The sequence below is a fragment of the Curcuma longa genome, unplaced genomic scaffold, assembly GCF_044706935.1.
Source record: "Curcuma longa cultivar G26 ecotype Majalengka, Jawa Barat unplaced genomic scaffold, ITB_CL_G26_1.1 contig_27511, whole genome shotgun sequence".
Taxonomy (NCBI): domain Eukaryota; kingdom Viridiplantae; phylum Streptophyta; class Magnoliopsida; order Zingiberales; family Zingiberaceae; genus Curcuma; species Curcuma longa.
Genome location: NW_027433439.1, coordinates 1 through 51,094, shown reverse-complemented (window position 1 = coordinate 51,094; position 51,094 = coordinate 1). Strand labels below are relative to the sequence as shown.

Genomic DNA, 51,094 nt, shown 5'->3' with positions numbered 1-51,094 from the left:
ATTTCGTTACCGGACTTCCGAGGACTCGGAAGAGTCACGATGCGATTTGGGTAATCGTTGATCGATTAACCAAATCGGCGCATTTCCTTCCGATACGTATGACTGACTCGCTGGATCGTCTGGCAGATTTGTATTGCAGAGAGATCATCAGATTACACGGAGTTCCAGCCAGCATTATTTCAGACAGAGATCCGCGGTTCACTTCACGATTCTGGCAGAGTCTGCAGCGGGCATTGGGTACGGAGCTCCGATTCAGCACAGCATTTCATCCACAGACAGATGGTCAGTCAGAGCGTACCATTCAGACACTTGAGGATCTGCTGCGGGCATGTGTTCTGGATTTCGGAGGCAGTTGGGAGGATCATCTACATTTGGTAGAGTTTTCATATAATAATAGTTATCATTCGACGATCCAGATGGCCCCATTCGAGGCATTATATGGCAGACCGTGTCGATCTCCGGTATTGTGGGAGGAGGTCGGCGAGCGACAGTTGTTGGGTCCGCAGAGTATTCAGCAGGATGCTGAGCTCGTGCGAGTTATCAGACGTCGGATGTCAGAGGCCCATGATCGTCAGAAGAGTTATGCGGATCGCAGACGTCGACCACTTGAGTTCTCAGTTGGAGACCATGTATTTCTGCGTGTTTCACCCACGAAAGGGGTGAAGAGGTTTGGTTTGCGAGGAAAGCTAGCTCCACGGTATATCGGACCGTTTGAGATATTGGAGCGGATTGGCGAGGTTGCATATCGCCTAGCTTTACCTCCGACACTTGCGGGTGTCCACAGCGTATTCCATGTATCTATGTTGCGGAGATACGTACCTCATCCTTCACATATTTTGAGGGAAGTACCTGTTCCTCTCCAGCCTGATGCATCTTATGAGGAGATTCCGGTGCGGATTCTTGACCGGAAGGAGCGACAGTTGAGGAACAAAACCATTCGACTTGTTAAAGTCGGATGGCAGCATCACTACGGACGAGGAGGCTACTTGGGAGCTGGAGGATACTATCCGAGCTCGATACCCTCATCTGTTTGATTGAGGTATGTTTTAGTTATTACAGTATTTTCTGTATCGTAGTATGTAGATAATAAATTTGGGGACCAAATTTTTGTTAGTGGGGGAGAATGTAAAATACCAAAACATTTAGGGTTTAATTGTAAATAAACTAAATTAAATGGGTTAATGGGTTAAAGGGTTTGGGTTAGTGCCCGGCCAGGATCCGACCCGTTAAGAAAAGGTTAAAACCGGTTAACGCCTACAGTAACCCGAATCGCGATCCACTTCTTCTTCCCTTCCCGATTCTCCCGATCTGCGTGCGCCTCTGTTCTCTCTCCTTCTCCGACGCCGACGCGAGGGAAGCTCCACGCCGGTGCCGGTCTCCACCGGCGATCGGAGGTGGGGTGCGAAGAGGCTTCGTCGAGGAAAGGGAGGATCGCTTGATGGGGGCTGATTGGGCGCGATCGGTGGCGGCGAATCGGAGAGGAGAAGAGGAAGATCGGTGAGTGTGTTGAGTTAGATTTCGGTTTTGCCTTGTTTGAGCTTATTCCATGGATTCTTATGGGGGTTCCAGATCTTGAGTGTGATCCGATTGGACCGAAAGGTACAAGAAGAGGGCAACCAAGAGGTAAGATCTAGAGCTAGGGTTGTTTCTGAGATTTAGTATCTTCGATTAGTTTTGGATTGTGATTTGTTTCCCCTTCCCATAGCTCCTTGTGGCCGAGGTCGTGGTGAGGTTGATCGGATTGAGGCAGCAAGGTGAAGAAGAAGTTGAAGTTGAGGGCTTGATTCAGTGTTCATTCTGAGGTAAACTGTGGAGAAGAATTATTGAGGTAGATTTGGTAACAACTGGATCTGTTTGGGGTTTGGATCTATTTTGAGATTTATTGATTGTAGATTATGTTAATGTAGGTTACTGTCCACATTTGGTTAATTGATATTGGTTCGGTTGTAGTGTGAAGAGGGTTTGGTTGGGCTGGTAGGAAGCATCAACTGTTTTTGAGGTAAGTTCTTGTTGATTGTGTGTTGATTAATTGATGTTGGTAGATAGATTAGTGTTGATGGATTTGGTTAGTTAATTGTTAATCAATGTAGACTTTGTTTTAATGGTTTAATGATTTAAGTTAGGTTAGTTGTTAGATTAGGATTTATAGAATTTAATTAACTATTAAAATATAGTTTAATTATAGTGCTTTATTAAGTAATGACATTGTGTCTATTGATTTCAGGACCTTGACTTATTGGTCCTATTATCTTGGAGTTATATTTTTCTGGGGGTTCTAGTTGTTGACGACCGTCTGACTCAGGTGGGTACCCTGTACTTGGTCAATACAGGCTTTATGTGTGCATGATCTATTCTGTTGTTTCCTACCATGTTGGTATTGTTGTATCTTATGTTATCTATTCCGTTGATACCTGTTGATACTCGTTGCTTGATACTGTTCTGTTGACCTTTATGATGATCGGATATTATTCTATCTTGTTCACATGTTGGATACATAGTTGTTATCTTATACCTTTGTTGATTGACACATGCTGGTTGACCTTAGATTGACCATGATCTATGATGACCTGATAGTTGATTCCTGTTGTACATGCTGATTTATAGTAGTTATTACATGTTGGGATGATTATCATTACATCCATAATAGTTGTAGTTGTTGTTGTTGTTGGATCTTACCTGCACCGTGTTGTGGTGCCACATAGGTAAGAGGTTGCACTACAGTTGGGTGCGACCAGGACTGGCTACATGCCCTCCTGCCACACTGCCCCTCCCCACTTATCTATAGTGGTCAGTTGTTGGAGCTGGCAGTATGTCCTGTCTTGCCCCCAGTTCACTGAGCTCTGGGAGAGTGACTGGGACGACGAGTGCGGACAGTGACGGATATTTTGATTGTGTTGGTTGATGCATATTACATGCATTTGTTGGTAGGATTATTACCTAGCTTACTTTATCCATATGCTTGTGGATTGTTGCACTTGTTTGCTATGACTGTTGCACTTGTATGACATTACATACATGATACATGTAGATTTCTTTATCTGTTGCACAGTATGACCTTATTCTGGATATACCATGATATACCTTTGATATACCTGTTGATTATTCTATACCTGTTGTATAGTAGGATTTATTCCTATTCTGTTCTGTTGATATACCATGATTACTACCATGCTGATACCTGTTAGCTGTAGTTTATTTCTTACTCAGTCTATTCCTGCTCATTTCAGTTGATTCTTATATTATTCCTGCTGTTGTACCTTACATGCACTTCTTCCTGTACCCACTGAGCATCTAATGCTCACTACCCAGACCCTGGGGTTGTATATGTTTTCTCCCCAGGTAGCCATTAGGTGGTTGATACGTGGAGCTTGGAGAGCTAGCCGGCTGGTGCTATCTCACTTCAGAGGGTATATGTGTCAGTTGTTTTAGAGTATTTATTATTTTATAGTATTCGATATGGTTGTAGACACTTATTCATGGTTTTGGATTGTATTCGGAGATTCCGGATTTGTTACGAGAGATATATGTTTTTCGTATTGTGTTTTCCGCTTCGTTTTTATTTCTTTTGTTGCATATTTGTTATCTGTGCATGTGATAGTGATTGTGTGGCCGTGTAGGCCTTTTATCTTGCATTTGTTGTGTATGTGTGAGTGAGTTGGACGTGTAGTCCTTATTCCAGCCGCCTGTGGCTGTGTATGCATTGTTTGTATTAGGGAATTGTCATAGTTACTGGGGAGATGCTGTCGAAATTTTTCGGACGGCCTTCCCGGGGCGTGACAATTTAGGCTTCTCAACTTGGCTCCGGATTCATAAACTCTAGTACTTATCCTGGAGGTCTAGTTCGAATCCTGGGGGAGGCAAAAATCCACTGGCCAGGGGTGGAAAGTCCTAGTAAACGACACGGCCGAGGGTCGTCGATTGACGACATAGGGGTCGCCAAGGGGGCCGCTAGTTGGGCCGCCCAAGGGACCGCCGATTGGGCCGCTAGTTGGGCCGCCCAAGGGGCCGAAGGGGCCGGGTCGTTACAAAAACAGCACAACTAAAGCAGGAAATAAAAAGAAGAAATGAACTCCCCTCAAGTTGGGTAGATGGGGTTACACCGTCTGCATAGCTCTATCATGACATTTCTTCAGCCGATGTCCTTTCACTTTGAAGGTCCTCCCATTCATCGTGTCCTGCAACTCAATCACTCCATGGGGAAAAATATTAATAGTATAGAAAGGACCTTTCCACCTGGATCTCAATATACCTGGAAACCATTGGAGTCTAGATTTGTATAACAAAACCTTGTTGCCTACTTGAAATTCCTTCCGCAGTGTGATGATATGCTTTGGTCTTCTCTTTATAAGTCCATGAGGTATCGTAGGCTTCAAGTCTTAGTTCCTTTAATTTCCACTCAACTCCAACTAGATCTATGTCCAGGTTACCACACTTGAATGCCCAGAATTCTTTGATCCACAACATGTGATGCTTGAGTGGTTGCCTTAATGGGTCCTTGTCCTCCTCCAAGAAGATTTGATGCATACAAAGAGAGGAGCTGAGGCGAGGAATATCTGTAATGGTCCATTCTATACCTTCCTGATACTGCCTCAGAAGATTCAACAATCTTTCCTCTTGATCTGCCTCCAAGTTCTCCACAATGAAGACTGGTTCTTTCCCCAAGTAGACATACTTCACATGATCTGGTAGGGGCTTTAATTCAAGCTTTGGAGGTTGAACAAGGGATGTAAGTAATTTTTCAGGACCTGCTTCCAATATAGAGATCCCTACACAAGCATCAACAACATCATCAGTGACACAAAAAGAATCATCATTTGTTACCTCAGAGTTGGTATCCATCTCAATCAAGGAGGTATCTGTATCACATTCTAACTCATCAAGCTTAGGAAGTTCTGCTCTCTGGGGGAATGACGCTAGCACTGGCTCTGGCTCTAAATTCTGGGCAATGATCACTGGTAGACTCTGATTCTCTCCCAAATATGCATACTTAAGATGTTCTGGCAAGAGCTTCAAATCCAACTGTGACTGCTCGGTAGATATGGGTGATACTTGGGGCTCAGTGCAATCCCCTACACTCACATACCGGTCCTCTGAATCCTCTGATAAATCAATCAATAGTGGTGATCCTTGGGGTTCAATGTCATCCCCTACACTCACTTGGTCATCTCCATCTGAAGATAAATCAGCATCAAGCTCCATGTCCTGATCAGACACATCTATAGGATTCAGAATTGATTGAGATGGTAGCTGAATGGACTGAAGCTGATTGAGACTGAAGCTGACTGAGAGTAGTAACCATCTGACTCAGATGTCTTTCTATGTTTTGAAAGGTAGTGTCCTTCAACTGTTGATGTTGCTCCAATTGTTCTTGTTGCAGTAAGAGAAGTTCCTTCATCTCTTGCATGAAAGTGTCTGGAATAGGATTAGAGTGTTGGATTTGTGGAGGCTCATACTGAATTGGGTTACTCTGAAATCCTAATTGAAAGTTTGCTGAATAAGACTGGAATGTTTGTTGCTGTGCAAAGTTGGGTTGCTGCTCAAAGTTGTTTCCATATCTCAGATCTGAGTGATCCCTCCATTCAGAATTGTAGGTAGATGACATAAGGTTGTTCTGATATTGAGGGTTGCTCTGATACATATTCGTTGTTGCCACTTGATCTGGGAAAGGAAATCCTTCATATGGTTGTAATGAGGGGCAGATGTCGGTTGAATGCGTTGCACTAGCACATATTTCACAAAATCGCATCTGTTGAGCTGCTAAGCCATGAAAATTCTGGGCCTGCCAAAGTTCAGGATATTGGATGTAAGAAGATTGATAAGCAAAATCATGTTGTCTAAATGATATCAGAAAAGAAATGACAACTTATTGCAAGATCTAAAAATTAACAAACATCATAAAAGGGTCCCCGGCAACGGCGCCAAAATTGATATAACCGTTTTTCGTCGCACTACGGTTTCAATTAATTATCAAGTTTCAAACAATAATGTAGTATAGAGTTAACCTGAATCGTCTCTCAAGGACCCAATACAATGTTTGCAATTTTCAAATCTAATGAAATTTTATATGTTGTGAGAAAAATAAAAAGAACTAAACTAATGCATGTTTTGGGGGGTTTGAATGCTAGGAACAATAAAAACTCAACCACCTACTTCCTCCTAACAATCCTAACTATCCGGAATCAAAATTTCAATGAACTACACTCCAAACATGATCAAGAAACAAGAACGAACAGCAATGAAACAAAAATGGACAGCATGAAACGAAACATGACAGATTTGAATACGAAACATGACAGAATTTCTCCTAGGCAATTTAACAAACTACTTGCATTCAAAAAGGAAGAATTCAACAAACTGTAACAAATTAAAGTAAGTGTAAGGGAGTAACAAACTAACAAAGTAACAAAGTAGCAATTGGGAAGCTAAATTAACATCAAAAGAAAGAACAATCAAATAAAAGAAAGCTGTAAATTGCTGGAATTTGCTGAAATGTGTGCTGTCCACTCGCGCAGGAAGAAATGAGGGGCTGCTTGGCTCTATCCGACCGGCTGGAGCTTCCGCAGATGGCTGTGAAGTGAGGTTGCTGATGGATTGAGGAGTGGCTGGAGGGAGATGTGAGTGTGCTGCTGAGTGGAACGGAGGTTGGCGTGAGGCTGCTGTGAGGGAGTGGCGTTGGCTGCTGCGTGTGAGGGGGCTGTGGCGTGTTGGCTTGTGTGGGTGGAGGCTGGAACGTGAGTGGAGGTGGGATGTGAGGGAGGATGTGGTGTGTGGGTGTGCTGTGTGATCGGTGAGTGGAGTGGGCGTGAGAGGAAGAGATGGAGGCGTGGGAGGTGGCAGTGGGAGCTTGAGCGGTGGTGGTAGTGAGTGTGAGGGAGAGAGATGTGAGTGGAAGTTGAGGTGGCGTTGGCTGGTGAGGGGAATGGGCGTGTGGTGGCGTGAGTTGAGCGGTGGGAGTGTGAGTGGCTGATGGTGGAGGCTGAGTGAGGGCGGTGGTGGAGTTGTGGTGAGTGGACGTTGGTGAGGGTGAGGTGGAGTGGAGGGAGAGGGAGTGTGGGTGAGGAAGGCGGTGTGAGATGGTGGAGGGGGGGCAGAGTGGTGGGCGGCGTGAGTGGAGTGGAGGGAATGGAATGAGCGTGTGGCATGAGGAGATGGAGGGATGTGATGGGGGAGGGACGTGATGGGTGTGGGAGGCTAGGGTTTGGTGAGGTGAAGATGTGTGGTGGATGTGGAAGTGAGGTGGAGATGTGTGGTGGAGATCCTCCTTTGCTTCCTCTTTTCTCAACCTTTCATCATGATGTCCCATTTAGCCCTTAATGTGTCATTTAAGCCTTGATGACCAAGCTGTCCTACAAATTAAATTGGATGAAACATGAGTTTAAAAATGTAGAAAAATTTAAATATAATCAAAATACATCCAATTACAAATATGTGTCATCCAAGGCATAAATGTACAACTAAAACCTTAAATTTTCTTACTAATGATGTCAATTTAACCATCAATTATGTTAATCATCATAGCTCTTCACCGGTGGTGCTTCTTCTCTAGGAAGAAACAAAAAGATGGTTGGAGCTAAACTTAGCTCCGGTGGCTTCACAAGCCGGCTCCGACGTGTGCTGTCCACGGGGAAGACAACCTTCCTTCTCCCAGCAGTCGACGACAGTAACTTAGCAATAAAATGTTGGTATGTTGTCTCTTTTGCACGCACTCAAAAAAGCCTGATCAGGATTAGGGCGAATGCTGGGAGAGGGGAGACGCGGCCAGTTGTCCACGTGATCTCGCGGTCGGCTCCAGGCAAGCGAGCTCGAGACCCCGATCAGGATCGACGACCAACGCTGGGAGAGGGGAGATGTGATTGGCTTCTCTCTGTCACGCGATCGGTCGGGAAGAGCCAATAGCCGACACTTAGTGGCATAGTTATTACAATCTTATATAAACATCATAGATAGTTCTAGAATGATATTAATTATTACAAAATTAAATTGATCGCATTTTTTTGAATTCTATGCATGTATTTGCATTAATTCTTAACATGCATGCATGTGCATTAAATCTCAAAATTAACTTTTAACAATGCCTTTTAATTTTGAGAGATCTAATACTTCAAGTTTTTCATACAAGTAGAGAAACTTTTTCATTGAGAGTGGCTTTGTGAAGATATCTATACTTGATCTCCAATCTTACAAAAAGATAATTTAATTTCTCCTTTGCTTGCTAACTCTATGATAAAGTGATATGTCGTAACTCGATGTGTTTTGTGCAACTATGAAAAATAGAATTCTTGGTCATTATAATAGCAGATATTTATCACATAAAAATATGGTTGATGCAAATTGTTCTTGCTTCATATCCTTGAGAATTCTTTTTAGCCAGACTGCTTCACATGTTCCTCAGAAAAATCATATAATTTATTATCTTCCTCACATACTGATATATACATCAACTTCGGCAGAAGACATAGCCACAATATTTTTCTTCTTTGATGACCCAAGGAAATAGGTTTTATTCCTATAAAGAAAATATAGTCCGATGTACTCTTGTGATCATCTATTGAACTTGCCCAATCACTATCAAAAAAATCATACAATTATTTTATCTTCACATATAAAGATGGTTCACTTGGACTTCTTTGGAATCAATTTTATAATTATCAATTTTGCTATTCCATGCTAGTTTGCTTTAACTCATAAAGAGCTTTTTGAAGTCGATACACCATATTTTCTTGACCTGCAATTGCATATCCTTGTGGTTGATGAACATATACTTCTTCTTCGATTTCTCCATTCAAAAATGTAGATTTAACATCTAGTTGATATATCAACAACTTGAGTTGAGCAGCAAGAGCCATAAATGTACTAATAATTTCCATGCGAACAATCGGTGCAAATGTCTCGCCAAAGTCAATTCCAGACTGTTAAGCATAACCCTTGGCAACAAGGCGAGCTTTATGCTTTTGAATAGAGCCATCTTCGTTGTACTTAGTTTTGAAGACTCATTTTAAGCCGATAATGTCTTTGGATGGTGGCTTTTCAACGAGTTGCCAAGTGTTATTTTTTTCAATCATCTTTATTTCTTCATTCATAGCTTGTACCCAAACTTCTTCTCCAACAACATCCTCATAATTTTGGGGCTCACACACAGCAAAAGCAACATCACATGCTTCATATATTTCTTGTAATGAACGAGTCTTTCTTGTTGGTGAGTCAGTTGTATCCGAAATCAACTGATCATGATTTGATGATAAAGAAATTGGAGTTTCTTGACTTGGAGAAATTAAATGAGTGACTTCATTGTCTTGAGAAGGTGTTGCATGTGAATCCAATGGATAAGGAGGGGCTACATGTGAATCCAACTCTGTCTTCCCATTCCCATGCACTTCCTTCATCAAATATTACATCTCTAAATTATCAACTCTTGAGTGTTGGGATTATGCAACCTGTAGCCTTTTGGAATGATCACTATAGCCAATGAAGATGAATTTCTCTCCTTTTTCATCAAACTTTTCTCGATTTTGAGGAAGAATATAATAATAAGCCAAAGAACCAAAGATCTTAAGATAATCAACCTTTGGTTTTTGTTGGAACCATATTTCATAGGGTGTCATGTGTTGAACAGCCTTTGTTGGAGATTTGTTCAAAAGATATATAGTTGTATTAACAACTTCTGCCCTGTAGGTGTTTGGCAAACCTTTGGCTTTCAACATGCTTCGAGCCATCTCCACAATGCTATAATTTTTCACTCCGCAATGTCATTTTGTTGAGGACTTTGTCGAACAATAAGCTACCTTGTTATGCCCTTTTCTTTGCAATAGTTCCTTTCCCAAAATGGCTTTGAAATAATTTCTCCTTCTTGATCTATTCTCAAGCCTTTAATGACTGCCCACTTTCTCTTTCAACATAAGCCATAAAGTGAAGAAATTTAGAAAAAGTTTCAGATTTCTTCTCAAGAAAATATACCCATATCATCCTTGAATAATCATCAACAAATAAAAGAAAATATCTTCTATTGTTCAAGGAATAAGTTTTGGTTGTACCACAAATATTAGCATGCAATAATTCTAGTGAGTTGATATTAGAGCCAAGTTTTGACCCTAGGACATGTGGGTTATGGGTCCACTACATTTCCGTACACCACTCTAATTTCTTCACAATTCAAAGAAAAATGTCGATAAAAATCCAATCTTGGATCAAGAAAGACCATACCACTCCAACGGTCAATGAGCATCAAAAATAGATATCTTCAATAGACAATGAGATTTCGATTGGTACGAGAAGGGTGAGCAGAACATCATTAATGGATTACCTCATGAAGGCATTGGATTTCGACGAAAAATTAGATCAAGGTTTGACCAACGAATCAAGGCAAATGAATCAAAAAGAGTAAAATTTAGTTGAAAAAACTAAACCACTTAGTATCAGAGCTAGATTTCGATCCTGGGAACTATGGGTTATAGGTCCACCACGCTTCAGTGAAAATCCAACCTTGGGTCAAGAAAGACCATGCCACTCCAATGATTGATGAGCATAAAAAACAGAAGCCTTCAGTAAACAATGAAATTTCGATCGGTATGAGAAGGGTGAGCTAAACATCGTTGATAGATTACCTCGTGAAAGCGTTGGATTTCGATAGGAAATTAGATCAAGGTTCGGCCGGCTACTCAAGGCAAATGAATCAAAAGAGCAAAATTTAGTTTAAAAAATTAAGTGTCAGAGCCAGGTTTCGATCCTGGGACCTGTGGGTTATGGGCCCACCACGCTTCCGCTGCGCCACTCTGATTTTTGTGCAATTCAAGAGAAAAAACTCAGTGAAAATCCAACCTTGGGTCGAGAAAGACTATGCCACTTCAACGATTGATGAGCATAAAAAACAGAAGTCTTTTGATGGATTACCTCATGAAGGCGTTGGATTTTGATGGGAAATTAGATCATCCTCGATCTATTCTCAAGCCTTTGAAGAACTTTCTCTTTCATAAGCCATTGAAGAAATTTAGCAAAAACTTCAGATTTCTTCTCAAGAAAATATACCCACATCATTCTTGAATAATCATCAACAAATAAAAAAATATCTTCTATTGTTCAAGGAATAAGTTTTGGTTGTACCACAAATATCAGCATGCAATAATTCTAGTAAGTTGGTATTAAAGCCAGATTTCGATCTTGGGACATGTGGGTTATGGGCCCACTACGCTTCCGCTACACTACTCTAATTTCTACACAATTCAAAAGAAAAAAGTCGGTAAAAATCCAACCTTGGGTTGAGAAAGACCATGCCACTCCAACGGTCGATGAGCATCAAAAATAGATATCTTCAACAGACAATGAAATTTCGATCGGTACGAGAAGGGTGAGCAGAACATCATTGATGGATTACCTCATGAAGGCATTAGATTTCGACAAGAAATTAGATCAAGGTTCGATAAACGAATCAAGGCAAATGAATCAAAAGGAGTAAAATTTAGTTGAAAAAACTAAAACACTTAGTATCAGAGCTAGATTTCGATCCTGGGAACTGTGGGTTGTAGGCCCACCACGCTTCTGCTGCGCCACTCTAATTTCTTCACAATCCAAGAGAAAAAAGTTAGTGAAAATCCAACCTTGGGTCGAGAAAGACCATGCCACTCCAATGATCGATGAGCATAAAAAATAGAAGCCTTCAGTAGAAAATGAGATTTCGATCGGTACGAGAAGGGTGAGCTGAACATCGTTGATCGATTACCTTGTGAAGGCGCTGGATTTCGATGGGAAATTAGATCAAGGTTCGGCCAACTAATCAAGGCAAATGAATCAAAAGAGCAAAATTTAGTTAAAAAAACTTAAGTATCAGAGCCAAGTTTCGATCCTGGGACCTGTGGGTTATAGGCCCACCACGCTTCCGCTGCGCCACTCTGATTTCTTTACAATCTAAGAGAAAAAAGTCAATGAAAATCCAATCTTGGGTGGAGAAAGACTATGTCACTTCAACAATTGATGGGCATCAGAAATAGAAGTCTTCAACAGATAATAGGATTTCGATCAATACGAGAAGGGTGAGCAAAACATCGTTGATGGATTACCTCGTGAAGGTGTTGGATTTCGACGGAAAATTAAGTCATCCTCGATTTGTTCTCAAGCCTTTGATGACTTGTCCACTTTCTCTTTCAACATAAGCCATAAAGTGAAGAAATTTAGAAAAATCTTCAGATTTCTTTTCAACAAAATATACCCACATCATCCTTGAATAATCATCAACAAATAAAAGAAAATATCTTCTATTGTTCAAGGAATAAGTTTTGGTTGTACCACAAATATCGACATGCAATAATTCTAGTGAGTTGTAGCTCTCCATGAGAATTTAGGAAATGACATTCTATGAATTTTTTTCATAAACACATCCTTCACAAACTCTTCCTCTTTCATCAATAGAAGGGAGCCCAATAGCCATAGCCTCTTTATTCAACAATTTAAGGCTTTCATAATTTAAATGATCATACCTTATATGCCAAAACATTAAATCATTTATGACTTTGGACTTTAAAATCAGATTTTCTTTTTGAGACATGCACATTGGAAATGCTCTATTTGATGTCATAGGTACTATAGTTATTGTTTGATCATTTCCCTTATCAATAATTGTGCATTTGTCCCTATCAAATGTGAGCATATAATCATTTTCTACTAGTTGACCCACACTCAATAAATTTTGAGATAATTCAGGAACATAAAGCACATCTTTGATTTAGTTTAGAAGTACCTCCCTTTGCTTTCCACCTTCACATATTTTCTATCTCCAGCTTCACTTTGGATTTAAATGAATCATCCAAGTAGACAAAACTGGATTTTATACTTGTCATATTGCGTCTGCATCCGCTATCGAGGTACCATGTATCTCGATCTACTCATGCAAGAGTAGAATAATTGTTCTGAGGATTCATCATTTTCCGTGAAGTTGGCTTGATTTTTTTTGTTTCTTTGAACAATTGATGTAAAGATTATCAGAGTCTTCACAGTTGTCACATTGTCTAAACCAACAATCTTTGCTTTCATGATTGCTCTTTTTTGCATATGTGGCATCGTTTGAAATCTCTATTGCTAGACTGATTTATCTTCCACTCTTTGCCTTTAAATTCGTCTCTTGAATTAGAATTCTGATGTTGATACTTTTGTCATCTCGATCGGTCTCCATTCTTTCTTTCTGTCACATTCATTTTAGATTGGAGAGCTTGTTCTAATGATTCCTCTGTATATCTAGCCATTCTATTCTCACGAGTTTCAAGGGAATCCATTAGTTCATACATAGTAGTGTAGACAAATCTTTAGATTCCTCAATAACAGTAACAACATGTTGAAATTTTGATGGTAAAATTTTTAAAATTTTCTCAACTATTTTCTTTTCTTCAATAGTGTCACCACAACTTCTAATCAAGTTAACTATCTCAATAATTTTTGAGAAAAATCACGTACCTTTTAAGTTTCTTTGATGGATAAATTATCAAAATTAGTCCATAGAGTCTGTAATTTGATGGCAATGACTTTCTCTGAACTTTGGAATTCTTTGTTTAGAACTTCCTAAGCATCTTTAGCCTTTTTTTATGCCAAAAATGCAAGGAAAGACTGACTTGATCATCTTTGCTAGATGTATCGTAATGCATTTGCATCCTTTCTAATATTCTCTTTATATTGTCATTGCTGAGCATTTGTCTATGCTGGAGGAGTCATTGGCAGTTCTTCATAACTTCCTTCAATTACTTCCCAGAGATCCTGTGAGAAGAAAAATGTTTCCATCTGATTACTCCAATAATCGTAGTGCTCTCCATAAAAAAACTGAAACCTAACTTGGAGAGTATTTGCCATCAAGAACAGAAAGTATATAGACACTCTTGATCTACTAATGATAAATCCCAGTTAGCCCCATTGACTATCTCTGGGAGTGACCGGTCCGGCCCCACGGAAATTTTCCACCGGCCACCAGGGGTAAATCGGGAAGTGCACGCAGCGACCAGCCTAGACGCCCAGCATCCTTTGATTGCGTTCCCCATTTAGAAGAAAATTTCTACAAATATGTCATAGTTGGGGATCGAATCGTAGGTGTCTGGGTGATAACTTGAATGTCCTACCACGACACCATTGCCCCGGGGACAACACTCTCCTACTAATGATAGATATTGAAATAGAGAACAATAGAGAAAATCAAAATATGATGGATTATCTAATATTGAATATGTTTGTGGCATAATCACTACAATCCTATATAAAAATGATAAATCTCAGTCAGTCTCATGGACTCAATCCCTGGGGATGACCGGTCCGGTCCCACAGAAGTTTTCCACCGACCATCAGGGTAAATCAGAAAGTGCATACGGCGGCCAATCCAGATGCCCAGCATCCTTTGATTGTGTTCCCCATTTGGAAGAAAATTCTTACAAATAGATGCACCGTAGTTGGGGATCGAACTGCGGGTCCCTGGATCACAATTCGGATGTCCTACCGTTGCACCATTGCCCCGGGGACACTACAATAGACATCATAGATAGTTCTAGAATGATATTAATTATTATAAAATTAAATTGATCATCATCTACTTAGGTTCTTGAACCCATATAATGCTTACATTCTTTTGAATTCTATGCATGCATTTGCATTAATTCTGAATATGTGCATTAAATTTTAAAATTAACTTTTAACAGAATTTGAGGACCCGAATTTGATCCCAAAATAATATTTAGATCTCATCAGCATGATTCTATTTCCTCGACTTGTTAACTCCTTTGTATATATGAAATAATTAGCATGTATAATCAATTAATATTGTTTATTGTCCTACAAATTTCATGCTCTTTGTTTTCTTGTTAATTAAATAATGATGGAGAGAGATAGAAAGTGTCCTGTGGCTGTTGGTACTGTTGCACAGATCTGGTGGTGGGAGAGAGAAGGCTAATAACTTGTATGCCCTTCAGCGGTGTAATATAATTTAAGTCAATTAATTTTTTCTTATTATTATTTTGGTCTGTTCTAATTTATTAGATGTTTATGGCCATAAATGGTTAGTGGAACGCTGGCAAGTTACAATCAAACTATAAGTTAGGGTTTTCTATAATCGACTAAGATCAAATTAGCGATTTCCTATTTCAATTTTAGAATATTTTTGACTTTTTACGCAAAGATATTGAGGGGCTTTCCAGTGGATCTTACGCGTCCGTTTTGGCTTGCCAACTTCTCCCTCCATCCGACGGTTCTGGGCACCCGATGAGATATGTGGCCGTCGCTCGCTCGGAAGTGTAAGCGATCGTCGATCCATTTGTGAATCCAATCCTAGCCGTTGATGGTCTCGTGAGAACAGTGGTCTCCTTCCATCCCACCAGGCGGTGATGGTAATCTAACGGCGGCGGTTATCGTGGGTCCCACCACTAACGGCGTCGTGAGTGTGCGTGGTCCCCACCACAGCGGCAGGTAATGATTGACCTTATCGGACGGAGTTGGAGTTGCCCGGGAGCAACATCTTCCTGCCACACAACCGCACGCCGAGGCCCGGTAGTGGCGAAGGGGGGAGGATGATGGCTTTCTCACCGTCCAGGATCGTCCTCTTCGCCTTCCTCTTTCTCCTCGTCGTCCCCATTCTCACTTCGTCTTCAACACCCTTCATCGTCTTGCACGGTAAATGCGCTCCGTCCTTAACTCGTTTGGCTTTCCGTGTGCCTCTGGGGCTGATCTAACTTGGAGGGAGTTCTTCCTTAGGTATCGGAGACCAGTGTGCGAACGGAGGAGTTACGGAATTCACTAAGCTCTTGAGCACTTGGTCCGGCTCCCAAGGATATTGCCTGTGAGTTTCTTGTGCTTCACTTTCTCAGTTCTATGGTCTTTACTACCTTGTTAGGATTTTGAGTATTTTACGGATTTGAATCGAGGAAAGGTTTAAGTTTGTCTTTTTCCTATGTTTCTATCAAGCATGTTGTGCTTTGATGTACACTCCTCACTTCTCCTTTGGTCGTGCCTTTTTTATTTTATTTTTTGCCTTGTATTTCTACAGTGCATGATAGAGGTGTTTAGGGTGGGATTAATACGCTTTGACTTAGTCGATCATAAATGCCCTTTAACGTTGTCGGTGAATGTTGCAACTTGCAATTCTAAATGTCTTTTAGTTAGTCTTATGATATCTTAATATTGTAAATATAACCGTAGGAATCCAAAACAACATCTTTACAAGGGGATGATAATTCTTCTCCTTAGGAATGAGGATGAGTAGATTCTATGAGGGAAAGGAAACCTGCTATGTGCTTAGAAAAACCTTTTCCCTGTCTTCTTTAAGTTTCTTCTTGATGACTTTTATTGCTTGGCTAAAAGAAAATATGTCATCATCTTCACAATTTTGCCTGCATTAGGGAAATATTCCTCAAACAATTTTCCTTACTTCAGCTGTTTATACGAGCCTCTAATTTTAATTTTCCAACTCTTTTTGTTTTTAATTTTGTCTTATTTTTATGTTAGATTATCTGATTGGAATTTTTGCACCAACTTATGGTGTAGTTCACTTTTAAAAATTGAATCTTGTATTCCTAGTAATATAATTTCCATTATGATGGACACATATTCTTATTTGCCAATCTATTCAATGCTGGAATTTGACATGCTATTGATGTTGTTATTTCTGTTCCTAAAGTGGGGTCTGTAGCTCAAATTAAAGTCATGAAACAAGGTTCCATTTGGTGCAAATAAACGGTGTCAATCCAAACTTTCTGCCTTATTTCTTTCCTTCTTTTTCCGTTTCAATTTAACACTTAACAGTTAACACTAAACAAAGGTAAAATTTCCTTTACTCATTTTGCATTCATTTCTTTCCATTCTCTACCATCCAAGTAAATAGGTTAAGTGCTGAAAGGAAATGGGGAAATTACATATGCCCTTTCAATCATTTCCGCTCATCTTGTTTACTTGGAATGGAATCAGAAGAAAGTAAATTATAAAACCAGATTTCCTTTCTCTCCACTTATGCTTGATTTAGATGGACATAAAATTGAGGATTTAGATGGAACTAAACTCCTACCTCTACTCTCCCTTCTAAGTAAACAAGAGAAATTGGCACTTTTATTTCCAGTTCTTTCCTTTTCTTCCTATTTGCCATCCAAGTAAAACAACATAGTTTATGTTGTCTTGCAACCGTTAATAATATTTCTTTCGTGGTTTGAAATTTTGTCTTGTGCTTGTGGCACAATTGAAATCTACCAAAAATTGATATGCCATTGTGTTGCTTTTGCTGAGGAGTATATACTACATACCATATCATCACTTGAAACATTTTAACATGCTTTGTCAAAGGATGCCAAGATAAATTTGACTAGTGTTTTTGCTGAAGATACTTGTTATGTTCTTTTAAACTTGTTTCTCTAAAATATAATTCAATTCGATATCCAATCTCTATAGTCTTATTATTAGCAGTCTCATTATCAAAAATAAACAAAATGAAGGGGATTAACAGAACAAACTCATTTAAATTCATTTCAACACTTGTTACATCATACCAGGTATCGACATTATATGGTACTGAACCATTTTTTCCTGGAACTAAAATCCCAAGTTCCCAACATAGAATTATATTTTTAAGCCTTTATTTCTATTTAACTTTTTAGTGCTTTTGTAAAATCTTATAACTGTAGACAAGATCTCTTCTGGAGTTTCTTAGGTTGACTTGTCTCTCCATTTAGTCTTGTTTAACACTGCTGCAAGATCGTGTGTTACTGAAGCAAATTCCTAAAAAATGCCTTCAGTGATGATTAGTGTTGGTTTTGTGCCCATGTTTCCTAGAATTTATTGATATTTCATTGGTCAACTATTTCCCAAAGGCTCAAAGGGTCAGGTATATTTAAGAACTCATTAACCAAGGAATACTGTAAAACCTTCTGCAGATTAAACTTCATTAGGATTGCACAATCAGGAATAATCAGTGGTTCCAACTACTATGAAAAATCATACTTGATGGCAGGGGTTCAAACTCAAGACTACCACAATATTTGATAGCGTCACCTTTTTTTCAGAACCTTAGGCTGCTTGGAAAGCGTCCATTCTATATTTTTTATAGTCCCATAATCCTGAAACATCGTGTTCGGACATCTTGATCAAAGAAAAAAAAAATCAAAATGTAAGTAGGATAGCATTAACATAGCTTAGACCTAGAATCATTATATCTCTTTAAATTATGCATGAGAAAATGATGTTTTGTAATAGTAAATGATAAAATTTAACCAATGGAAAATTGATTCTGAATCCTGAGTCCGTTTCTAGTGGGGAAGTCTGTTGGTTAAAATTCTGATGTTCTTGTGACTAGAGTCTATTGTTGTAGGTATTTTAGTGTTTAACTGTGTGTGAAAGAGGTTTGAGTCTATTTTGATTTATAATTGTATGATATTGTAACTTGTGATAAAGTTTGGCGTTTGATGCTTAACAGTTCAATAAATTATAACTTTGATATCATAATTGACTACTGTTGTCAGAGAAATTGGAGATGGGATCTGGGATTCATGGGTGATGCCTCTAGAGAAACAGGTCATTTATGATGTTTCAGATTATGATCTGCTTCAAGTTCAGCTTCTACTTACACATTTTTTAATCATTTGTCTTTCATGTTTACAGGCTAATGCTATATGTGAAAAGGTGGTGCAACATTAACATTACTTTAAAGCTATTTTGACAGCTATAAGATGCAACAACATTGAACTTCAATTGTTCACACATTAATAGGTAAAAGAAATGGAGGAGTTCAGAATGGGCTACAACATAGTTGGTCTTTCACAGGTGATATTCAGTCACCCATATTCTTACTAGGTCCAAGAACAAATCCTTGAGTTTTTAATACCAAAAATTGAACAATGGAGATATAAATCTTGTGATATTTTCTCTTGATATTCTTTATTCCATTCTTGAGGCGAAGTTAAACATCCATCTCATAATATTTGCACATCAAAGAACCTTATGTGTAGGCTTGTTTAACACTAGCATAAGACATAGTTAAGATTATTCATAAATAGATACTATAATTGGTGAATTCAGATGAAAATTGTGTAAAGCTAGAAATTGCATAAAGTTGATACGAAAAATCTACTTATCCTTCAGTTTGATTTGTTTTCTTGATTTCATGTATTTTTTACCACTCATACGAAAAAAAAATCTGAAATTACATTCCCTTATAATCTCTCAAACTTATTTTTCTAAGTCTTTAGTGTTGTTAATGCTTCTTGCCCTTGAGTCCACCTCATTAGGCTGTCAATCCCTCAGATGCACTAAGATTTCTGAGCTTGCTCCATGCCACCCTTCGCTTTGCCTTCAAGTTTGCATCTCACTTGTCTTTGTGAGCACAACTTCACACTTAATGAGTCTAAGCCTTTCAGGGACATTTGCTAAACTCCTATTCAACCTTGACCTTATTAACATCTAAGACCCTTAGAGTTCTTCATCACCTGCCAAGAATTTGATCAAGCTTATCCTCCTTGGACTTTTACCAAGATCTCTTAAACATCTCTATTTGCTAACATCTCTACTTTTCCATTTGCCAATAGCTCTTTAACTTTTTAATTTGTCAACAGCTCTTGCACTTTTTTCATCTACCAAGATGTTTCACAAACTTTTCCATCTATTGTACCTCTTAGACTTTTATCAACCAATTCAACACCTATTAAGTCACCAACATCCTAAGCTCTCGGTTGACCTCGACCTCTTAAACCATCATTATTGATGGTTTTGAGTGTATGCACTCGCACACTTTGACAAACCCATTAGAATCATAAGTTTAACTTAAATCCTTTTTCAATCAAATCTAAACAATTTAGTCAGACCAACCACTTGGTATGATTACACCATGAGGATCCTCACAAGACCTCCTCAATAAAGTCAATATGAAGGGCATGGCCTTAATGTCATGCTAATGGAGACAGTGAAAGTAACTTCTTAAGGTAAAAAAAAAGACAAATTGAAGTAAGATAGCATCTAATAGTGAAAATTCATTTCTAGCCCACGTTAGACTTTCTTGGAGGAATAGGAACAAGGCAACCAATTTTGAAGTAATGTTAGAGTGGAGAGTATCTATTTCATTATTGATGGTTTATATTGACAACTTGATTCCAAAAGGGTTTTTGAGAAAGTTCTCGAAATTTGGTGTAAATCTAAGAGATAAAAATGTAGAATATTTAGTTGATGGTGAATAATGGGATAAATAAAGAGAAAGTAAGTGTGAAGTAAAAAAAAACGTTCTATAACTTTGTGAAACATTATGAAAAGGATTAAGTCTAAGGCAGAATTTGAGACAATGATAAGCGACAAGAGAGCTAGAGAGTCTTAAAGAAGTGTTGGAGCATATGTAGATTTGACCTTTAGTTATATGCTTGTAAAGGTGGGTCATCAAGGGTGTAAGAGTAGTGGGTTTGGGGTGGGAATGGGTCAATAAGTGGTAACAAGAACCTCCCAAACCAACCTAGAAAGAGAGGGTGAAAAGATGAAGGAGAGAATCAATTTAAAGAAAATCACATCAACAAAGATAAAAGAGGTAGTGCGCCTCTCGAGAGTAGCCAAGGAAGTAACTTGTGTCATCCAAGAGATAAGTGATGGATAAAGTAGGTAACAACCCAACACCTACATGGGAAGAGAATGGAGAACACTCTAGGGAAGAGAAAGACGATTGTCAAAGGAACCTTCCTCATAAAGAGTAGAGGAGACAAGCGATGTAAACAAGGAATCAAGATAAATGTTGAATTTCAAATTACGATGTAGATTAGGATTATGGTTTAAGCTTTGAATTTCAAATTCTGGAGCAATACGAATTCGATACTATATTGTGCTCTATTGCTATGGTTTTGGTATTTATATACCCGAACAATGCTTTACCGTAGATATCCAATCAACTGTTGCGCCTCCATGCATTTTGGGGAGAACTAGCTATCCTTGAATCTGGTTTGGGTCTTATAACCTTCTTTTTGTTCTTCAGTGGTGCTCTTTCCTCTCTTTCTATTGTTTAAGGTAGGGATAAGAGAAGGAACTAATATGCCATGCTAGCTATTGAAGGCTGAAATGGGCTCAAACATTTTCACCCCACGAAGTGGTACTATGCCGGGAGGTCGGTGCCTTCTACTTTTTTCATTCCCAAGCTATAGTTGTTCATGGCATTCAGACACTTGAATACCGTAACATGGGATGAGAAGATTTTCGATAGGAGCTGAACTTCAATAAAGATACTGATGAGTACACAGAAAGAATCATCCCGTGTATTATAGATATAAAAGGAAAGGGAATATGCATTAAGTAGAAATAGAGTGCAAGTGGTCTCAACTAAGTGAAAATCACATATGCTAGCTAAACCATTTTATTATGGAGTGAGGTCAAGAAGACTATAGAAGAGTTACTTAAGTCTGAAAGAAATGGTTGGAAATTGTAAAAAAGTACTTCTTGACATTATTCATGCGAACAACTTTGATAGGCACACAAAACAAGCTTTTAATCTCACCGAGAAGATAAAAATATACAAAAAAAGTTCAAACAAAATCATTTAAAAAACACTGTGTCATTTGAATAATCATCAATGGAAGCTTGAAATTACTTAAACCTAAGAGTAGAATTAATATGATTCGAGCCCTAAACATTAAAATTAACTAAATTGAAATGTGTAAATGCACTCTTATAGACACTAAAAGGGAACAAATAGGTCAAGTATATTTCACTATTTGACATAACTTACACTATAGAGGTTGAAGACTAGATAAGCTATAAACCATATGTATTATGGCCAAGACAACTTGTGTATCTGAGAAGGTGATAGGACATCCAAAAAGGAGATAAAGGTTCACCTAGTTGGAACTAATGTTTACGTCAATCACCTTGTTTGTTCTTAAATCCTAAATTAAAACAAAAGTGAAATTGATTTTTAGACAATAACTTAATGATTTAGTGTTTATAAATGGATAAAAAACTTAATGAAAATTCAAACATATAAAATACAAAGAATAGTGGTGTCAAAGGTGAAATAAAAAAGTTTCTAATGCCCCTAAGACCCATTAGCTATTATGAGATTGTTAGGATATGCTGGTAGCATAATACAAAAAAAATATGTTATAAAAAAATATACTCAAAGTCGCTTAAATCTAGAATCTAAAGCTATGATCCAGATGTGTGGAATAAAGAGACTAGATGTATGCCCATTGGAGATGGAACATAGACAACAACTTGGAAGTAAAGTAAGCATGATACTGGAAAAAAACTTTAATAGTGGAACCAAACCCCAATTAGGCATCAACTAATGAACCCTCTTGAGAAATTACATCTAACTGGTTCATATGAGTTATAAAGGATAATTGTGGTAAACATCTTTAACATACCTAAATTTTCTCAAGTTGGTAGTACTTGAGCTTGCCTTATTCTAGATCATCTACCATAACCTCGCTAATAACCTCCACTCCTACATTATCCTCTAATGACAATTGAACTTCCAAAGTGGATTGATCCACCATAGGATCAAAGGGTATAGAACTTTGTTAGAAACCAATAACATTAGCATGTGTGTGTTTTATAGGGGAGGAATGAAAGACATGGTTTAAAATTTCGATCCATGCTAGAGTTTCGGTCCCTGATCGGAATGATATGGTTTTGGTATCGTATCGTGCCATGTTGATGCAGTTACAGTACTTTTTTTAAATTTTAAATATAAGTGTATATTAATTTTATTAATATTTGATTATTAAATATGTTCTATATTTTGAGATGTTGAGTTCATATTTCAATATTTTCTTAAAAGATAATGCCAATTTAAATTTTATAAAAATTATTTTAAAAAAGTAATTCTCAAAACTCAAAACTAAATCTAAAATTACAAAATCATTTGAAAGGCTCTAAGATAATTATAAAATTATTTGAAGGTTTTAGATTGTTTTTTGAATGTATTTGTAAATTTTTAATATTTAGTTGAAATGTTTAAGAATTATATTTTGAATTTTTTTAAAATTATTTTAAATTTATATTCAATTTTTAATATATATTAAAAATTTAAATTATTTTATAAAATATTTTATTAAATTTTAAAATTATTTAAAATATTTTTTAATATTCTATAACTATTATTAATAATAATTATAACTATTATATATAATTAATATTTTATTTTAATTAAAAAATAAAAAAAAAAGAAAAGAAAAATTATGGTTGTCGCAACCCCACGGAGGTCATTGCAGGGTCGTGACACCCTCCGCGCACTGTTGAGGCCTGCCATTGGGTTGCGACACCCACCGTGAATCCCAGGGAGGGCCACCACAACACTACGACCCCCATGGAGGGCTGCCGTGGATCACAATACTGTTCAAGACCTTGCAGCGACCTCGCGAGGTCTCTGTGACCTCGCGGTCGTGGTGCCAGTGTCGGTGTCGGTCCTATGCCAGAACGGTAAATATCGCTTGTTTTGGGCAACATGGCTCTGCATTTTAAACCTTGATGAAAAGGTCTCATAAAATTTGAGTCTTTATTGGTTCTAACACAAGACTAATGGTGTGAAGGAATATGATTTTGAGATGCATGTCAACGAAATTGTACATGAGCCTAACATTTTAGGTGATCTAGAAAATGTCTTTGAAATTGGTTTTTGATGCTTGAGATTGACCAATGTGAGTGGTCATCTCGGTTTCTATTTGCTACAATTGGAAGAAATTATCAATTACATGGTAAGCTTGAGATGCCACCTATATGCAAATCCGTAGCCCTTGTCTAAGTCTCACAATAGGAGATAAAAGATAATGGAAGTTGCTCATAACGTTGAGATTAAGTGAGGTGCTCTAGCTGTCTTTAACACATGAACCAAAGTTGAACCATGCAACCCATGAAGCATAGTTCTTTCCATTCAACTTTTTTTATAGTAACCGTTATGGAGGCAATGAGACCCAAAGGAATTAGTAGAAAAGTTTAACATTTTGAATTAAAGGTAACTCTTGATGAATGGCAAAGACACGCAAGAGGAGGAATACTACTACTACTACTACTATCCAAAGAGGACTGAGTGCTAGTTGGCACAAATGGGAGAGAGAAAATGTCCCAGCCTAGAGAATAGAGCTTATTGCCATTTTCTCGAAAGAAAGGCAATTATTATAGTGTAAAAATCATAGTGGATAGTGGTGATGTTCAAAGAGAAACAGACATATAGTGAGAGCACACATAGAGATTGGTTGATTGTGAGCAATGAGAAATTTGCTTAGTGAGTCCCGCATTGGGTTACATTGTGCAAAGGATCGATCAGAAAGCAAACTATACACATGGGTCGTGGATGAGTGCACAAGTAGACCACATGCAAGCAGTGGATAAGCACGTGGTGGACCATGCACTGATGGTGGATGAGTAGTCTCTGCTTCACTGGATGAGTGCTTGGGCACAAGTAGACCAGGTTATTAATGAATGCCTAAGTCATGGAGTGTGTGGGCAAGCACTATAATCATGATGTGTACATGCAACACTTGTGGAGCATTGCTGCTAGTGTGTGACAAGATTTAATGTTGAAGGACCAAAATGAGAAAAGATATGGAGATTGGGTTTCACAATGTGATGTTGTAACGTGAAAATTATTATGGTTAATTACCTCAAGTATGAGGCAATTGTGCTTTGTAAAATGAGTGAGTTGGGCACAAACAGATGAGCTTGTGGAGGCCACCTAGAAATGTTGTAATCGTTGAGTGTGAGGGTAAATTTCATGATCCCGATGCTAGCTTCTAACACTTGATGGAAGCATTTTAGTCAATGAGAGGGATCAAGGTATGACAAGATATGTTAATAAAGAAGGATCACAACAAGAGAAGATGATTGGGATTGGAACAACTATGATTTTGATATTGTGTTGTTGTAACAGGAAAATTATTAGGGTTAATTACCTTACCCAATCTCCTCTATTTATGCTTATGTTTATTATTTACTAATTTAAAATGATATGTAGGTCTATAGGATTATATGATGTTAACATTTAGGTCTGGGCACCAAGTTGAAATATATTATTTAAGTGAAATGAGAGCATTTTCCTCTATATGCATACCTCTTGTGAGAATAAGCTTTTATATTTAACCCATGTAACTATCAGTAATGCAAAGTAAGATTTTTTTAAAAAGTATTTTATATTTTAAGAGTTTATTTTGAAGGGGAGCCTTGTGCACTACCACGTGACCTTGTTTGGGTTCGAGTCGCGGAAACAGTGTCTTACAATGCAAGGTAAGGTTGTGTACAATAGACTCAATGTGATCTAACCCTTTTCCAGGACCCCGCATTGGCAGAAGCTTCGTGCACTAGACTGCCCTTTTAAAAGTTTATTTTGGTAGGTTATTATCGTTATGGGAATAAGTCTTCAAAGGATGTCTCCAAGTTAGTTAGTGTCTTGTTTAGGATTGTAGGAAACGCGTGGTTGGAGTTTAATTTAATTTGTTTTTTTTTCTACTTTGTAATTTGGCTTTATAATTTCATATATGCTTTTGGCTATAGGGTTATTTCTTTCTTGAATATTTTTAAATTATTTTAGGAGTCTTTAAAAAAGACTTGCAATCTGCACCTGAGATCCTTCATTTATGTGTGACATTTTGTCTCTGTTTAGTATTGAGTGATCTTAAATCTCTATATGAGTACTGATTTGTTTTCGTGCTACATCAACTATTAATGACAGTGGATACATATTCCAAGCTTCATTTATTTTTCCTTGCTTTATTTAGATTTGGTCAACCATACATAAACACACTTAGCAGATTGCTTCTATTACCATTGGAGATCTTCCTATCCCGTGATTAATGCTTGGGGACAAAAGGTTCAACCCAACAAATGCAGAAATCATGCTATTTATTCAATAATATCTCAATCTCTGAAAACTTTTGATTTTTCCAAGCATGAATTTGTTTTTCCTTCATTGGGAATTTGTTTGGATAAATTCACATGCTTTTGAAAGAAAAGGGAATTGCTAAAAATAGGTATATATTTTGTAGATATTAATTTGTAGATTGTAGTGGTTAATACTCATTGGCGGTCAAAAGAATTTGAATTTTGAAAATTCTATGAATTTATGTACTTGTGCATGTTCAAATGCCTAAATGTAATTCCAAGTCTATAATTGGAGAGAATAAAATATAGCTAGAAGAATGTGCATATCTAAGGTTGTTTGCTATTAATGCTTTCTTCCATGGATGCCCAGAGACTCACAATTTTCATTCTAACAGAAATTTGGTAAGATGCATTAGTTGCTTAACTTTCATGTCTTTTGAGCCATATCTTGAAGTTAATGAGTGTAATATTCATTGACAATTTACTTATCCACGCACATAAGTTTCCCAAATATCCAAATCGCGCACCCTACTTTTTAAATTCTCAATTCACGCACTTGTTTCCCAAAATATTCTCACCCTCAATCCTCTATCTGTCCAATCGGCAGCCGCTTGAACAAGCAGCCAAGGTGGCCATGAAATCGTTGCCAAGCAGCTGGTTGAGCACGGAACTGCGATTTTGTGGCCATCTGGCTGCAATTTCGCAACCAGCTCGTCTGCCATTTTTGTGGCTTCTTGGTTGCAATTTCGCGGCCAGCTATTCATGGCCACTTGGCCACGAAATCATGGCTGCCTAGCCACTTCCTCGGCCAGCTCGGCCATCTATTCAAGCGGGCGCTTGGTGGATAGGCAGAGGGCAAAAGAAGGCAGATAGGATGTTTTGGGAGATAAATGCGTGATTTGGGAATTTGAAAAGTAGGATGCATAATTTGGATATTTGGGAAACTTAGGTGCATGGTTTAGTATGCCGAATATTATTTTTATATTGTTTATTTCCTGTTTGAGGTTAATCTTCTAAATATTTCATATGTTTTTTTGTAGGGAAACTTAATTGGTCGGGCAGTTGTTGAATTCTGCGATGGACCTCCTGTAAGATTTAAATCTTCCCACTCAAGAAACTTGTTCTTCATTTACTGTACTACTTTTTGTTGGAGTTTGTTAAAATTGATTGATGTGAGGTTTAGTATTGTAGACTCGATGCTTTGGATGCATATATAAATATGAATAAAGACACGTGAGCATAGAATACACGAATGTTTTCTATTGCATGAGGAACTTTTGTAATTTACTGACTTACTGCTAGTTTAAGTGTTTTTTTCCTTGCAACCAAGCTGTTTCAATGCATAATAGTAATAGACTCGTATTTGTGACTTATTAGTGTGATTATCTTGATAATCAGATAAGCTCAAAGTGATTTTCATTTGATAAATTCAAGACATTTTTTTTTGATAAACTTCATGGATGCTCGCTAATCTCTAGCACTGAGTGCTGTATGTAAGAACTAACTGTTGCTTTAAGAAGGTAATTACATTCTACCACTGTTGCTGAGTGCTGTAGATAAGAATAAATTGTTGCTTTGAGGAGAAAGTAATTGCATTCTACCAGTGTTGCAGGTTTCTAAATTTTGTTTGAAAACATATTATGGTATGGTATGAGTAAATGGTGTTCTTTAGTTAATTTAACATTTTTGAAAAATGAATACATATAATGTTGTATTTAGTTACGTTTAGTTCCCTGAAATAATGTCTACTGCTAATTAACTCAACTCTTTGATTGAGCTATTCAAGTGATCAACTTTTAACAGGTTAAGAATTTTATCTCACTGGGTGGACCTCATGCTGGTACTGCTTCTGTGCCGCTTTGTGGTGTAAGTGTCTGAAACATCTTTTTGTAATAGTTCAGTAGTACTTGACCATGTCCATATCTGCTATATCTACTTAAGCAATCTGATATTACCACATACATCCACAAGTTATAAACCTGTTATCAAAAATTAAATTTCTGAATCAAGCAAAGATACGAGTCTCTGACCTAAATGGAAAAACAAGACAAGATGTGACTCCTAACCTTTTGGGGAACAACTACGTGAACTATGAGTTCTATGAAAAATTTTATACCAATTAGAGGTTTATAGTTTATTAGGGATTGTGGGTTTAGTACTATATTAATTAATAGTGCACCTATCAACCTGAGTCAATACCCCCTGGCCCTAACACCTATTTCAATTGACTTGGAGGCAAGAATAAGTAAATAATGTTAGTAAAACTGCTAGGAGAGCCTCATAAGAAGTGAAAGTGAAAGATTCGACAAAAGATAAATAAGAAAGCTATATTAAGGGTGCTTTTGTTTCCAAATTATTAAAAAGGTGCCCCTTTTTAGTTTATCATCAAAAGGGTCTCCCACCTATTTTTTCTACCAAATTTACCCCTCTAATTTTATCTAAACCATTGTAGCTTTACCCGCCCACCCAAAAAAGAAATCAAGCAAGTTGCCTAATCAATCTAACACAAGCACCTAAGAAGACTCAAATAGCAGTTTTGATCAAAATTGCTGCACGAGTTGCAAATTTTTAAAAAATATAAAAATGTAAAAATTTTAAAAATAATAGAGATCAAAGAATATACTTCCATAAAATTTTAAATTTTGCACTTATAAATTTTTATATAATTATAAATTTAAAAAATTTATAAAAAATGTAATTTTTTTTAAAACTAAAAAAGAGGAAAGTGATATAAATTCCATCATAAATTTTTAAAAGCTGCTACATGAGTTATAAATTTTAGAAAGTTATTAAAAATATAGAATTTATAAAATGTATAAATTTTAAATATTATCAAAAAATATACAATTTTAAAAATATTAATTTTCAAACTGTTATATAGATGCACTCTAGGAGGTCATTAGAGTACATTTATACTTTCAAAATGATCAAATGACTCAAAATGTCTATGTAGCTAATTTGGCCGTCTAGGCATGTTTTCAAAGTAACCAAATATGTTAATGATCGTGTAACAATTTTAGCCAATATAAGCATTTTCTCCTCAAAATCTGAAACTAAATAGATTGATGCACTCCGGAAGACGATTCAAATCAATTGATACTTTTGAAGTGATCAAAAGACTCAAAAATGGTCATACAACATTTTTAGCAAAAATCCTTTTTGATTCTGAATAGATAGATGCACTCTAGTATGCTGTTGAAGGTCACTCATATTTTCAAAGTGACCAAATGATTTAAAAATGACTATGTAATAGGGTTGCTAGAACTGCCATATATAGTCATTTTCTTCTCAAATTTTAAATCTAAATATATCAACATTCTACGAGTTAGAGTCCATCTATTCTTCCAGAGTAATGATTTAAAAATGGTCACCCAACAATTTTGGCCAAACTGTTATATTGTCATTTTAAATATGAAAAGATAGATGCACTCTAGGAGGCTGGTAGAGCTACTCATGCTTTCAAGTAGCTAAATGACTCAAAAATTGCATGTAACAGTTTTAACAAAAGTTGCTACATGACAAAATTACTTTTTAAAAAAATTAATTTGCTTTTAAACAATTTATATTACTCTAAGCTTTATTCTTTTTTAAAAAAATTTACATTTTATGTTTTTTTAAATTTATATTTTTAAAAATTATGTTGCTTGATATATATTTTTTCAATTTATAACTCATGTTGCCATTTTTAAGAATTTATACCAATTCTTTTATCACTTTGCTCTCTATTACATTTAAAAAAATATATATTTTTTAAAAATTTTTATTTTTGGTGTGTTTTTTAAAAATTTATAACTTTTGTAGCAGTTTTTAAAATTTATGGTACAATTTATGTCACTTTAACACACAAATTTATATATGTTGAATTTTTATCTCATGTAATAATTTTGATCGAATTTGTTATATGAGTCTACTTGGGCGCGCGTGAAAGATTGGTTGGGCAACCAATCTATTTATTTTGAGTGGGTGGGCGATGAATTCTATTGGGTTTGAAGATATTTTTGGTAGAACACTTCAAATGGGGTGTTCTTTTAACATTTTCGAAAAACCAATTGACGCCTCTTTGATGACTAGCACTCCTTTGATTTTTGCAATATATGTGTTAAAGTCTCATCACTATAGCCATGCAAACTCTGACCTATATATCACATATCACCCCATGCTCAATGCATACAACTTATCATCATCATAAAGAAGGGTGAAAGACCAATGACAACCTAAAAGCATATCTCCAAGGTGCTAGTAGATCACATGATCCTCTAATTAGGCATCAGCAACCTAGCTGTTACATGCCCTCCATATCCATGAGATCACATGGCAATTTGGATAGGCATTGGAGGCCTGAAATGTTGCACGCCTATAATAACTTTTAAGTCATATGATACCTTAGGCATTAACATCTCGAATTGTCTCACATCTCATAATATCCTAAAATTACATAATTCCTGATAGGCATCAATGACATTTATTGTCATGCATCTTATTATCAATGTTTGAAGGAACCCTAATCACTAGCAAAAAAATCCCTTGGAATAGTCCAAGAAGCATGTAGCTCATCTAACGTCGGACAGAATAGCGATTATCCCGCGGGCAATATTGACTCCGTTGGTTTAATTGCAAACGTCGGAAACAATCTTCTAAAATCTATTGATTCAGAAGAATATCAAGAAATAAAAAATAGACGACACTTCTAAAACATGTTATTAAACCAAAAAACATCCTAAACATCAACTAACAAGACACTTATATAGATTCAAAATTCTAACGTGTAAAGAAAGGAAAGAAATCTTAACAAAAAAGAAAAATTCTTAATAGACTCACAATTCTAAAATCCCTAAATGGACTCAAAATCCAAAAATACAAAAGATGAAAATTATCAAAAATACCCTAAATATAAAAAATACCTTAAATACCCAAAAACTCAAAAATTACTAAAAATAGTATGAAAATATTCGGATCCTCCTGCATTAGTCATCTCGGGTTGAAAAAATTTCGTTCTCGAGTTTATAATAGTATCAGCTGGTAGCCCAGGAGGAAGATCATCTGGCACCAAATTAACAAAATCTACTAACAACTGTTGAACTTTCACCTCCTTATCAAAATCGATTGAATCACCATAATCTCCTATGACTAGACAACAAGGTGAGTCGATCACATGATCAGAAACAACCACATTCTCCACCTTGTCACCCAACACTTCCTTGATGACCTTGCAAAGACCTTTGAATTTCTCCCTTAGCGCTTCCTTACGAAAGACAAAGTAGGCTACACTTTTTATTAAGACCAACATCCCAACGTACACTGATGTTGTCTTTACTCTGCAACTCTTTCATCATCTTATAATAGTCAGCTTCAAGCTTTATCAGTAGAGCAAATACATTTTGGTACTGGTATGCATCTCCATACTTAAATGAAATAGGTTGTGGTTCATCATCAACACTAGGCTTCTCAAGATCTTCTAATGAAGCATCAGGGTTGGTCTTCCATAGCTCTTCAAGTTTGTTAATTTGTTGAGCATTTATTTGCTGTGCTTTCAGAGTTTTGAAGGTACCTTAACAAGCCATGGTAGGAAACATTTATCATCAATGAGTGGACACCATTGACTAAGATCCCAATTTATATCCTTTAATGCATTGACATTCAAATAAGGTTCTCTGCACAGGAGAACGATGACACTTTCTTTTGTAGCAGAAATAAATCCAAGAAGAAAAACATTCCGACAACCACAATTATAGCATTCAAGAATAGTCTCTCCTAATGGACTGCCCTTGTGTAGACAAACTTCCTTGTGCTTTGTTTGCACTAGATGATTCACGATATGAGAACTCGATGTGTTCAAAACCTACAGCATACCGTCACCAACATCATCAATAACTTCTTCTACTTCATCATCATCATAAATTGAATCACCGACTATTTCGATCTTGTCGTCCACATTTCTATAATAAAAAATTCTTTCTTGGATCCCCTCCATGAAGGTGTCTAACGGTTCGATCTTGCTGTCGTCTCTGCCGCCTGCTATAATCGGATGATTGGGAGAGTAGGACGGATCATACTCAATGTTGTCGAGGTCCGCATCCTCATGATTGTCTCCGTCGTCGCGGGAGGAAGGGGGATGTAGAGGTGCTGGGGAGCCAACATTCTCTCAAAGTTGTAGGTGGCGGAGTGGTTGATCCCCCCTCGAAACCAAATTTGCACTTCGACATCTATCCTCTATTGGAAATTAAGGATTTTTCAAAAGGGGAATAAAGGAACTTACGACCTTTACGATCTTGTGCCGCTAGACGCTGGAGATAACTTTGTGACTTGTCTCTGTAGATCTTCAAGTATCTCTTCTCGGGTGATACGATTACGGTAAGAGGCTTTCCCTGTCGGAACTTGCCTGTCGCAACCACGATCACGACCACGACGACCATCCATGAGATCTAAAAGGTCTGATATCAACTGACGCCGGACAAAATAGCAATTAGTGATTCCATTGGTTTGACTGCAACGTTGGAAACAATCTTCTAAAATCTATTGATTCAGAAGAATACTAGGAAATAGGAAAATAAACAAAAAATCTAGCCCGATTCCGGGGAAAAGAATTGCCTTTGGCAAGAGGCTGTTTCCAGGATTTGAACCCGTGACCTCTAGGTCACATGGCAAATAAACGGCTCCCCTTCAAATAGGAAAATAAACAACACTGTCGAAAAATATTATTAAACCAAAAAACATCTTAAACATTAACTAACAAGATACTTATATAGATCCAAAATTCTAACGTGTAAAGAAAGGAAAGAAATCCTAACAGAAAGGAAAAATTCTTAAATGACTCATAATCCTAAAATTTCTAAACGGACTTAAAATCCACAAAATACAAAAGACGAAAATTATCAAAAATACCCTAAATATCAAAAATACCTTAAATACCCAAAAGCTCAAAAATTACTAAAAATAGTATGCAAGATATTCGGATCCTCCTACATCATCATCCCACCATACGCTAACTCATCTTGTGCTCTAAGTATAGCGATTATTCTATAGGTTCTTCATGTTAGGGTAATATGTATGCATACAACATGTTAAATCCTGCAATATGTAGCAATAGAAATATAGACATGCATCACTGCTAACAAAAAGACAATAACACTAAGCATACACCATCCTCAACAATAAAAAATAACATTACTAAGTTGCATAGGAATGCAAGCTCAAGGTACATAGGTTTTTATGGAAAAAAAGAGAAAAGGGGAAAAAACCTTATGACCGGTGATCTGACACACAAGAGAAAGGAACCAAGGGCCCAAGGTTTAACATTAGTTATTAGTTTTATTTGCAAATCAACCAAAACATCTATCTTAGAATTTCATTTTTCTAGTTTCCCAACAATTCAGTAAATGGATTCACCAAAGAAAAAAAAAACATGATTATAGAAGCTTTTTCATGAGTTTTGTCTTAGCACTCTTTTGCTTCTTTACTTGAATGGATAACTAGGATGAAGGGAGAGGGGAGAAAAGTAACAAAAAAAAATGCATGACTGGTTCATGATCCATGTGCAATTTTGTGATCCTTTCCTTTCCTCACTTATCTTATCACCCAGGCAAACCAAGCTTGTTGATGCCATTAGTGATACAACATCATAAGGATTGCTTAAGGCTAAAGTTTGTGATAGTACTTAGTCAATCTGGTGAACCAGACACTATGAATTCCTTACCAAGGGCACAGTGACAAGCAAGTGCAATATGATGAGGAAGGGGAGTTCCACCTAAACTGAATTATATGGCATGTGACAAATCCTTTCTAAATCTCACCTTCAAATCATTGGTTTTTTTAAAAAGCTTTTCCATGTGACATGTCTTGTTTTCTCTAAGATCCATCAACTTCCGAAACTTGAAAATTCATGAAGAAAGGTTGTAAAAGGACTTAAAAATACAACCACAAAGCAAGATCGAGAATTAGTTGATGCCAAAAAGTTGGGAATTGGGATACCTCACTTGTTTCTGTTTCTCTAAATATAAGATGGAGAATCTCAAGTCAGTTTCTAAGAAAAATGCAGTGTTATTGTCTCCTGGGAGTTGTTTTAAAAATATAACCATATAGCAAGATCGAGAATTAGTTATGCCAAAAAGAAGGGAATTGGGATACCTCACTTGTTTCTGTTTCTCTAAATGTAAGATGGCGATTCTCGATTCAGTTTCTAAGAAAAATGAAGTGTCATTCTCTACTGATAGTTGTTCATTGATAACAATGCTATGATAGTTCTTGCAACATTTGTTTATTGCAGTCAGGGATTATATGCATGCTCGTGGATAATCTCATCCAGTCAAAAGTCTACTCCGACTATGTGCAGGTATGTTCCACCATCATCAAATCAATCTAGATTCTAACTTTTGTGGATTTCTTCATGTTGACATTTGTTGGAAAACAATCTTGAACATGACCTAAATTAGTTTGAAGATAATTTTCAAATTTTAATTTGAGACTTGACTACTTGCAGGACCATCTAGCTCCCAGTGGTTATCTCAAAATACCAACGGTGAGTTTTTCTCTTTCTATTTGTCTCTTATTCTCACTTGTTATAGGCTTGACTAATTTTCTTATAAGATTATATCAATCATTGACATTTGGGTAAATCATGCTAGCTAGGAAGTTGCTCTCACATGTTATTGGAATATGTATTTAAGTTTAGAAAGAGGGAAACAAATAAATAATAGCAAACTTCTTTTGGTTTGTGTCAAATGCGTATACTGTACATTTTAATTTGCTTCTGTTTTGTCAGTGGAAATTTTCCTTTTAGGTAGATGTTCTTAATGTTTTAAGCTGACACTTGAAAAACCCTAGAGTTATGGAAGAATAAATATTATTTTATTTCTTGAGATATTCACGCAGACTACAAATCTGTAACCCTGTACCATATCTTAAAAAGTCTCACAATTTCATTGCCTCTTACTTTCTCCCCAAAATTTTTCAGGCATCAAGCATTACAAGTTTGATTGACATCAAAGAATATTTTGGCTCCTAGCATATAGGAGTCATGTTAATTATAAAGGTCCATGTTCACACTTCATTGACCATGTTGTAAACAAGAACACTACACACTCTACATCGTTCAGTGAATGCATCTGACATGAGCAAGTTACAGCTCAATACTGTGGTCTGCCCTTCACTGCAGACCCAATTTTGTGTTCTTCACTGGAGAATGAGAGTCTAAGGACCTTTTTCCTATGCTTGAGCTGAAAGGTTGTGCACTTCGGTCAAAATGTGTCTGGTTCTGCTAAAGAGGGCTCATTTTTAACAACGTACAGTTGATTTCACCAAGTAATCCCTAACAATGCTAGTTTTGGCCTGGAGACAGTGAATTGAATTGGTTTTATAAATTTAATATAGTGACTAGACCAAATGAGGAACAAAATGCTTCAACAATCACCCTAAAGTTGCCTTAATTGCCACTCTAAGTTGGTCGGTATAGCACCCAACACCATTGCCCATGGCCACCTTTACTAGGCGTCACGAGCACCCAACTTATCCCAAGATTACGTGGCATAGCTGTGGTGTGGCTCTTTCTTGGCAACTCTCTTTGCTCAAATCAAATAACTACCTCTTCCCTCTTGCCAAGATTCGTTCCAAGCCACCAGTCACATTTCATGAATTGAATGGTCAACTAGCTAATTGGTGGATAATTGTATACATTTGAGATCAGATATATATGATTTTATGCAATTTCTAGTAAAATATAATGAGTGAGGGAGTTTCTAGTTGGGTATAATTACTAAAGTTGGTAATATTAGAGACCATGGTTAACATGATCTGACCCAATTCAAAACATGTTCCTGAAAGTGACATGACACAACTTGATTATATAAATAGGTCAACCCATCTACGAAGATAATTCATTTTGTTTTATTTTTTAAAATATATAATTATCTTTATGCTATCTCATATTATTTTTTATTGACTCAAATGATAACCCATTTATGAAAGGATTGACACGATATGACACATATTGTCACGACTAATAATTGTCCACTAGCTAGTCGTTAATGAAATGTAGCAAGTTGGTTGAAATCAATGTTAGAAGTACCTTAGTCTACATGTTGAGAAAGGGGTCAGTCTTACCATGTGGAGGAGGTTGTTAAATTTGGGCAAAGCAATTTGCCAAGCTAGATCATGTCATGTGTTCTACCATGTGCAAGCTTGAGATAAGTTGAGCACTACCTTTGAGGCCTATAAAAGAGGACAATGGGTACAATAACTAACCCAGGGCAATAACCAAGGTGCCTGTCAATGCATTTACTCCCCTGCTTGATCTAGTTACTTGATTATTGATTATGTAAGATCATCTCAGTTCATCAGCTTTCTTCAAGCACAAGACTATCATTATTATCACTTCAGTTGAATTAAGTTCACTTTCAACTTCACTTCTTCAGTTGAACACACTCAAGCAGACCAGAAAAGATTGAAGAACTCACACTTGTGTTTGTGCTCAAGGTAATTTGGATAGATTAAGGGAACTTGACTGCATCTATATAAGCACAAGGAAATTATCACGCCCCAAGCCAGAAGATGAGGAGATACCATATACGTACATTGAATACCAAATAAACACACAAGGAATAGTTACACAACAAATTGGTCAAAGCACTATTGAGTTAATCAGACTATAAAGTTTATCTACAAAAGATAAATTTTACCATAGTAGGAGGATAGATACTTTGTTGAGATAAATAGCCCCCTTATATCTAAAAAATTTGTGAAAGATACTTGATGAGTATACACCCAGTGAGAGCTAAAATATACAACAATAACTATCTTATGTGGATTATACTTGCAAAATCTACAATCCAAACAAAGAAATAAATAACACCTATTTTGAATATTTAGTTATATTTATCCATGCAAAACAAAATGGAAGCTAAATTCTATGCTACAAATTCAGGTTAATAAACAATATTACAAATTTCAATGAATCAATTAGGCTATGACCACAATTAACCCTAGTGGTATGGGTCCAAATTGTCTAGTGACTCCAGGTAGGTTTAGAAAGAGTATACACCTCAAGTAGAACTAGTTTCATACAACATACAAAACTATGTCGATGTCTGCAATATATAGTCCACATTGGTGGGCCTAGACACTTTTTTAATTTTCTCTGGAGATGTAGTTCTTCTCCAAGTTATCACAACCCCCACTTCTCTCCTTTCCCCTTCCTCTCTTCTTCTTCTTCTCCGTATTCTTTTCTCCTATTTTTTGTTCATTGAAGACTCCTTTCTCTCTGTTCAATGAACAGAACTATTTCCTTACAACCCCATCCCCCTCTTTCTTCTTATTAAGCTGAAAGAGCTCCTCTTAAGCAGCCACAAGTGGCTCTCAAAGGTCAGCACAAGTGGCTTTCTTTGTATATCACAGTTGACCTTAAAGTCCAGCTTACTCTCCTTTTGTATGTGTGTATGCGGCTAGGTGAACCTTTTTCTGCTGTTTCACAAATATTAACTACTTATTAAATAAATAATTATAAAGTATTAACTGTGATTTTCTTCTTTCCTTAAAGTAAATATAGCATGGTCATATACAATGTAATAATGCAATCTCATTGTTATTATCATCATCAACCTATGTTTATCTCAAATTTTGAGTATCTCAAGTATTTTTTAGGTTAACTATATAAATTTTACCTCTCTATGGAGCTTTTTATGTGACGCAATATCGACAACAATATTCAAATTAATTAAAGGGCAAAAATCAAAAGAGCACTTTTTTGCTCGAAGCTTTCTACCATAAATACTCTCATACCCAAAATCCATCACCCATTATCTAAAAAATTAGGCTAAGTTGTGCTCCTAATGAGACTCATATAGGTTATAAAATTAAAAAATATAAAAAATGTGAAAATTTTAAAAATAATAGAGAGCAAAGTGTCATATATTTTAAAAAATTGTTCCATGAGTTATAAAGTAAAAAATATCAAAAACTATAATTTATAATTGTTTAATGAGTTACAAAGTAAAAATTTTTCGAAAAATATATATATTTTTTAAAATTATAAATTTACAAAGATCATTTTTTTTAAAAAAAAAGTAATATAGATCAAAATAATACAATTTTTAGAAGTAAGAACAAATTAATTTTTTTTGAAAAGGAAATGAAAGGTAAATAAAAAATGTAAAAGTTTTGGTCAAAATTGTCCATGTAGAAATTTTGTTCAAAATTTTTATGAGGTATCTAGCATTTTCAGCCTAAATTGTCATGTAGCACTTTTGGCCAAAACTGCAACAGTCATTTTTTCGGTTGTTTGCTTACTTTGAAAATACAGATGAAGTCCAATGAAAATGACCATGCAATATTTTTTGCCATACCTGCTAGAGGATCATTTTAGAGTGTGTACACTAACAACTTTCTATGGTACATCTATCGATTCACATTCAAAAATTAAGGAGAAAATAACCATGTAGCACTTTTAGCCAAAATTATCATATGACTATTTTGGAGTCGTTTGGTCACTTAAAAGCATGAGTGAATGCCAATAGCTTTGTAAAGTACATCTATCTATTCAGATTTAAAATTTGAGTAACTTTGACCAAAAATTTTATATGGTAACTTTGAGTCGTTTGGTCGCTTTGAAAGCTTGGGTGAACTCTAATGGCCTTGTAGAATTTATCTATTTGGATCAAAATTCAACTCAAAAATGTCCATTTGGCAAAACTACTAAATCATCATATTAGAGACATTTGGTCACTTGAAAGCATGAGCGAACACCAATAGGTTCTTAAAGTGTATCTATCTATTCAAATTTAAAATTTGAGCAACTTTGACTAAGTTTTGAGTCATTTGGTGACTTTGAAAGCGTAGGTGAACTCTAATGGCCTCCTAAAATGTATCTGTTCGAATTTAAAATTTGACTCAAAAATATCGTAATAGATTTGGCCAAAACTACTAAAGGGTCTTTTTAGAGTCATTTGGTCACTTGAAAGCATGAGCGAACACCAATAGTGTCGTAGAGTTTATCTATCTATTCAAATTTAAAATTTGAGTAAATGGTTATGTTGTAGCTTTGACCAAAAGATTTATATAATAATTTTTGAATGGTTTGGTCACTTTGAAAGATTGGGTGAACTCTAATGGCCTCCTAAGATGTATTTAGATTCAAGAATTTACTAAAAAATATCAGATTTAGCCAAAAACTACTAAATGATCATTTTAGAGTCATTTGGTCGCTGTAAAATTATGGGTGAACTCCAATCACCAAAACTACTATATAATCATTTTTAACAAAAAAATATCATATTTTTATTTATATTTATTTTTTTAAAAATATTCCTAAATTGACAGATTATGTAGCTTTTTAAGAAAACCATTTTGTGATAATTTTTTAAAATATATATTTAAAAAATTATATATTTGAGTGCTTGAGAGTTTGTGAGTTCAAGTGCTTGTAAGCCTATACTCCACCAGATCCTTGTAAAAAAAAAAAATTCTATTAAGAGTGCAATAAAAGTTTATGGTATCAGAGCTTGGTTTCTGAAGATGTTTTCTGGCTAAACTCGTAAAAGTATTCTGGGAAGGCATCCGAAGGTAATGATTTCTAATCACGAAGTTGTTTTACTAATCTGGAAAATATTTAAGACATAATTTGTATTAATTACTTGTTTCACAAACCCTATATTACCACAATTTCTCTTGAATTTTTCTTAGATAACTTCATCATTTCTCACATTTCCTCTTTTACATTCTTACAACTATTTCCTTTTTAATTTTTCTAAAAATCAAACATATATATACACATTATATAGAGCAGATGACCTACAATATGCCAAATAAAGGATGCATTGTATATATGAATGAACCACCTACAATACATCCCAAATGAAATGCATTATAGACATATAAATATATAGGGTGAACGATTCACAATCCACCTAATAAGGATGTATCATATATTCATGGAGTGAATGACCTGCAATCAAAACCAAATACAAAATACATTATAGATATATATAAACGATGAATGACCTACAATCGACCTAGATGTGCACCGCACAATAGAAACAATGAATTACCCGCAATACACACTGTGAGAAAAATTATCTCATACATAATGGTCAAAGCCTACATGCATGAAAAGACCCAAGGACCTTTCTTAGTGTGGAGCCAATGCTCTATAACATAAGTATTTTGTAACATAAGTAATTCGGTCATTTATTAATTCAATATAAATCATCATGCAACTCTTTCAAAACATGGAGCCAAAGTTCTATGCTATAAGTAATCACCTAGCCATTTTAGAGAACAAAGTTGAAGTCCTTAACTACAAGTAGTCACATAGTTCTTTAGAGAGCGAAGTCGAAACTCTATACTACAAGTGTTGCAATCATCGTCCTATTAATTTAGTATAAGGTTATACAATTCCTTGAAGCTAACTATCAACCATTTATTTGTTATTTTATTTATTCAGTGATATAATCATACATTTAGTTTTTTGTAGTCTTTGAGGGTAGTTCATACTCTTTTATGAAATTACTATTAATTTCCATTCTCTTTATATTTTATTTTTATTAATCATTTTTGTTATAAACAAATTCTAAGAAGCAACAAGGAAGGATGAATATCAACTAAGGACAAGCAATGTGAAGGCATATAGCAAGCAACAAGAGTAAATACAAACATGGAAATAATTTTCTTTTCTAACCACTTGATAATTATATCTACTTTTATAAAATTGAATCATGCAAAAAGTAAGTACAATGAAACAAGCAAGAAAACCCCACCTACTCGAAGACTTAGAACACACTGACTTGCCTTAAGAAACTTCTCTCCTAATGGTTCTTGCCATACTCCAGTGCTGAATAGATTCCCTGGGCATTAATCCATAATGTAAAGCTAAGTCCATGCCTTTATGCCCCAAAATTAGAGGTTTAAGATGTCTATGTTAGCTTCTAAATGATAAGCTGCAATTAGTCTTGCCTGCACCTGCTGCCTTTGCAAATTTGCTACAATTTGTTTAGCATCAGAGCCAACTTCTAATCTTTAACTCTGGAAGACAACCAATTAGTAGGAATAGGGTGTTCTCCATAATGAATTTTAGGGTTACTCGTGTGCTAGTTTCAATAGTTGGTTTTACATCTTTGTCACAAATAAATCCTCCTCTCCCTGCTGCTTCTAAATATTCTGCTATCTTCTCCCTCTTAGGGTCCTGTGATTCACCATCACAGTCAACGTATTGGAGGAGCTCCTGCGTTTAGTATATGAGGTCGGGGGACTCCTCCAGTTGGTCTTGAAGAGGCTTTCCATGTTCTCCTGCAGAAGGTGGCATGGGGCAACGTCTTGGCAAGTAGAAACGACTGAGGAGCCTTGGTTGATGCTCCCTACGCTGGAAAAAGAAGGCAACAGAGGGTAGCTCGAGGCAGCAGTGGCATGATGACGGCTAAGACATGGGCCACAGTAATGCAATGTGGGTGCTAGTGTTGGGGGTTGCTGGCGGCATGAGAAGGAAAAAAAATGGAGAATGTGTGGGAGAAGGAGAAATAGGGCTTTATTATTATTTTGCACTTTTACAATAAAATCCATAAGTTTTTAGAAATTACAATTTACCCCTTTAAAATTTAGGAAAGACAACAGGCTACTAACCAAATATTTCCTCTGAAGAAAGGAATAGTTTTGTTGCTTTCCTCAACTCAAGCAATATTAATACGTCTATCGAAGAGTAATTCAATTCCATTTACCCTACATCAGTAGCATTAGATTTTTCTTTGGTTTGAAATGTGTTTACATCAGATTGAAAGACATCCTGCATTTTGAACTATAACTGTAATTACCATCCTTGGAATAGACCCCACCTATTCAATGGGAAATCAGCTGTATGCAATTTGCGTGGTGGGGCTTAAATAGAATCTTCATTAAGACAGTTTGAATATTTACTGAACTACTTTTGGCACATTTCAGTGTACTTAATCTGCCACTAAATTGTATTAATAAAAATGGAAATATTTAAAATTTTTATGTTGTCCATGAATTACATAAAAAATGTCTGATACTTTTAAACTCCTATTATGGTCCTGTGTATGACTGGAGGATGATTGCAGCAGCCTACTTATCTCTTCAATAAGCATATAAAGCACTTAAGAGCTTTAGATGCTAAAATTCATATGCCATTTGACCTATGACATCAATCTACTTACAAGAGAGTCATTCTTGAGTTATTTCTTTTCTTGCTGACATTCCTTTGTCATCCGTGGGAACATTTAAGTTTGGCCATACATGATAAGCTCAATAGGTTTGATCAGTCAGAGTTGTCATCTGCTATTGTCACATATTTCTCGTTTTGCTATGTTGATATTTCAGTGAAACCACCAATTGATTGGCTTAGCTTTTCACAAGTATTCTTATCTTTTCAAGGATATCCAAGAATATTTGGAAGGATGCAGGTTCCTGCCAAAGCTGAATAATGAGCTGCCAAATCAAAGAAATTCCACTTACAAGGAAAGATTTAGTAGATTACAGAACTTGGTCCTTATCATGGTGAGTTTAGATTTGTCCCCTTATCTCTTTATCTGTCTGGCAAATTCTTTTTTTTCCAACTTAAAGTCTGGTCAGCTGTTTGCTAGGGTTATCTGGTCCTCCTAAACTTTCCATTCCGCTCTTTAAATGGTTGGAACTTTTCTTTAACTTTGCAGTTTGAACATGACACAATATTAATTCCTCGAGAGACTGCTTGGTTTGGATACTATCCAGATGGTACTTTTAGTACTGTTTTGCCTCCACAACAGGTAGCTTTTGGATTTATTATTATTATTATTATGATGACGACAATGACGATGATGATTGTTATGTGAGGTTAATTTGTAGTTCAGGCACTCATCCTTAAGATGAATTCTGTGCTATCTATTCTATTAAAGCTTGTGTTTATTCAATTCAATTCAATTGAGGGCTTTCTTATTTTAAAATCTACTGCAACCGTCGGTCAATAAATTTACTGTTTTTTTTCTTCATTAATATTAGACCAGAGCAATCATGCCCTTTAGTGAACCTTAATTATAGTAACAGAAGGAAGTTATGAGTGTTACATTTGCAAATATAGTTCTCCAGAGGAGCAGGTTTTGTTTTAAAAAACAGTGTATCATTGTCAAGCCATGTTAGTACCAACTACATGGTACATTACGTAGATTTTGTCCTCCACTGAACTCTATTGCAAGACTTCTAAAATACCAGTACTTAAACTGATTTTGGTCCTTAATCAAAATGGTTTGTTATCAATGTGGATCTGTGTCTAAACATGTCCATATCAACCTTAAATTGGAGGGGAAAAAGGAGTAAGAGTGGCAGAAAAAGAGGAGGAAGAAGGTGGGATGCATACGGGTTTCTGCTGCTGCCTTCAAAACTGGGTTCGGCCAAAAACTATTTGTTCATCCTTTAAAAGGTCTTATAAAACCATCCATCACTCTTCCCTACTGAGATCACCTTCACAGAATTGCCAGGAACATGAAATGACACGTCCAACATGGTAATCTTTCCAATGTTGTTCTGTCTCTTGGTGTGAGCTAAGTACGATATGTCATGACATCATGAGATTCAGACTTTAGCCACCTCTTCCATAAGCGTTGTGATAATTAATTGTCATCATTAGCCAAGTAAACCTTTCCACCTCACATCTGATGCACCATCATAAGCAGTGTTAACCAAAAGACATCTCCAAATAAACTGTAAGATTACAATTGGAGTTCCTAAGATTTAGTTGATAACACTAATAATCTTTTAAAATGATTTTGATGACCATCAAAGTTGTTTGCGGTCTTCTGAAATAGTTCTTTTTAGATTTTTGCTGGCATAATTTATTGCTTTGTGCTTCTTTTTAATGCGTAGCTTTAATCCAAGAAGTAATACTGCAGACAACACTCTATGCTGAAGACTGGATTGGTCTAAAGGCTCTGGATGAAGCTGGGCGGGTTAAATTCCTTACTGTCCAAGGAAACCATCTCCGAATCTCTCGGGATGATATGAAAAAGTATATAGTTCCTTACTTGGAAGACGGACCACCAATATTCCCGAAAGAAAACCTTCTGGTTTCACAATGGTTGAGACCTGTTTGGAATGCCATAAGCAGTGGGAGAGAGATGACACCGATTGCTGATGATCATCTGCTTTCCTCCACTTAAAAGAACTTGATGAGCAACGTACCATTAGATAAAACATATATCCTACGATATTAATGTGCCTAAATGGAACTTGTGGAATCTAGTTATGTTATATAGAACACAATCCAAAGTTCCTATATATTGTAGATGATATATATGGGACTACGACACTGTTAAAATTTGCATTAGAACTGTTTCTATTTGGGCATTGTCATGGCTCCATAACTATAAACTATAACAATGGCTAGTTTTCCTTGGAGTTGTAAGAATGGTTCAGGTCCTCATGTGGTACTAAAGAAGTCATTGAGATGGCTAGAGGACATCTCTCCTTGGTTGTGAAATTCTTCTGCTGCAAGCAGATTGACCAAATTCTTAAAGAAAGTAATGTGTGGTATGAGTTTATTGTTCACTAATTTTGTCAGCTGGAACGTTCATTATCCTTTATAGGAAAGTAGAAAAAAACAATGTCTAAAATAGAAATTAATGCTAATTTGTTACTTTTTTTTCATTGCTTCAAGAATTAACTAAATAGAGGTGTAAATGGTAAATGGACTGCTTAAATCCCATGTAATTCTGCTATAGTTTAAATAAGCGTTTGGCTTCCTATTGGTAGTGGTATGACTATATAATATGTTTTTATGAAGAAAAAAAAATAAACTAGTTGTTCTACAAGGATAAATAGCACATGAACTTGTTTTTCTTCTTTGGCACAATTTTGTTGTTTTGCATGATGCTTAGTTGTGGCTTTGTTTCCTATGGAATTTTTTCCACATTGAACTGAAAGCACTCTGTTTATACCTTCCAAGAGTTTAATGTAGGATTTTTGGAACCTTTACATCTGTTGTTTTAAGCTCAACATCATTAGAATGAACATAAGCATGCTGGTGAGAGGATGTGGGCTAGGTTTCTTAGCACAATTATATGAATTTGATGATGCATTGAGATTGTATAACAGGTAAATATGAGGTGGATTAACCGATTAAGAGGCATCATGAATGATCCTTCTTGCTATCATGAATTGTTTGTTCGTTGTCACACGAGCTGCCTCCCTCCCGAGTGGAGGTCGAATGACCTAGTATCGCCCGAGGGAGAGTATTTAACAAAAATTTGGCAGCATCTTCCTAGTACACAACTAGATCCAAGAGTACATCATACCACTGCTCCACAAGATAATAATACTTGAACAAACAACCATCTATCGTCGACAGTGCTTTGGTTTAACTAATATTATTTTGATATATTGATAATATGATTTAAGTTAGGTGTGTTTTATATTTTATATATATATGTATTAAGTGTGTAAGTACTTGGATTCTACACATGGAAAACATAGAGATCGTTTGCTCAAGGACTAGAGACCTAAATTGAGTGGAAGTTATGGTCATGGTAATTCTGAAGATTTTGTACTCAAAGAGTTTGATTTGAATTGAGTTGTTGCATTTAGAGCTTCCGAGGGAACTCATTGAACGCAAAGAGTTAAAGGTTTAAATCAATATGATGCTTGGATTGAGTTATTGCACTTGGAGCTCAGGGAGGAGTTCAGTGAACTCGATGAGTCTGTTTTACTTGATTGGATGCTGACGGTTATGAAACCTTCGACTGTAGGATGACTAGGTTTGAAATTTTTACTGTAAATAGAGCTTAGCATAGCATATCTATCCTTTGACTCTCACATATATATATATATAGTGAAATGAGTATTTAAAATAATTAAACCATGATAAATAATTAATGTTACTTCATTTCACATGTGAGTTTTATATGAGAATTAAAATTGGAAGGGTTATTTTAAAAATTAAAATGGATTCAGTTGATATATGTCTTTAGATTTGCTTAACCTTCTATAATATTGATACTTGCACTTTCATATTGTATAACTTTTACTTGCTAATCTTATGCTGATATCTTAGTGAATTAACAGGAGTCATATTAAAAGTTGATTTAGATTGGTCATTCAAACTAACCAATAAGATATGAACTGAGAATTAAATAATTATGATAAATGGAGAACATGAAATCTTAAAAGTGAAAATTTTAAGTCTAGTCTTATACTAGAGTATTGGACTGCTTACATATTGTTGTGGTAGCATAGTCACCCGCAATCCAAAGTACTTGACCACCCACATGTTATTGTGGTAGCATAGTCGCCTGAGATCGGTGTGTATTATGTATTCCACTGGTGATGAGCCTTTTATTATTTTTTTATGAAGTAAAATTGTATTATAACTCAAGTGAGGGCGTACATGTTAGATGCTCAAAAATTGTATGAAGGTAAATTGTATTATAACTCAAGTGAGGACATACATGTTAGATGCTCAAAAATTGAAAGACATATGTCTGAACCTTTCGAAACATCCTCTCTATGTTGGGCACATCACCTTCATATTGGCATCTATTGTGTGCTTGCCAAAGTAAAAAAATCATACAAAACATCCCTAAGTGTTTTCCTTAGTGAGTGCGTTGCGGCCGCGGAACCATCGATGGAAGACCTTCAACATCTGCTTAGACATACTCAACTATTTCCGAATGTTTAACTAGGTTCTGATCTTGTCCCAAAGAGCTTTGCTTAGGTGCAATCGAAGAAGAGGTGGTCCATAGATTTGTCTGCCCGTTGGCAAGGCGAACAAGTTTTGCATGCTTCATATGGTATCTTGTCCTTGGTGCATAGTTGCCCATTTGCAAGTAGCCAAACTATGAATTGATACTTCAGCATGCATGAGGTATGACTTCCATACGACTACTACATGAGGTATGACTTCCATACGACTACTAACCATGTCTTGACATCCATTCATAGCTTAAAAAAATCATAGGCAGCGATTGAACCTTGCCGCTGTGCAGAATTGAACTAGAAACCCAATGTGTCCACCCCTTGCTAGGCAATGTAGATTTTGGCTTGGATGGCTTCTCTAATCTGGATGAAGCACTTGATGAGAGGTGAATCAGATGCCTTAGCTTGCCAATCCCACAAGTCGGTTTGTCAAAGGTATTGATGGCGAATCCACCTCACCCAAAGAAAGTCTTTTTTCCATTGATATTCCATAGCGATTTGCTCAGTAGTGTTGAGCTCCATGTATGAAGATCACGAATAGCCTCCTTCTTCCTTTGCTAAACACATGGTGGCTCAAGAGATAAGTGGATGCTTGGTGGGCCATACAAATGACCAGCATATCACATATAATTTGTCAATCATGGCGCAAGGGATAGACAAGATAGAGAGCCAAAAGCATTCAACACCTTGTAAGATAGTCTTCACCAATTCGAGCTTACCGACATAGGACAATGTTTTCTTGAGTCATGAAGCTAGCTTTAGCATAATTGCCTCTGTTAAGGCTCTGTAGTTGTTGGTCCTTAACTTCTCTGCAACGAGTGGGATGCCAAGGTAGCGAAATGGGAAAAACCTCGCTAAAATCCGGTGATCTCCAAAAATTTGCTCAATGTGTGGTCATTGACTCCGGAAAGGAACAAGTTAGACTTGGCGAGGTTTGGATGGAGCCCTGCCATGCTTCCAAACTCCATAAAACAACCCACAATCAAGGTGATGATAGGCTTGTCTGCTCGTGTGAAGAGGAGGAGGTCGTCTGCATAAACCAACGGTGTGATACTGTACCGATGCACATCGGGTGGAAGTGGAAAGTGGGCTTCATTGATGTTGCCTTGAGCAACCTCGTAAAGACCTCCAAGCACAAGCTGAAGCGGAAGAGCAAGAGCGGGTTGATGAGTTAGGTTTTTATACATTTTTAATCGATTTATTTTTGAGTTTTTACATGAAAATAAATTATAAAATGAATCGATTTGATCTTAATTGTCCTATATTACATAATCTGAAGCTTGATTATAATTTTCATGATTTAATGGCAATTTTTGCATTAATTGGGTTTTAATTGATTTTAGGGCTCAAATCGGATCAAACTCGAGCTCAATCACAATCAAATCAAGTCAAATCAAGCCAATTTGCCCAAATTGATCAAGCCAACATGGAGGACATGACCTAGATCACGCCCGATCAAGATCCCTCAAATTTTTGAAAGTCCTAAGCTGCCCTAAAGCCCTAGATCAGTCATGACCATCAGATCAGAAACGGACGGCCCAGATCCCTCAATTAATCAGCGGTATAAAATCAAATAGCTTATGCAATGAACAGTGGCTCGCCAGCACTGTTCATCGTCTTCCCACAACGCCGTCCCCTGCCTTGCGACGTACCTCCACGGGCAGCCCCTTCCACCCAAACCAAATCCATTGCATTGCTTGATCCTTGAGGAGTCGAAATCCGGTCGATTGGGTGAATTCCAGCAGCTGGAGTTGGCGCGACGGAGAGGTTTTCACCGGCGGCCACAGTCCCTGTTTTGAATGAGTCGCTGCCCATACTGTTCATCATGATGAACCCAAGACCACCCGATCGGTACCATCAGATCTGCACCATCAGATCGGTACGATCCGATCTGATCAGTCCGATCTGCACCATCAGATTGATGCCATCAGATCTGATCAGTCCGATTAGCTCCGCCTTTGCGACACCATCAGATCTGTATCATCAGATTGGTACGATCCGATCTGATCAGTCCGATCTGCATCATCAGATTGATGCCATCAGATCTGATCAGTCCGATCATCTCATGATCAACATGCAGATCATAATAAAAAGTTCTAAGTTTTATCATATAAAATTAAAAACGAGTGTGCTTTCGCAAGTGGCTCTGATACCACTGTAGGGATCTATATGCGCGAAAAACCGATTAAACCGCATATAACGCAGCGGAAAACAGGATCCCTCCAGAAGATCCATGCGAAAACATACTCGTTTGATGATTCTACCTACTAGAATCGAGTTTACCTTCGATGCGTGCCCTTCGCAATCCCGACAGCAACTCTTGCCTTCAAGGTCGACGGATCTCAGCACGATCAGTGCGTTCGTGCCTCCACGGTATCCACACGAACACTGATATGGAGAAGAACCCAACTGTGGTGCTAGTCACAAAGGAGGATTCGGCCAAGAGAAGAAGAAGAGAAGAAGAGGGAGAGCAAGAGCATCCAACAACCCCTTCATCAAGAGCCTCTCACCCTCTTTTATATCCCACCATGAGATATAATGGATGAAGGGGGAAATCATATAATATTAATTTCGAAATTAATATTTTATCAATTCCCATGCATCTCATGCAGAAGATCTTTCTCCTCTTTTAATGAAGATCATGCATCTCATGCATGACAATCTTTCTCTTCTTTTAAGGAAGATAATGCAGCTTTTAATGATCATGCATTCCATGCATGATAATCTTTTAATCAAATTCGAATTTGGCTTGTGTGACTTGAGTCCAACTCGAGTCTCACACAATCTGAGTTGACTTGAGTCCAACTCGAGTCCAACTCAATCTGAATTGACACTAAGGGCTAATTTCAACACCAGCCACCTGCTGTACAATCCGAAGCCGCGAGCCTTTAAGGGGTTCTCCTAGGAGCGTGAATCATTCCGGAATTAACAGCAAGCCAATCGGAGCAACGTTGAAGCACGGAAATCCAATTTTGCAACTTCAATCCCGCTGTGCAGTGTCTGTTCTGGCTCAGAAAGGGTTTTTCTGGGTTGTTCCGGGTGCTGGCAGCGAGAAAACCACACGACGATCCTATTGAAGCTTCAAAAGGATCATTGAAGCCACATTGTGGGATTCAACGGCTTGATTGACACCAAGTTGAGACAAATTCAAGGAAAAAGGGAAGGGTGGATGCGTTTTTGTTTCTGATTTCGGTTGACAGTATCTTTAGTTGAAGTTTCTGTTAATTTCTTTTCTTAGCAGCCTTAGCAATTTGGTTTTGTGATTAATGCTTAGTTTTTGTTGGGATTTGATCAGCTTTAGAGTTTGAGTGAGTTCGAGTAGTTAATTTTTAGCCTTCCGAATGTTTGATCCTTCTGAAATTTACTGTTCGTGCCAAAAACACTGTTCCGTGCCAAGTTTTCCCTTATGTATCGAGGTTAGATAGTTTAGAGTAAGCCTTTCCATTGCATTTTAGAATTAGATAACTAGTTTCAATTAATTCTAGTTGGTTTGTTTCCCTACTCGAATCAATAGCATTGAACTCCATTAAGATTGCATTTAGGTTTAGGATTTAAACAGTTAGGGTTTTGATAGAATTTTGAATTGCAACTTAGGTTTATTTGATACTTTGGTTTAACGCATCATCATTAGGTTAGTAAATTACATTTTTCATTTATTTTCTGAATTTAAATTTTTATTTCATTCCAAAAATACCAAACCCCCCATTTATATTCTAAAAAACCCAAAAAGAACGACACTTGAGCTAGATTCACGCAATTGCCTACTAGTCCTTGGAAAAATACGACTCGAGGCCCCTATACTTGCTTGCTTGTATTTATCGTGGGTTTTCGATAAATTTATAAATTCTAATTTGCAACCCTACTCGTGACACATAGCAATCTAGGGTTGTCAAATTTTGGCGCCGTTGTCGGGGAATAACTAGTAGGAATTGTTTGATTTGAACTTATGAATAATCTCTTTTACTGTTACTTGGATCATTGTTGGGTTCTAAAATGTATGGAAATTCTTTTTATCAACAATCATCTTATCAACAATCTGAACAACAAAATTTTTATTTGCAGGAGCCTTATCAAGGTTTTCAACATGTGCATTATCAATTTCAACCTCAAAACCAGAATTTTCAGATGGGGCAGTTTCAACAAGATTTCCAACAGCAGTCAAATCAATTTCAACAACCGTATCAACAACAACAAGGATTTCAACAACCCTACAACAATATTCAGCCCCAATTCCATCATTTTCAGCAACAAAACAATTTATTTCAGCCACATCAGTTCCAGCCTTCAAACCAAGGATTTTTACAGCCTTATGCTGGCTTCCAACAACCCTTAAATCAAGGTTTTCAAGGCACAAATTTTCAGCAACCTTCCTCAAACTTTCAAGCAAGTTTTCAACATCAAAATCCATCATTTCAAGCCCAAAATCAGAGCCAACCATCATTTTCTCAAAGTGGACAGATTTATACTCAGTTTCAGCAGCCCACTCAATTTCAAAATCAACAAATGTCCAATGCACATCAAGGGAATTTTGGGAGTTCTAATGGGCTCATTCAACAACTACAAAAGCTTGAGGAGAGATTGCAACAAAGCTTACAACAACAAGAAACAAATCAATATTCAAAAAATTTTGAAAGACAGATGAGTCGCATGGGCACTATTATCA

General features: G+C 36.6%; 1 protein-coding gene and 1 non-coding gene across 2 annotated transcripts; one reads left to right on the top strand and one right to left on the bottom strand.

Moving 5' to 3' along the window:
* Nucleotides 1–10,702: 10,702 nt before the first annotated feature.
* TRNAM-CAU (transfer RNA methionine (anticodon CAU)) lies at nucleotides 10,703–10,774 on the bottom strand. The gene has a single exon. It is a non-coding gene; the product is annotated as a tRNA-Met (tRNA).
* A 4,680-nt stretch (nucleotides 10,775–15,454) lies between these two features.
* Nucleotides 15,455–44,088, top strand: LOC141819050 (uncharacterized). The gene is made up of 12 exons (XM_074706424.1): nucleotides 15,455–15,627; nucleotides 15,709–15,793; nucleotides 18,459–18,510; nucleotides 18,598–18,618; nucleotides 18,706–18,759; nucleotides 26,817–26,864; nucleotides 27,580–27,642; nucleotides 34,040–34,105; nucleotides 34,253–34,291; nucleotides 42,145–42,267; nucleotides 42,423–42,515; nucleotides 43,635–44,088. The coding sequence occupies exons 1-12, from the start codon at nucleotides 15,525–15,527 to the stop codon at nucleotides 43,899–43,901; spliced, it is 1,014 nt and encodes a 337-aa protein (XP_074562525.1). The 5' UTR covers nucleotides 15,455–15,524; the 3' UTR covers nucleotides 43,902–44,088.
* Nucleotides 44,089–51,094: the final 7,006 nt, after the last annotated feature.

Excerpts from the sequence above, each read along its gene's own strand:
- LOC141819050 (XM_074706424.1), top strand. The coding sequence starts at position 15,525 with ATGATGGCTTTCTCACCGTCCAGGATCGTCCTCTTCGCCTTCCTCTTT. Across the intron at positions 15,794-18,458 it reads GGCTCCCAAGGATATTGCCT|AGAAATTGGAGATGGGATCT; the intron begins GTGAGTTTCTTG and ends TACTGTTGTCAG. Across the intron at positions 18,511-18,597 it reads TGATGCCTCTAGAGAAACAG|GCTAATGCTATATGTGAAAA; the intron begins GTCATTTATGAT and ends TCATGTTTACAG.